The sequence below is a fragment of the Erigeron canadensis genome, chromosome 4 (assembly GCF_010389155.1).
Source record: "Erigeron canadensis isolate Cc75 chromosome 4, C_canadensis_v1, whole genome shotgun sequence".
NCBI lineage: Eukaryota > Viridiplantae > Streptophyta > Magnoliopsida > Asterales > Asteraceae > Erigeron > Erigeron canadensis.
Genome location: NC_057764.1, coordinates 24,675,742 through 24,732,753, shown reverse-complemented (window position 1 = coordinate 24,732,753; position 57,012 = coordinate 24,675,742). Strand labels below are relative to the sequence as shown.

General features: G+C 32.3%; 8 protein-coding genes across 8 annotated transcripts; 4 read left to right on the top strand and 4 right to left on the bottom strand.

The window, feature by feature from the left end:
• Positions 1 to 6,909: 6,909 nt before the first annotated feature.
• On the top strand, positions 6,910 to 7,911 carry LOC122598294 (lateral signaling target protein 2 homolog). The gene has a single exon (XM_043770888.1). The coding sequence runs from the start codon at positions 6,963 to 6,965 to the stop codon at positions 7,779 to 7,781; it is 819 nt and encodes a 272-aa protein (XP_043626823.1). The 5' UTR covers positions 6,910 to 6,962; the 3' UTR covers positions 7,782 to 7,911.
• A 7,190-nt stretch (positions 7,912 to 15,101) lies between these two features.
• LOC122597219 (F-box/FBD/LRR-repeat protein At1g13570-like) lies at positions 15,102 to 17,615 on the bottom strand. The gene is made up of 3 exons (XM_043769842.1): positions 16,839 to 17,615; positions 15,463 to 15,621; positions 15,102 to 15,386 (listed from the first exon to the last, which is right to left on the bottom strand). The coding sequence occupies exons 1-3, from the start codon at positions 17,613 to 17,615 to the stop codon at positions 15,102 to 15,104; spliced, it is 1,221 nt and encodes a 406-aa protein (XP_043625777.1).
• Positions 17,616 to 20,717: 3,102 nt separating this feature from the next.
• Positions 20,718 to 21,979, top strand: LOC122596341 (elongation factor 1-alpha-like). The gene is made up of 2 exons (XM_043768904.1): positions 20,718 to 20,895; positions 20,993 to 21,979. Exons 1-2 carry the CDS (start codon positions 20,782 to 20,784, stop codon positions 21,854 to 21,856), a joined length of 978 nt encoding a protein of 325 aa, XP_043624839.1. The 5' UTR covers positions 20,718 to 20,781; the 3' UTR covers positions 21,857 to 21,979.
• Positions 21,980 to 28,449: 6,470 nt separating this feature from the next.
• LOC122597218 (F-box/FBD/LRR-repeat protein At1g13570-like) lies at positions 28,450 to 29,871 on the bottom strand. The gene is made up of 4 exons (XM_043769841.1): positions 29,748 to 29,871; positions 29,090 to 29,607; positions 28,829 to 28,987; positions 28,450 to 28,740 (listed from the first exon to the last, which is right to left on the bottom strand). The coding sequence occupies exons 1-4, from the start codon at positions 29,869 to 29,871 to the stop codon at positions 28,450 to 28,452; spliced, it is 1,092 nt and encodes a 363-aa protein (XP_043625776.1).
• A 6,189-nt stretch (positions 29,872 to 36,060) lies between these two features.
• LOC122598404 (F-box/FBD/LRR-repeat protein At1g13570-like) lies at positions 36,061 to 37,616 on the bottom strand. Its single transcript, XM_043771003.1, has 3 exons — positions 36,831 to 37,616; positions 36,576 to 36,734; positions 36,061 to 36,539 (listed from the first exon to the last, which is right to left on the bottom strand). The coding sequence occupies exons 1-3, from the start codon at positions 37,614 to 37,616 to the stop codon at positions 36,252 to 36,254; spliced, it is 1,233 nt and encodes a 410-aa protein (XP_043626938.1). The 3' UTR covers positions 36,061 to 36,251.
• A 1,184-nt stretch (positions 37,617 to 38,800) lies between these two features.
• Positions 38,801 to 39,918, bottom strand: LOC122597217. The gene is made up of 3 exons (XM_043769839.1): positions 39,444 to 39,918; positions 39,173 to 39,328; positions 38,801 to 39,091 (listed from the first exon to the last, which is right to left on the bottom strand). The coding sequence occupies exons 1-3, from the start codon at positions 39,882 to 39,884 to the stop codon at positions 38,801 to 38,803; spliced, it is 888 nt and encodes a 295-aa protein (XP_043625774.1). The 5' UTR covers positions 39,885 to 39,918.
• A 6,012-nt stretch (positions 39,919 to 45,930) lies between these two features.
• On the top strand, positions 45,931 to 51,083 carry LOC122596099 (vacuolar protein sorting-associated protein 20 homolog 2-like). Its single transcript, XM_043768617.1, has 6 exons — positions 45,931 to 46,338; positions 48,229 to 48,381; positions 48,492 to 48,644; positions 49,173 to 49,256; positions 49,936 to 50,083; positions 50,792 to 51,083. The coding sequence occupies exons 1-6, from the start codon at positions 46,237 to 46,239 to the stop codon at positions 50,815 to 50,817; spliced, it is 666 nt and encodes a 221-aa protein (XP_043624552.1). The 5' UTR covers positions 45,931 to 46,236; the 3' UTR covers positions 50,818 to 51,083.
• A 1,244-nt stretch (positions 51,084 to 52,327) lies between these two features.
• On the top strand, positions 52,328 to 54,594 carry LOC122598616. The gene is made up of 3 exons (XM_043771203.1): positions 52,328 to 52,344; positions 53,134 to 53,353; positions 54,237 to 54,594. Exons 2-3 carry the CDS (start codon positions 53,177 to 53,179, stop codon positions 54,522 to 54,524), a joined length of 465 nt encoding a protein of 154 aa, XP_043627138.1. The 5' UTR covers positions 52,328 to 52,344; positions 53,134 to 53,176; the 3' UTR covers positions 54,525 to 54,594.
• The last annotated feature ends 2,418 nt before the right edge of the window (positions 54,595 to 57,012 follow it).

The following is a 57,012-nucleotide window of genomic DNA, read 5'->3' as shown; positions in this document are numbered from 1 at the left end:
AGATCATATAATTTGATGGATTTAAAAAAAAGATGATATAATGGTAGGTGCTTGATAATTAAGGATGGCTGCTTCGAATTGTTGTTGTGTCACGAATGGAAGCTGCTTGTAATGAATGTTAGGTGCTTCAACTTTTTGGTTTTTGTTTGGTTGACTTACTTTTGCCGATTTCAACTTTCGACTGGATCAAAGTTTTGTTTTTTTTTTTCTTACGATTGAAATTTTTCTTTTTATGATAATTGTTAATTTGGGTTTACTGTTTATGGCTCTGATACCATGTTAAAATTATAGGGATTTCTTTATTGATTGATTTGCGTTAATTACAATATGAGGATGTGACCTCTATTTATACAAGAATATCTAATTATGATAACAAAGTCATGGTTTTGTAAACCGACTCTAATTCCTTAATCGACTCTAATTCCTTGGTGTGTGCTCCAATTCTTTCTATTTTATCCCATTGTCTAACACCCCCATATTAGTTTGTTATCAGTAGGGCAGGGGTCGGCTACTTAACAGGTCAAAAAGTTAAAAATATATGGGTATGGTTCATCGAGCAATAGATAAATCTTATTGAAAGAATTGACCGAGAATTTAGAGGGTATTAAAACTCTGAAGCCTTAAACCATATCGCAGCCAAACTTGCCAAAGCTGAAACCAAACTTGATGCATGTAATCTTTTTTTCTGTTATTGATTGGAACTTTTGAATTTTGTGTCTATGAATTGCTGCAAACATGTTGTTAACTTTTGTGTTGGATATTCTTGTTGTTTCTGCCAGTCTCTAATCGAATATGATTATAGAAATAAATGGTTATTAACTATAAGATTATAGGTTTTGCGTTTGCCCTCTCTAACGTGCTTTAGTTAATTTTATGTTTTGAGAGTAGCATGACTAATTATTGATCGATTTCAATACTTGATCAGATTATACATAGATTCAAAAACTGAATTATGAATCTGTACATTATTTCAATCTAGTATCGACCACTTGGACAACTCTACTAAAATTTTTTTTTAGGTAAAGGGTAGAATTGTACCCCGGTAAGCTTGTATTACACCAAAAAACATCAAGAGTTCAGGTGATATTGGCTAAGTTGCAATATCAACTATACACAACAGTTACAATTTCGTTGAATCATTGATTTATATAATACGGAATATAAATTTTGTTTGAGAGAAATTAGCATTGTAACTTTAGTACTCATATTTGTCTGTTTCGTTTTCATTGTTCGTTATAGCCCAGATCGAGTCCTATTCAAAATTGGTCAAAAATGAAAAAACGCTAAAGGTCCATGACATATGTGAATTAAACTTTACTGTTCAATACAAACAGGTAAACGGAGAAGGATGACGTTCATGCTATGGGGAGAAAGTCGAGCCTTTAACCTTAATGTAACGGGTATTCCCATGGAGGTTCCTTAAACATATATTGTTCTAATTTCTGTATCAGAAAGTTGATCTACAGAGAGGCAGCTTTAAACCATCTATCCCTATGAAGGCATATATTTTTTCTATGAAAATTAAAAGAAGACTAGTTTGTTAATTTAGGCTTTTGGTGTTGCAATAAAACAACAGGGCAATTACAAGTTACAAGAGTCAACCCAGTACATCTTTTCTTAGATCACCTACACACTTTTGACCTTCTGTAAAAGTTTGACAACAACTATGCTTGTTGTTCATTACTATTTATAATTCAAGAAACATGTTAGTATATAATATTCGTAAAGCCACCTTTTAGAAATTTCATCATTTTAAAAAAGTACTACCCAATCATACACTATGTATTCCAAAACTAGAGGTACCATATTGACCTTTTATTGTAAGTTATGTTTTATTTTAATTTTATGTTATAAGTATAATGTATTCAATTAGTTACACTCTATCTTTATAATACTTGCAATGATAAAATTATCAGCGATTTTAGGTTGAGATGAATTATGTCTTGTTTGATAACTTTGATTTGATATATGGGTTTTCAGTTTGATTTGACTTTTACTTGTTAAAAGCCCAAATCGTGCCGAACGCTTTTTTTAGCCCAGGTCGAGCCAAACTTTTTTTATAGCCCAAATCGAGCCAAACCTAATGGGGTATTTTGTTTGGTAAAGAAGCTAAAGATTGAGATTCGAATAATAAGTCAATTAGGCTCTCTATCTTAAACAAAAGTATACTTCTCTTTACATATACACACAAAGTGTATCTAAAGCAACTAAACTTATAAAGACTTGATTATAAGATTAGGGAGATGATTTATACCCAACATATTGTATAATTGCTGTTATACACAACAATTATACATGATAATGATATGTTTTGTACAATTATATATGCGAGTAACATGAGGGTTGAGATGAATCACAAGTCCAAACATTACTACATTCGTCGCGTTTCACGTGCTTCGGGATTATCGATCTAGTAATTAATTAACATAATCAGCCTAAGTTACTAAGTTGTAGAATTAGTAATAACAATTGAAAGAAAAAAAAGTCAAAAACTACAAATGTGTCAAATCAAATGTAATATTTTAATCACAACGATAGTGCCACACATATCTATACTTCTATACTATATTATAAAGCAAATCTCCCATGTTTACATTTTAAGAGCATTCACAATGATGGGTTAATCAAAAGGGTTTTTTTATGCTAATAAGTCATTGAAAAGCTCATTACCATTGGGAAAGATAGTTTTTTTCATCAAAAAGTTGACCTTATCAAAAACACTCACATCAACTTATAAATAAATTATATTAATATGACCTTATCTAACATTCTTAATTTAATATTATAAATTGGTGGTATGAAAATAATAAAAAGTCATTAATAGGTTGATGCCATTAGGGATGCCCTAAGTTTCAACATTTACTTTACAAAAATACCCATATATCAATTTTGTATTTACCTAATACATTTTCAACCAATCATTTTTTTTTCTCTCTCCCCCATAAATCATTTATTCTTCCAATTTATTCAAAATCTTTTATTTCAAAAACCGTACATCGATAAATTATAAAAATTATATGGGTGTTCTTAAAATTTCATGTTCTTTCATTAGAGATGTCATTCGATATACTTTCGACGAATTTTTAAATACGAGGACGGAGCCCGTACGGGTAAGGTATTTGGCTATCACACTCTATGACCTATCAACCTCACCATCTCACCGTCGTAACGCGCGAGTACTTGCTCTCGTTTAAACAAGTGGACATTTCAATTGTTAGAATAAAAATACTATATATGATACCAAACATCCAAAAGGTAAGTATCTTTTGTCTATCCGCCTTTTACTTCTTGTCCTTTTTTCTTTTTTTAAGAAATAGAGAGTTATTCGAATAAATTAACACATCATGGACAATAACATAATACTAGTTTTACAGAACAAATTGTTAAGAGTCATTTTGTTTGAAAAAGTTGTATTACTCGACAAAAGAGTAAAACCCATAAGGTACCATATTTTATTAAACAAATCAATTTTATGATACACCGACCAAAATACTTATTTTGTTTCATGTGCCATGGTAAATGGTCAAATCTACATTTCAGTTTTTTTTTCAAATAATTACACATATCAATATATCATCATCAACGCAACTGTCAAACATAAAAGAGAAAGTTAATGAAAATTTATTGATGCCAAATGTGGAATCTCTAACTTCTCAACTAATGCTTTGAAGATAAATAGCATTGTACCCGCGCGATGCGGCGGTGGTTGTGACGGCGACGGTGTAATGGTAGAGGCGAGTGTTGGTGGTGGATGCGACGTCGAGTGCGGTAGATAATTCATATAAAAGTAATTGATTTAAAAGGTTAATGAAGATATTTTAGAACAATAAAGGATTGATAGTGTAATTTAATTATTAATGTTAAGAGAATAGTGTATGTGAAAATATTTTAAAGGGTTGTAGCCTTGTAGGTGAAAATATTACATAGGAGGACATTTTAGACATTTCCCCCATGTAACTTTCAACATTGGGGTATTTTCTTTAATATAGAGTATAGATGATTTTCAAAGAATAAATTTATAATAACGAAAGTAATATTGTAAGTATTTTATACTAATGATTTATTTTTCTTTTGTAAAACAAATTATAAATATATCATTTATTTTGAAAAAATACATTGTACCAAAAATTGAAGTGGAAATTACTCCATGCCTGTAAGAGAATATATAATAAGAATATTATGTTACAAAGTTGATTTTCCTAAAAAAAATCATCTGATGTTCTGTTGGCCTTTTAATTTATGATAATATATTAAGTATTTGTACTAACTAAAGATTTTGCATTCAATTGGATTAAAGTAAAAGGAGTACATAAACTATTATGGAAAATCGAATATGCAGTTGACTTTAGAGATGCAGATGCACACACATATCACATAGATGATTATTAACGAGCATAGTGTCCGCACGTTGCGGCGGCTAGAAGGTGATGACATTCATATAAAAGGGAGGCGATGGTGGAGATCGAGGGAGGAGGTGGAGAAGGAGGGCAGAGACGGAGGGTGATAGAAGGTCGATGAAAGTGAGTAATGATTAGGGAGAATGAGGGAAAGGAGAGATTATAAGGGTTTTATATTTAAGTAAGAGTATTTTGGAAAGAAAAAAAAATGCTGAATCTAAGAACATTAATACTCTTTATAAGAAAGTATAGATGTATCACAAAAATGTCCCCCTGATTTATATGATGACTGTAATTGATACAGTTAACTGCATCCAAGCTAAACTCAAACTATTAAACTTTAATATATACATCAAATTCTTAATTTTTTGTTTTTCTAACATTCAAAAGTTTTATTGTTATATGAAGCTAGTAAGATACTAGCAATACATTTTACATACATAAGGAAGTAACATAGAGAAATACACAGGGATAAAGTTTAATAAAGTTTAAGATTCACATTTTGAAGTTACACCATTGAGACCATTGTCCATTGTGGTTAACCTTTTTGTTCGTCATTAATAACACTACATACCTTTTTTTTTTCTTAACATTATAAAAGAACTAGTTTGTATGTTTAACTTGATTAATCTAATTATGTTTAGTGTATGTATCTATTATAAAAGACATGATCCATGCATGCATATAAACTTTTTTTACTATTAGTATAAAATTACTAATCATTATTAAATAATCATTATTAAATAAAATTATCTAATAATCATTATTAAATAAAATTATCTAATTTATTTATGACTTCATCAAGATCAATTTAAGAAAATTAAAAGATTTAATTGGTTAATAAGTTATTTGGTCAGTTGTCTTTTAGTATATATAAAAATTACTATTATATATGAGTGGTGTATTTGAATAATGTTTACCAAATTAGAAAGGCGTTTTATTTTTTATCATCCAAACTAGTTATGCTTAATTAGCAATACTATCATTATATGTTTTTTTTTTTCCTCAACAACAAATTATTTGTTAGTAGTTTGTTTTTAGTATTTGAGATAACACAATGACACTACAGTTATCATTATATAGTTTTAATTGTAAATTTTAGATGATCTTACTCTAACTACAAGACATATGGCATTGGCTTTGTAAACTTTTGAAATATCACTATATATATTTTAGTTTATATAAAAATAGTGATATTTATATTAGGTCTTTTGATACATTTATCATTATTATTGTGTTAATCAGATATATAATAGTAAACTTTGTTTTATGATAAATATATCAAAAAGTTGATGATACTAACATCACTACTCATGTATAAATGATGACTAATTTGAGTAATTTCCATATTATTACAATACTTATGATTGTTATAATATGTTGCTATTAATCCATATAATGATAAAGCAACTTTTTAACTACTACAATACTTTGTTCCCATTCGTGGGTATGTCCGTCCACCATCGGCCCAATCTTTTATTTTACTCGTATGTTTTTTTCTTAATTCACAGGCTGGAAGTTAATTTGTTTCCTCCAAATGTATTAATTGTTGTTTAGTCCCTCTCGTTTAGTGTTGTTTGGTGTTGAATCTTAAAGTTCACAAAACTTAACTTACACTTGAGTTTTTCTTTTGAAAAACATAGCGGAGGCGTCCAAGCTGTGTTTGAATTTTGACATCATCCTAAAGAGTTTGTTCTTTTATGTGTAGCTTGGTATAACATTGCTAAAGTCGTCTCGCTATATTTGCATGTAGCAGGATTCGAACTTTTGACTCCTTCAGAAAAACCACAAAGTGAAAAACTTTCTAACCATTAGACTATCACCCGGATGACAACTTACACTTGAGTTAGCAAAAAATTCACTATTTTTGAGAAAAATAATAAAAACAACACAATATGTAGTCACATTACAAAAGGCTAATGGAATGTATACAAAGACACAAAACTGAAATCTTGAGTGAAGTCTTAATCTCTTAGATAATAAACAATGTCGGCTATCATTACTATACTTGACGACCTTGGAACGTGAATCTATGCGATTGCACCACTTGCATGCCTTCAAAAACGATCCTATTGTTAACGAGTTATAACCTAAATTTACTCAACACGAATCGCTTATAATGTTCAATACGAAGGTATAATATTCATGAAATCCCCAATATATATTCGAATCATCCAAGTCTTTCAGGATATGATAATTTTGAAAAAAAACTTCCAGCCACAAAATATACAAATCAATAAAGTACTAGCAATAATATGACATATAACTCAACAACTAAGGTTTGAAATGTAACATTCCCTCTATTTTTATACCATTACTTGCAAACATTCTAAATTCTAAAATTTAGTAACTTTGTATTACCTCATTCTCCACTCAATCACTCACTCGGCCAACCTCAACCACCGTCACCCCCCACACCACCAAAATATTACATCATACACACACCTATATCATATATACACGCACACACGTACATATACACATAATACATATATATATATATATATATATATATATTATACATACAAACTTAAAAACTTAGAATTGATATATAGATAGATTGAAATGAGGTGCAAGAAGCACACCACCGATCTCACAAGCATAAACGGCGTGTGCGCTTCTTGTCTCCGAGACCGATTATTAAAACTAATCGCAGCTCAAGAAGAAGCTGAAGCCGCCACGAAATCGTCATCAGCTCGTCCGCCTACGTCACTTTCACCACATGTAACACCACGTCGTAAATCCGACGTGACGACTTCAGTTTCACATGTTCCACGTCCATCTTCCGACAACCAACGGTTCTATAATTCGCCACAGATAGCTATTTCCACCACCGGTTGTATCGGAACCACCACGTCGCGTCGGAACAATAAAAAATTAGTCAAATTCGCGACGTTTCAGAATCTATTCAGATCTAATAACAACACAAATTCGAATATTCCGACGCCGTCTTCTTCTTCGTCTTCATCGGCGACTACAAGGATAAGGAATAATCATAATCATCATAATCGGCAGCGGTGTGTACGGAACAGAGGTATGTCACCGGTGAGATTATCCGATGATGACGAGGAGGATGATGACGTCGATGATGACGTGTCAAGTGAATATGAATCTATTGATACAGACACTTACAATTCGTGTAAGCAAACACCGATGAAAACGATCCGACGTGGCAATAATAATAAGAGTGTTTCTGAGATGATTTTTTGTTTGAGTCCGTTGGTTAGAGCCAATCCTAATCGGTTATGGAAAGGAAGGCCGGCGGTTGACGGAAACAGTGACGTAAGAATTCCGGTGGTGCCGAAATTGGCTTATACGAAGTCGTTTTGTGCAAATCGATCACGCAAACTTGCTGATTTTGGAAGGTCTGATCCCAACCGTTGATTTATTAACCGTTTCTTTTTACCTTTGACTAAGTCACGGATGGCGTTGACTTCATATAAAAGTACGATACTGCTCATGGTATTTCTGTATTTGTAATATTTTTTTAACTTTAATTATATATATATCTATTTTTTTTTTTTTAACATTTAATATTTTTGTTGATATAAAAGAAACCAACGAGTCGCTAGATACAAGAGTAAAGAAAGTAGCAACACAAATTAAAGCAGTTACAAATAAATATTTATACACTAAAATTTGGTGATATAAATATATAATAGACCTAATATAATTCACAAATGCTAAAAAAAACTTGGAATATTGCTTGTGTGTATGTCATCAATCAATGTGTTTAGTTGAAACGAGCATAAACAAACAAAAAAACTCATGTAGGATATTGCTTGGAAACTTAATTTCAACTTCACTAGATATTAATTTTTAACTAAATGATTGGTGTGTGTTCAGTTTTCTATGGTCAATATATGCTGACGAGTCATATATGACAAACAAAGTTAACATATAACGACTAGACGAATCTATTTCACTCTCGGTTGGACGGGGTTGTAAGAGCATTTTCAATGACTAGACATGCCATTTTTTATAAACATATCGAGTATATGATTATATCAAACCCACATTCAATATGCATAAATTTTATAAAGTTTTAATGATATAATAGACCGTATATTACGAAGATCGAGGTTCATAATCTTGGACCATAATCATGTCCAGTGGCGGAATTATGTGGTAACCAAGCATGTGGTTATGAGTTATGGCAAACCCATAATTACTATAAAAATCTATTTTTCTAGTACTTTTCATGTATTTATTTAGTTTAAAGATAATTGGCAACTTCAGAATCATTTAATTTAATTTTGTAGTTTAACTTTATATTTGTTAAGATTATATATAGAAACTGTTAGGCAACTGCAAATTGAAAATCCTGGCTCCGTTATGTTATTCTGAACATCTTCTCACTATGTAAGTTGGTTCATAAACCATTTAACAATCTAACTCTTTATGAGACTTTTATCAACTATATATCGTTGTACGTAGATGTCGTACGTTTTATTAGTAAAAGAAAGTCGTATAGGGTCCATCCATGTTAATGCATTATGCATGGTATGTAATTATGTAATTCTTTCACAAGGAAATTTTGATTTTTGAATAGAAAACCCAAAATTTAGTGTTTAATTTTTTTTTATATATAAAAACATATATTTTTATATCGAATATTATAATCAAAAATCTAAACTATGTTATCATAACCGAGTAGGAGGAAACTCTTCTAATATTCCGTCGAAAGACCTAATAGAGGAAAACCTATAGTCTGTTTCTTTAGAACTAGCACAGTACCCGCGCGATGCGACGGTAGTCGTGGCCGCGACGGTGTGATGGTTGGGCGACGGTTGGTGATGGAGCAACGTTGAGTTGTGTATATAATTGATGTAAAGGGTTAATGGACGTATTTTAAAACATAAAAGTTTGATAGTGTAATTTAATTATTAATGTTAAGGAGGTAGTGTATGTGAAGGTATTTTAAGGGGTATAGATATTATATATTTTCAACATTACTAAAAATAAAAATGATTATTACTTTTTATAATATAGTATAGATATAACATGGATCAAACTAATTTCAAACTCTCAAAAACAGCATTATTGTTGCTGGGCTATTAACAACTACTTTTATTAATTAATACTCGTATATTGTAACAAAATTAACTAAATTATTATAGGATAAGATAGATATGTATGACAACAAAATGAAAACAACATGAAACAGACATGATTGGCTAACTCGTAATACAAAATTGCCAATCTCAAACAGGTTTCAAATAGTCAAGGTTGCCCTATCGTTACGGCGTGAATACATACGGCTGACCTAAACATTTAAAAAAAAGTTATTATATGAGTCTATATATTTTCAAACTATCAAAACAAAGACTTAAGTTTGATATTTATTTAAATTAAATTTTATGCTATAGATTAAAGTACTTGAAAGTTGAGTGAGGTAAAAGTAAAATAATTCACTAGCCTGTCATTGTGTGGGTGAAAAAGGTATGCATGCAATTGAATGCGAGAGTGAAGTGTCAATGAAGCTTGTTGGGATGCAATTGTTTGATTACAAAGTTTCTTCCTTTTTAAAGTGAAACCATCGTATCGCACCCCTTTATGGTCATGTGAGGATTGTAAATTAATTGTAAATGGATAAACCGATGGGGTTTGTTTTGGTAATTATATTCAGAAATATATGTCTTTCAACTTAAATATACACAGTTTATCATGAATATTTCTATGGTCATTTCCGAATTTTATTTTTTCCTGACGACCTAGCTCTAAGAGATTATCTATAAGATTCGAATCGAACTTTTGTGTGGACATCCGGTCGATCTCCTCATTACTAGGCAACCTTGACGATGTTATATATTATCTTTACATTTTGCTATTTTTTTTTATTGTTTTTTTTTACCCTTTTATTCACATAAATTCAGAACAAAAAAATCGGATCTAATAAAGTAAACTACATCTTGCAACAACTTCTATACTGTTCTATTCGAATTTGCTAAGTGACATCGGATCTACTTCTCATTTTAGTTTATTCTCGCTTTTTTTATTTCATAAATGCTGAGGGATTATTATTCATACACTATAAATAATGTTGCATTTGTTCATACTTTTAGTTAGCCTGAACAAATTAAAAATTTTGTCACGCTTTTATGTGTGTACAAATATATAAAACTTAAAGTGTGTAAAAATTTCTCCACACTAAAAAGTGTGTAGAATTAAAAGTTCACACTTTTTAGTGTGGACTTTCATAATTATTTTAAAACATGCACCTCATTTGTTCACGCTACATTTTTAGTTAGCGTGAACAAATGGAGTGTTACAAAATATTTATGAAAATTCACACTAAAAAGTGTGAACTTTCAATTTTACACACTTTTTAGTGTGAAGGAATTTCTACACACCTTTAGTTCTACATATTTTTACACACATAAAAGCGTGACAAATTTTTTAACTTGTTCACACTAACTAAAAATGTGGACAAATACAATATTATTTGTAGTGATAAAAAGTAAAAGTGAATATATAGTTGTCACGCGTTAAGTTTATAAAGCATTAAAAAGTTATACTCCGTATTTTAAAGTTAATAGTAAAATAAATCAATGGGAGATTTTCATATATGTCCTATTTCAAAGATATAATTACATATATGTCCAAAGCATGATTTAAAAACATTTTATTTATGCATTAAAAACTTACACCTAAAACATATATGTAATTATGTCTTTAAAATAGGATATATATGAAATTTTCCTTAAATCAAGTAGTTTGGGTCTCATGTTTTTATAAAAATATTAAGCTGTGAGAAGTCCGAGACAATCTTATATCCACCTTCCCCTTGTACAATTGTAAACCGATAACGAATAGCTTGGTTCCATATATATAACTCAAGTAACAACTTTTTCTTTTTATTTTAACCGTCAATTAGAATCACTGACATATTTTAATACACGTACATGAGAATATGAGATACCCACCATAATTATGTCAAGGAAAATTTTTTAACCAACATGAAAAAAAAAATTCCAATTTTTCCATGTGAGACTTAGACCGAAGGTCATTGTCTACTCAAAATCTCAAGTACAACTAATGGGTAAAAGCAGTGCTTCAACTATGGTCTATGGGTAAAAGCAAGCAGTGGTTCAGGAGCCCACGTAAATTTTCTTTTTGCATTAATTTAGATTACAACAACTATAGTTGATCTAATTATGCTTTTATTTTACTTAGCTCTTAAAACAAACTATACAAATCCACTTCCACTTCCACTTCCACTTATATTTATATACCATGAAACTGAAAACCAACGTCTATATATTAATGGATCATCGTTACATATATCACAAAGATAACTTAATCTAAAAAACTGAAACAAAAAATGTGCATATCTAAATATGTGTGTTTAATCAATTGACATATAAACTATACCATCTTTTTCTTCATCTTCGTTATTATCAAATATCAATTGTCTTATTTTATTTTTGGGCATCTTTAGGTCCATAGGTTTGAAGGTCTTAGCGTTGTATCCATAGAGTTACTATGTGCATATATAAAAATTAAAGTTACAAGTATATTTATTTTTTATAAATTTAAAGTATGAGTCTTTTATATATAAAAAACACTTTTTCATGCATATATATACGATGAATTAATGAATTATTGACATCCTTTGAACTTTTATCTATATTCCCTTATAAAGACTATTGAATTTCTTAAATTCAACATTTTTTTCTTCCCAAAATATCTCTACTTAAACATAATACCCTTATCTACCATTCTTTCCCCCATTCTCTCTAATCATTACACACTCTCATCGACTACCTATCACCCTCTTCCGCCGCTGCCCTCCTTCTCTACCGCCTCCCTTTTATATTGTCATCACTTTCTAGCCGCTGCAACGCGCGGGCACTATACTCGTAAATTATTAGCAACATCCATATCTTATCTTAATCTTAATATATATTATAAGACAGTTGAACTAATAACTTATTAATCAATCAAATCGTTCAATTTCATCAAATTGACTCTCGCTTATGTCATCATGTAGATAAACTATAAATTAAAAATCCTAATAATCATTATCCAAATATAATATTATATTAATATTTATATTATTTTGTTAGAAAAAGTCTCATTAATTTACACTTTTTTGTTTAAATTCCATCAATAATTTACACTTTTTAACCCTAAATATATAAATTATATTTACTTTTAGCCATCAACTTGAGAAATTTTTAAAATTTACAATCATTTAATTAATTAAAAAAACTTCAACATAATCTCTCAATAAAAAAGGTACATAATTTTTCCTTTTTTATATATTAACTTTGTGTATTAATGTTTAATTATCTTTCATAATAATATCACATTATAAATAAAATTGGTTTAAAAAGTTTTATGATAGAAAAATTATTATAGCATGTACCTTGTGGAATGACTACGACAAACAATTCCATCAATATGGCTCAGCTAATAATGACAGTGACGAACCTATGATTATGGTACTACAACTTGCAAAGTATAACACTTGAAACCGTATATTTTCAAAATTATAAACTTTTATGACTTAAATGTATGAAAATCTAATATTGATAACACTGGACACGGGTCTCATATCTCGTATTTAAATAAAGGGATTAGTGCGCCGGAGTGCAACAAACTATGTCCAAAAGGTTATAGCACGCACGAACTAACTTTTTTTCTATTGTATGCATAAACTTAGTAAAAATGTTCAAATCATGCAATGTGTATACGTGGCAGTCCGTATGAGCTGCCACGTGTAAATTTTTTTTTTTTTTTGAACAGGCCACGTGTAAAGTTTTTATTAGTCGGTCATAAAAAGTTGCATGATATAAACTTTTTTATTAAGTTTATACATAAAATAAATAAAAACATTAGTTCGTACACACTATAACCTTTTGGACATAGTTTGTTGCATTCCGACGCACTAAACCCTTAAATAAACGATAATAAAGTTAGATTGTTTGTATTTACACTACTTTATAGATATAGTAATATAGAATAGCCCATCTTTAAATAGTTAATGATTTTATCATTTTTTAACAAAATGCATAACACGTGTTCCCAGCCCTTTACTAAAATACAGTAACATTTTGATAACTTAATTGTAAAGTCACAGCCAAGGCCTTGTTACGATTAAGAACTTGAAGCACATATATCTTTTTTGTTTCCCACGTAACCATTAGTTATACTTCCTTTTCTCTCTTTTTTCCTTTTTCAAAAAGAAAAAAATCACAATTGAACCTTAATGTTATCGTCATAGATGCTTTTAATGTAATTCCATAATTTATACTATGTTAATTATACTCTTAATCTAGCTACTCTTCTATATCTATACTCCATATATAAACAAACTATCCTTTCTCCATTCAACTCTCTACCTTTAAATTGTCCAATATACCCTTCTAATTTATACTACCTTCACATAACTTATCTCTAAAATTCTAAAACTACCCTTAAAAAAACTCCACAATTACCTAGAAACCCTATCATGCTAAATACTCCATTCAGCTCTAAAATTATTGCTACGGATAAGAAAAAACATTTTAATTGTCATAAATTATATCACGAAATGTTTAAACAATAATTACTTTTTAATAACTCACGAAATTACTAACCAATTATGTCTTTTTTTATATTTGTATTAAATTTTAATCTTTAACTATTAAATTTTTTAATTGTCCTGGCCTCCTCCCTTACAATTGTATGTTTCATACAATTGTAATTTGTTATTTTTCATGGTTAGTTTTGCACTTCATTATTTCGTTATTTCTTGCACCTAACCCGCGACTTATTTTTAGAATGATAGACACGGTTAGATGTTGCATTGACGTATATTATGAAAGAAACTTGAACGCTATAAACCGTTATGACATCTGACGCACTATAGATTGTCATCGCTGCAACACGCGGGCACCACTCTAGTTTGAAAAAAAAAGGTTGTCAATCACAATAATTCGCAACCTTCTTTATTTTTTCCCATATAATTCACAATTTTAAAACAAACCATGAAATGTATGTTTGTAAAGCTGAGCCAAATAATTTTAATCAAATCATCTATCTAGTGCGAAACTAAAAATAAATAAATCAGTCCCTTTCAATAAATAAATAAATAACTAGTCAATCTATACATTACCTGTAAAACATCAAAACCAGATTTTTATAAAATGTGTTTTTTTGAATTCTAGGGTATTAATATTATTGTGTTTCTAAAGCCGAAAATTAGGCAAAATTTTAGTAAATTCGATCGGGAGTTAAATTATAAGGTTCACAATCCTAAAACTTCTCAAGTTTAACTTCGAGGATCGATGGATCAGCTTTGACGCACAACACTTTTACTACTACAGATAGACAGAGAATACGGAGTAGCTCTTAAGTCTTCATTACACTATCAAAATTAAAACTCATATTAGTGTATGTGGCGTCCAAACTAATTTCTATGCTGTTCAAGTTATGAAAACCAAAAATCACCTCATATCAACATTACACTAATTCAACCCAGTAACAGCTAAAGAAATATGTTATCATACACTAGCCTTTTTACCTGAAATCAGATGTGAGGTCTCAACCATCTTCAATTCATTTCCCCTTTTGACAATTTATTTAATAATATAAGGTGTTTCCAAAAACTAATACTGTCATAAATCAAAACAGAGTTTTAATTTCAGTGTTTTACTGAGATAGCAAGTAGATTGGGAAAACAGGAAATGTAGAATTAGTTCATAAATAGACAACAGACTAGAAGATAACTTCGGCTACTGGAGAGGCTCGATGGAATTTGAGCAACGTGCTAGCAATCTTATACTTCTCGTTAACGTTGCTCTCTACTAACCAGTTGAGTCGAATGTTGATGCTCTTTAGGATGGGGGAGCAAGCCAGAATACACTTAATCAAACATACTTCATTTTCCAAACCTTTTATCAATGCTAAGTTCACATTCCTAAGCTGCAGCTGCCCCATTGTGTTGCAGTCTACCTCTTGAGGAAATATGGCAGGTATCGGGACAGCATTCTTGTATATAGCCTACAGTACAAGTATTTATGTACACATGTATGAGAGATTTTAAGACAAGCTGTATCATGGATTAATATTAACTTACTGTGATTTGAAGGTTCTGCAAATTTGTGCAGCCAAAAAGCATCCCAAAAGCACATGATACCATGGAAACATTACTAAAATCCATTTGGCATAATGTAAGAGTCTTGAGGAAGGGAAAGGTTATGGAGACCGGATTATGAGCAACATCTTCTGCCAAGAACTACAAAATATTCAAAAAAAACATTACTTTAACTAGTGAGCATAGTTAATAACTAGATTTTAGACCCGTGTCCAGACCCGTGTCAAACACTGGACACGGGACTTACAATATTATTAATATCAAATCTTCATACATTTAACAATTGAAGTTATAAAAGTTTACAATTTTGAAGATATATATGATTCTAAGTGTTATACTTTGCAAGTTGTAATACAATAATTACATGAGACATATTGATGGATTTGTTTGTCATAGTCATTCCACAAGGCAAATGTTACAATATTTTCTATATTATAGTTTTTTTTTAAACCAGTTATACTCATAAAGTTATATTAAACATACTTTTAAAAAGTAGAGAAAAATCGAGAGTTGTGGTTGGTCAATAAACAAACTAATTAAATGATGAAATATTATAAAAAATATTCTCAAGTTGATGGGACTAAATATTATAAAAAGTATAAATTATATTATAAAAAGTATAGGTATTTAGGGCTAAAAAATATAAATTATTGATGGAAAACAAAAAAGTGTAAATTAGTGAGACTTTTGCTACAAAAATTAATAATGATTATTAGGATTATGATGATATAAGCGAGAATCAATTTGACGAAATTGAGCAATGTGATTGGTCAATAAGTCATTAGTTCAACTGTTTTAGGCTCGTGTCTAATACACGGGGCTTACGATGTTATCAATATTAGATGTTTTTATTATAATTTAGAACGTAATATACTATTTTGAATAAAAATTGATCGATATATCAACACTTTGAGTTTTATATTAAAATATTTTTTTCAAATATATTCATCGAAGTAGTCTTAAAATGTTAATATATTTACATCAAATTAATTAATTAATTTTATGTTTATATGATAGAACATATTATTGGATATATATTAGTTATTATTCAATTGGATATATATAGAAATTATTTTATTGGATAAATATTAACTATTATTTTATTAGATATATATTAAAATTTATTATTTGTTTAATATATTAAAATTATCGGGTAAAACGTATAAATTTGTGATGGAAAACAAAAAAGTGTAAATTAAAGTCAAAATTAAAAACAATGGTCAACTTTAAAAAATCGAGAGCTGTGATTGGTCGATAATTTATTAGAGCAACTGTGCTTTAGTATAATAAAAGATCCATTAATCCTCCTCGTCTCAATATTGTGTAAACTGAAATTCAAAGACCCAAATTAGCCTCACCTTGCAGTTTTCAAAATCCAAATCAAGCTTTTGAAGTTTTGGAACAAGAGACATATGCTGGAAGACGGTGGAAAGTCTGACCATGGCCATATTGTCAAGTAAACATAAGGACAAACATAACACCTTCACATTTTCGAGTTTTACAATCTCAACCACTTTCAATTCCCCTCTAAGATGCCTATTCGAAATTTTTAGAGTCTGAAGCAAGGGACATTGAGCAATTAATTCCCCATATTTGTGGTCTTGAAATCCTACATGAACCAATTCTAAGGTCAATAGCTTTGGAAAACCACGGAAATAAGTCGAAGGAGACAAAACACACTCACAAAGCTTCAAATGCTTCAACTCTAGACAAGAGAAAATAGGGGTAGGCAACTGAATCGGTGTTCGGGTGTTCCATAAAGTAAGTTCCTTAAACCCACGCATTTTAGATAGGAGCATAACCCAATCATGTATATCTTCATCATCTATTTTGATCCAATTGCTTATGAAGAGGTCAAAATTCGTAACTGCACCTTGAAGATGAAGGATAAGTCTAGTTATATAATTTTTATCAAAGGGAAATTTTCGGTTAAGAAAATTAAAAAAGAAGTGTGGATCAAGTACGAGTTGGGTGAGAAGAGTCCACTTAGATCTCCAACTTGGTGACAAAATACTAGTCGCCACCGCGTCTTTCAACGGCAAACGATCCATTATATTAGCGATCACATCCTCCGGCATGCTGCTAATAACATCCTCTACTTCTTTGGATGCTTTGCAGCGATGAAGCACTTCCATGTTTCTAAAAGCAAAAATAAATTAAATTATAAAATTTATAACAAATGTTCAAATGGCTGGTTGATTCGTAACATACAATAATCAGGGGATCGATTTAGGGTTAATCATAATAAACAATTTAGGACTTAAATTAGCTAGTTATTTCATGTAAATATGTTGTTTCAGTATTTGGATAAGGGATGTTAAACAATTTATATTTTTCATAATGAAATAGAGTACTTGATATGTTTGATTTCATTTAATATTAATTGTATCCTATATTTGCATGTTTAATCCTTGAATATTTTATTAAATATTCTAAATTGTCAATTTTCGATTAATTATATGGGAATATAACTAAACTAAGACAAATCTGAGCGATTGGTTATTTGAATATATAATGGCTGGTCCCACCAAAGTCACATGGTAACCATATGATGCATATCGGACTACCCCACTAACGAATTTATCACTTTATGGATCGACGTCATTAAGTGAAATTCGTAAATGGTTACTTTATTGATCCTTTGACTTGAGATATAAACAGGTTAGCACGTATGGATTGCACTTACTTGATATAGTTCTAACTCTCCTGAATAAGAGAGTACATAAAGGGCTATTTTCAGAAAGCGTAGTGAAGTAAGATGACTGACACGTGTAGTCAATACAAGATTTGTTTCTCCAACTGATAGTTGCAGAATGATACTACTAGGCCCCTCATTGGGACTATTTAAGATGTTTACATGGCCATGTCCAAATGAATCCAGATGTGTCTCGATTATGTTTGGTAATCTTAAGTAGTGATGAAATGAGAAACATAATCGTTAAATCATGAAATGACATTGATCCATATACATATTTAACACGGTATCTGAACAAAGGGATAATAAATATCTCAACCATTTAAATATACTTTAAGAAACTATACTTAAATATTTCTGGAAGCATTGACGTGTTGCTAGACGCTAACCAATGTTATTACCTTCATTTATTACGAGCTCAAGTGGGAGCCGTTAGTATATGATCACGTAAAATGAACGTATGTTCGGAAATGATTTAAGCCTACGGGGTCACACAAAAAGATACGGTAACTCTATATTATTAATTAATATATTAAAGCAACATATTAATTAGTTTGATCACGAAATAATTAATTTAAATAAGTTAAAAGGTTAATTGTATTTAAATTAATTAGAATGAAGATTAAATGTGAAAATAGGAAATTAGTGTTGGACCCTAATTTTCCTATTTTGGGGGGGGGGGGGGGGGGGGGTTCTATCAAGGGCTTTTTAAGCCTTGATTTAACTTGTTTTCCAAGCTAATTAAACCCTAATTATTCCATATATATAGAGGGCTTAATTCAAGGGTTTTTCATTCAATTTACACAAGAAAATCTCCTCCTTCTCTCCCTCTTTCTATTCGGCCGAAACCCCTCTCCAAAGGGTTTTGGATTTTCGGTTCTAGGCTAGGAAAGGGTTTAAACAAAGGGTTGTTCGCTTTGTGATCAGGGTACTAGCATACGATATAAGAGGTGTCTAGTGTGCAATCGTAGAGGGATTTACTTCAAATCCTTTTTAAAGTTTCTTTACTTTATCATCTACATTAAGAGGTATTCCTTAATTCTATTTCAAGGTTAATTATTTGATTACATGGTTTTATTTGCTTCCGTTGTGTACTCGTGTTTAATGATATTTAGTTATATATTCCAACATAACCAAATTACTTGATGTCAAAATAAAGATACAGTTACAATTACATTATCTAAGAAAAGAAACATGTATGAAAGTAGTGAATTCTTAGATACCTTTTGAGACTTTAATTGTGAAGATTGCAAAAAGTGTGAAAAAACTTGCTCCAATTACTTGATGAGACATGAAATAAACCTTACCTACTAAGGTTGAGGCATCGGTTTTCAATCCGTAGTGTTTTTAATTCAATTTCATATAAGCCCCAAGGAACGTTACACAACTTACAAAAAAAAGAAGGTTTTTGAAACGACTCATCCTTCCAAAAAACAAGTATCCTGCATCTGCTCATTGACCCCATGTGTGATCAAGTCATAATAAAATTAAATATAAAAATAAGATCGACGCGGAGAATGTTAAATCTAAAAATATAAAGGCAACGATAATGGAACCCATACCACAGCATTCAACTCATACTTTCAATTAATTTTTTTATAACATTTGAATTTTAATTTTTTTAACCCACATCTCCTAATCTTGTTGACATAACCAACCAACAGTATATCTCAACCAATTTTTCCAATTATCTAATTTCTAATCTTAAGAAAAAATTACATACTTTGAAAGCTTTCTGATGTATAGCCATCAAGTAAACCAGAGGCGGAGCCAATGGGGGACTAGCGAGTGCTCAACCCCCCCCCCCCCCCCCCCCCCCAACGATCAAGTTTTCGCCTGAAGTTGCAGGTGACCGGTGGAGAGAATGAGGGGCTGGTAGTTTCCAAGCCACCCCTAACTTGTAACCAACCTTTTTAACATTAATACTTTAATGTCTTTTCGAATGAGAATGAAATCAGGCAGAACTGATCGAGTAAATGGATTTTGTTGTTGTTTAGCTTTTAATCCGTTTGCAGGTGTAGAGAGGTAGAAGATGAATTACTTTGACTTATAGATATTTTATAATAATTTTCATTTTAGCCCCTAAACTATTATAAACGTTTTATATACTCTTATCCTTTTAAAATGTATTTTGTTTTAACTTGAATACAAAGGAGGAGAGGGTATAATATGTAAATATGAAAAATAATGGTGGGTATGAATACATGATGAATGTTTTGAGGACTTGTGGTGAGTTCCTAATCGAAGTATTAATTGGAACTTGATAAATGGTTACCTCTAAAATTGTATTTTTATTTTAAATCCTTTCTTCGTCGAACAATTTGATCGTAGTGTTCTAGTAGAAATTTCTGTTTACTTTTATTTAGTACCTAATAATGCTTAAACATTGAAGTATAATACTGTATCTTTTAAAAATATAGATTTTCTTTCAATATTAAAAAGACTTAAATGTAATTTTAATTATAATATTTGATCTTCTGACTTAAAAAGAAAATTCTTAAGTTAATAACATTTTATATAGTTTATAAGGATTGATGTATAAATGAGTCACTAGCTTGATGATGTTATAAACCCCAATGTTGTTTGCATAAATTTTTTTGGTATATATGCAATTTCTAGCTATCTCGCTCCGGGCATCAAATAGGTCGGGACAGACTCGTGATCACACTTTGCTTGCATTCACACTTGGTGTCAAGCAAATGATTTGCTGCTGTAACAAGGTACTTCGTTTTTTCTTTTATGCAATTGAATAGAGTTGCAGGCTTGCAGCTTATTTCTGTAATGTAAATCATATCTTTGTTATTTGTTGTTTTGCAGATGGATGCTACTGAACCCAAATACTCACAAACCAGGTTTGACAAAATTGTCAAAGAATTGTCTTCCTTCTTTAGGACAGTCGGATTCAACCCCAATAAAGTCCCATTTGTCCCAATTTCTGGTTTTGAGGGTGAGAACATGACTGAGAGGTCACCTAACCTAGACTGGTACACGGGTCCAACTCTACTTGAAGCGATTAACCAGATCAATGAGCCAAAAAGACCATCTGACAGGCCTCTCCGCCTTCCACTTCGTGATGTCTACAAGATTGGTGGGATTGGAATCGTGCCAGTGGGACGTGTTGTAACTGGTGTTCTCAAGCCAGGTATGACGGTCACTTTTGGCCCAATTGGTTTGAGAACCGAAGTCCAATCAGTGGAAATGCACCACAAAGCATTGGCTGAGGCATTGCCAGGAGACGATGTTGCTTTCCATGTTAAGAATGTTACCATGAACGATCTTAAGCGTGGGTATGTTGCTTCAAACTCTAACGAGGACCCTGCAAAGGGTGCTGCTAGTTTTACTTCTCATGTCATTGTCCTGAACCACCCGAGTAAAATTAAAAAAGGGTATACACCAATGATCCACTGCCATACTTCTCGCATTGCTTGTAGATTTGATGAACTGTTGACTAAGATTAACCAGTATACTTTTGAGGAGTTTGAGCCACTACCCAAGTTCTTGAAAAATGGTGATGCTGGAATGGTGAAGATGGTTCCAATAAAGCTGATGGTGGTTGAGACTTTCTCTGAGTATCCTCCATTGGGTCGGTTTGTTGTGAGGGACATGCAGCAGACTGTTGCTGTGGGCATGATCAGGAGTGTGGATAAGAGGGATTCAACAGGATGCTTGTTTGTTTCTTGAATAACTTGAAACTCTGTTTTAACTATTTTGTTCTGGTGTTTATTTTTAACAGGCTTGGTCTTGTGGGTATGATGATTCCGAATGTCTTTTGGGGTTGCTCACTTGCTTGATAGTTGATGTTGTTTGTGGTACTTTCATTGAGTTTTGTTGTCTAACAGATTCCCAGTCTATAAATGGTTACAACCTTTTAGAATTGCTTTCTCAATAGATTAGATCGATCATTATTGATTTTTGTCTCTGCTTGATTTTGTCTAATGCGTATATTTGTCATTTTTTTTTTTTGTATAGAAAAAGACTTTGTTGCCCAGTCAACCCGTGTTGGATATAATTGTATAAGTTTTGGGGTCAAAAGTTTAGGAACTTATATGGAATTAGTTTAAAGATGTGTTTAGGCTACAATTGTATTAGTTGTTACTTGTTAGAGTCTAGGGACCAAACGTGTTATTTAGGCTCTAAAAGAAAAGGCTGATCGATGTGAAGATACACAACCATCGTGATGGTTCAGAAGTGCAGTTGCAAGCCCTCTCATGGCAAAGGTTTACGATGGTTTGAAGCAACACAATGGTTCAGAAATAACCGTCATATGTAATCTATAAATATATTTTGTATTCAGTTTTATGGGTGTCTCTTTCAATGTAACAACGGAAATGTTGGTTATAACCGAATCATATTTTCTTGTTCAATCTTGTGAGTTTGATCTTGTGGACATGGAATGTAGATTCTTAACAACCCGGACAAAGTCTTTTTCTTTTGCCTGATTATATAAGTTTTTTCTCTTTTGCTTGATCCACCCATTATGCGCTCTGCGCAACCTGCCCAGTTGGTTCGGTTGTGTACTGCCAATGCTGGTGTCATGAGTGTCATCAAGCTTAGCAAAAAAAATAATAGTTTGGGTGCATTTATGTTAAGAACCGAGTCTTTCAAACTCGGATCATGTTCTCACAATCGCTCTCATCTGCATCTCCGTACCCCTACTGCCATACACATATTAATATATATGTTAAGTGGCGAGCTACTGAAACCCGGGATATGACGAGGACATGTTTTTGTTTTAATTTTGATGATTCTTAGCATATTTAAACCGTTCTTAGCATCTGCATATCTTTTTATATACAGCAAAAACAGTTTCAATTCATGTGGCTGGTTAGCCTAGTTTCATGACATACATGACAACCTAGCAAAGAAACATGACACCTAGAAAAGAAGCAAACATGACATGCCTAGAAAACAAACGTGAGTTTGCAGCCATCAGCAAAGGGCTTCATTTATGCCCATAACCTCAAGTTTGGGAAGACCGAGGTTTAAAAGCCCATTACCCAACTTCAGAAGGCGGATCCAATAAATTAGACATGCAGGGTTTAATGAACCAAAAGCATGAAAATATACATAAATATCTATCTCTATTATAAATAAAAGAGGATTGTTTTTTACGGTCCTCAATTTGCAAGACTTGTATTAAATTAAACTAGACAATATAAAGTAAAGAACAAGAACAAGAGTAAAATTCAATTACGCAAATCTATGCAAGTCTAATCATATGTATCATTGATTAAACACTGAATACACGGTCGATATTACAACTTGTCTTACAAGAAAATACATGACTTACAATTGATTGCTAAGTTTTAGACCTACTAGAAAACTTAAACAATTATACAAGAGAATTGAGTGACACACACTTTATGATGACAAACACAAAGTGTTTTTGATGCGGCTGTGTTGCTTTATATAGAGGAGAAATTAGTGCTACACAGCCTTACAATGATAGTGATATGATGGTGGTTGTCGAGACCTTATTGGCTCCATGTACTTGAATCCAAGAGCCTTTGTCTTCATTACCATATCAGGTATGAAAAAGAAAACTCTTCCTTTTGTCCCAACTGTACCTTTGCCATACATGGTAGTAAAATACAGTTTGAGGAACCACCATGTGACTTCTTGTCTTCTTTTAACTTGAAATCTTCCCGCCTTGACTAACAGTTCGGAACGATACCATCCGCTGACTGGACTCGCTGATTATCCGCTGGAGACATACGTCAGTGACCAAGTCTGGTCGGCAAATCCCTCACTCAACAATGTATTTTTAAAATGTATTTGAGGATTGTTTTTAAAATGTATTTTTAGAAAAAAATTGATGTGTCAAACTAGAAATTGTCTATACATCTTATTTTTTAATAAAGATGATGTCATATTACAAAAGGTATTTTTTTTTCATTTAACAATTTTCTTTTACATTTCTTTTCTTTTCTTTCCTTTCTAATTTTACCATTCAATTTTTATGTAGTATTTTTAGTTGCGTATTTTTACTCGCATCATTGTAATTTGCAAATATGGTTCTTTTATTAGTAATTGCACATTGCATCTTAACATTGTCGACTCTCCGTTTTTTCGAAAAATCACTTTTATATGTGTATTAATTCAAGTACTCAAAAATTTCAAATATACAATATGTATCGGTGTTTTGAATCTTGCAAACGATTGTTATGTTCAAAGTGTTATTAAATATATTTTTATCTTTTATTTATATTAAAAACATCGTCCGGATTGAATCCGGGTTGATTAGCTAGTATGATATATATCTACATTAAAAATTTGTGGGTCGTCAGGAGCTGGGGGCGTTGTCCTTGGTATTGTAAAGTTAACTCCACATTTATGTTATGTTCTTGAGTTTTTTTAAGAGATGAACAGAAAGGAATCCAAATGATCTTAAAACAATTTGTGTTTTTGAGTTTTTTCCAAGTATGAAAGAGAAATGAAATGATACGAATTGGAGTGATAATCTAGTTGATTTTGTTCTTTAAATCTTCCTTCCACTTTTGGGATGATTTGAAAGGTTTCAATGTTTTTTAATCTTATCTCATCACTTCTTTTCTTTTCTTTTCTTTTCTTTTAATAAGGAACTCAAGAACATAGCATACGGAAACCAAAAAAAAAAAAAAAGTTGATTGATACATCATGCATGTAAGTTGGTACTCAATTTTTCATGTTATGAATCTAGAGTGACAAACTAATTACAAACATATTTTTACAAATTCATTCTCTACCAATAAAAACAAAGGAAGAAAAAAGAAAGAGAAAATAAATTTTAACATATTAGTCTACTTCATAAGCCATGTCAATTTGTAAAACCATGTTTGTAATTAGTTTGTGATTATAGCATTTCTCTTTATTTTTAGTGTAATGTTATATTTTTATTTATGTAACCAATTTTTCTTTTCTTTCCTTTCCAATTTTACCATATGTAGAATTTTATCTTTTATTATTTTCTGTTCCTCGAAGTTTTAAGCAACCTATACATTCATTTGAGGGTCCGGCCGTGTATCCATCTTCTTATAATGAAGAAATTTTTATAGACAAAAAGTTTAATGAATCTGATGATGATGGAAAACTAAAAACGTACGTACTTAGGGGTGACACAGAAAGTTTAATAGAGATGAAGGATAAAGAATATCGGAAGAAGATGGAGCAACTTCGGGAGAGGCGGAAACAAAGACTTGTTTGATGAATATGTTGATTGTAGAAGGATGATATGATATGATGATGGATCCTCATTTGGCCCTAGAACACCTTACTTTTTATTGTAATCTGATGAAAGAAGAGTAGTTAGTATTTCATGAAGTATGTTTCTTTTATCATCCGATTTATGGTTTTGTTGGGGTAGACTTGTCTTTATATTACATCTGTGTCTGAATTAATCAAGTATTTTTAATCTGATTCTTATATTTTTGTTTGGGATTGCATCAAAAACATCACCAAGTGAAAACCGGTGTCGGCCTTCGTTTGATGAGGTTTTTTCTTGTGTCACGATACAAGTTTTTTTCTAACCTTTTTGCAATCTTAGCAGTAAAAGTTTCGGGTAGTATCTAGATTGTTTTTCTTTCATATTGAAAATTCGAGATTATTGTAATTGTATCTTGTACTTTTGATCACTGGTATCTTGCTAGTGATCGTGGATATATATATATATATATATACTTCTGCTGCTGTTCCAAAAATAAGTGGAAGTAGTTATGGACTGCTTATAAACCTTCAATATCATGTTTTTGATATATAGATTTTATATAGATTTATTACCAAACATTTTGTTGGTAATAAAGGGAGGGTTACTATGATGAATTGGAAATAACAAAAGCTGAATCTGTTAAAGAAAAAAAAATGGATCAGATGGAGTGTTACTATGAAGTACTTGTGCAAGAGCTTGAAGAAAATCAAAAAAGGATTCTGGGGGAGTTTCAGGACCTCAGAAACGAGCATTTGACATGTGTTTAGATTATTTCTGCTTGCAAAGCTGAAACCAAGTCAATACAAAAGGAAATGAACGACATGAGTTCGGTTAATAACGAGCTGCTTGAAAAGCGGTCCACAACTTCTGACCCAGCAGTCAGACGGGCTCGTTTGAATGAATCACTCGACTGCAATGGGTCAACTTCAAAAGGATCGTGACATGCTTTCTTTCCAAGTTTTGTCCATGTTTGAGACCAATCAGACCATGATTAAAGACGCTTTTACCTGCACTTCACAACCGCCTTCCAAACATCTCTCAGGTGGTGATGTACTTTCAGATCGACGACCTGAAGAAATCTTTTTGAGGGTTTGTAGGAGAAAAACAAAGAAGAGCTTCGGGAATTGTGCTCCGCAAACTTACAGTTGGACGTGTATTTGGAAACTTCGAGGAGACATTAGTTAAGTCAAGTGCTCATATACAAAGAACAAACAAAAATTACACAAATTAGCAGAGCAGTTGCAACTTTCGAACAAATAGAGGTCTGTTTTGTTTGAAGACATTCATGGCCAAATGCATATTATCTCCCGAAATGCAAATGATTTGCATCTACAAAACCAAATGTTGGAAAATCTTTCAAACGAGAACTTTATCCTAATGCAGAATTCATGAGTTAAACTTTGTCAAAAGAAGCCATTCAGAAAGAAAGAGATACGGCTGAGTTGTTGAAGGCCGCTCTCCAAAATTAAGGATACTATACTTTTAATTTACATGATAATGAAATCTCGAAAAGGACTTAATGCCTGCTAGAGATGAATTACTTATTAGAAACTTTAAATTCAGAAATTGACGATGTGAATTCAAGAGAAACTCCAAGTATGGTCTTCATGATATTGCGCAGCTCGATTCCAATAAGTTTGAATGTAGCTTGGAGTATGAAGATCAAGACATTTGGAGAACAGTGAAATGGTTTCAACAATTCTTTCTTCCTTGGAAGTTGAGCTGCAAAAGATGTCAATTTGTTCCACCTTTAACCAGCTCAGCTACACATCTAGGGGCTACACAATACACATTACTAAACCAAGGTTATTATGTAAGGCTAGGTATCTGTATAGTTGTATTGTAGGGTAGTTTGTGTGACTGGTATTTGTATAGTGAGGCTATTTAAGCAAAACGGGGGAAGCTAATTCACGCATATATTCTCTCAGCGGTTTGGGTTATTTGGCGCTTAAGAAAGGAGAAAGTATTCAACCACAAGGCTGTCACTATGGAACACTTGCTGGACCAGGTCAAAGTCATTAGTTTCTTATGGGTCAAGAACAGAGATAAACTCAGTTTAACTTCATGGGAGCAGTGAAAAACTTTTGATACCTTAAGTTTGGGCTTTAAAATTGTCACTTATCACCTTGCAGGGGGTGTAGAGATATGTATATACTATATACGAGTATATACTTAGATAGAACTCGAATATAATTGTCACTTATCATCTTGCAGTGGTAGCCTAGTTATAAAATTGTATAATTAAATACATTTTTTTGTAATTTTTTACATTTGACTATTCGAGATCAATGAATATAATTTTTCAAATATTTTTCAGTTTCACAGACTTAGCAGCCTTACCTTGCAGTGGTAAAAATCCAAGTTAAGTGGTTTCTAAACTTCGCAATCTCAAGTGCTTTCATTTTGTTGACAGGACCATAATCACAAAATTTCAGAACTTTAAGTAAAAGAAAGCAGTAGATAAATTAAGTCCCCAATGCTGGCGCTTTCATATCTCATATGCTCCTATTCTACGCTCGACTGCTTGACAGATTTGGAAGACCGCGAAAACTTGGGGGAGGACAAAAACGACTTTTTTAGAGTTTCAACTCTAGACAAGAGATATGATGGGTAGGCAATCTAAGTGGTGTACTAATGTATTAATGAGAGTGAACTCCTTAATTCCTTTTCTGGACTAACAACCAAATGAACTACTGATTAGTAAGGCATATCATTGAGATACCTGCCCGGTAAAGAATTTGGAGATCTTTGTAATTTTTTTTTTGGGTATTGCTAAACAAAGCCCTAAGGGCTTTCGTTAAGGTGCATTAATTAGTTGTACACTTACCATAAAATTCAGGGCCGACATTTAATATGAAAATGTACAACCTTTTAAGCACGTAAAGTGAAGCCCTAAGGGCTTCCTTTAGCATTTTCCTTTTTTTTTTAACAGCGAGTTAGTAATTACATTACATTACATTACTGGCATCTTCGTTTCTCCTTTTGACAATTTAAAAACAAAAGGTTTTTCCAAATAATAGTATCATAGTAACACTGTATCGAAACAGAGTTTTTACTAAGATAGTAGATGGGAAAAACAGGAAATGTAAAATTAGTCCAAGAAGATAACTTCGGCTATTGGGGAGGCTCGATGGAGCTTCAACAACTTGCTAGCGAGCTTATACTTCTCCTTTTCATTACTCTCTATGGTCTCGTCGAGTAGAATTTTGATGCTCTTTAGCATGGGGGAACAAGCCAGTATATACTTAATCAACCATACTTCATTTTCCAAACCTTTTACAGAATCTAAATCCACATTCCGAAGCTGCAGCTGCCCCATTGTGCTGCAGTCTACGTCTGGAGGAAATATGGCAGGTATGGGGACAACATTCTTGTACATAGCCTACATAATAAAATAGTATTCATTCATTATATATATATATATATGAGACTTTTAAGAAGGGCAGTATTATCAATAACTACTGACTTACTGTGATATAAAGGTACTGCAAATTTGGGCTGACAAAAAGCATCCCAAAGGCACATGAAAACATGGAAACACGACTAAAATCCACATTGTATAAACAAAGCTCCTTGAGGAATGGAAAGGTGGCAGAGACCCGATTTTGAGAAAAATCTTCTGGCAAGAACTACAATGATACATAGAAAACCGCTTTAACTTGGTGAAATTATTCAATAATCCTAGTCTCAATATCGTGTAGGTGAAGTTTAAAGACCCAATTTAGCCTTACCTCGTAGTTTTTAAACTCTAAACAAAGCTCCTGAAGTTTTGGAAGACAGGACAAATGCTGGAGGACAGTTGAAAGTCTGATCTTGGTCATGTTGTCAAGCATACACAATGGCATAAGTATCATCTTGAGATTTTTAAGTTTTGCAATCTCAACCAATTTCACTTCCCCTATAAGGTTGCTGTTCCTAATTTCGAGGTTTTCAAGCAAGGGAGAAAGCGCAATTAATTCCTCATATTTGTGGTCTCGAATGCTTACATCATGCAAGTCTAAGGTCAATAGCTTTGGAAATCCATGAAAATAAGGCGGAGGAGACAAGACACAGTCATCAAGCCTCAAACGTTTCAAGTCTAGACAAGAGAAAAGATGGCTAGGAAATTTAGCCGGTGTTTTATGGCAACGTGTTAAAGTGAGTTCCTCAAATCCTCGTATTCTAGAGAGAAACATAACCCTATGGTTGATATCCTCAACATCCAATTCGATCCAATCAGGTTTATTCAGAACCAACTTTGTAATGGCACCTTTAAGATGAAGGAGAAGTCTATTTATATCCGTTTTATCAAAGTGACTTTTTCGACTTTGTAAACTAATAAAGAATGCGTGATCAAGTATGAGTTGGGTGAGAAAGTCCACTTAAGTCTCCAGCTGGTTGACAAAATACTAGTCGCCACCGCTTCTTTCAATGGCAAACGATTCATAATACTAGCGATCACAATATCGGGCATGCTGCTAACAATATCTTCTCCTTTTGGTGAAACTTTGTAGCGATGATGAACCACTTCCATTATTCTAAAAGCAAGATTTCATTTTTTTAAAAATCAGATCTTAAATGTATAACATATGAGAGTATCATAAGTTCAGATGGCTATATCTATCTAACATTTTGCCTCTTTTTAAAAAAAATAAAATGAATTGAACTACCCAAAATATCCCTATCTTTATTCACTAATTTAAACATCTCTACCTAATATACTTATAATAACCTTAAATCTCAACCACTCATTTTTTTCTCTCTCCTCAAATCTCACCCACTTATTTTTTCTCTCTCATCCATAAATCATTTTATTTCTCTAATTCATTCAAAATCTTTTATCTCAAAAACCGTATATCGATAAATTATAAAAATTGTACGGGTGTTCTTAAAATTTCATGCTCTTTCATTAGAGATGTCATTCGATATACTTTCGATGAATTTTTAAATCCAAGAGCAGAGCCAGTACGGCTAATACATTTGGCTATCATACTTTATGACTTGACCTATCACCCCCACCATCTCACCGTCGCAAAGTGCGGGCACTATCTCTCGTAACATTTAAACTGCTCCTAATATATAACTTTAAATGTAACTTTTTACTTTGGTTTCTCTTTCTATAATAAATCAATCAAATATAATTAAATTAAAATACAAGCCAATGACAACCGGAATAAAGACCAACTTGGGGCAATAAATCTAAGGCAAATCGGACCATATACGTCAATTAACTCGATTGCATTTTACATAAGTCTCGTAAAAGTGTGTGTATATATATATATATATCACATTATCACGTAACTCATAAAAACTTATTCTAAATACAAATTAGACTAAGCAGTCTTCCCCGACCTTAATTAGTAGTGAACTACAATGTTGTAGCCTAGTGGGTTGTGCAACTACAGTACAAAATTTCAGTTCCTAATTCTTTATAATCAATTTATTACAAATAATTCTTTTATGAACCGTCAGCGAATAAAAAATATAATTTACATGTAAATTATTATCAGAATTACATGTAAAATTATTAACAAACCTATAACCATGAAAAAACATCCATGTGTATATCATGGACTTCAATTAAACAAGTTATCTTGATAACCAAATCTAACGATCATTTAAAACAATTAAACAAGACACAACCTAGGACTTTTCTTCTATCAATTTCTAGACCTTTGTTTGTTGACTTTTAACCCAAAAGTCGCCCAAATCGTTGATATAATCTAAAGTAAACGAACATGAAAACATTGCGTTTTTAGATCCAATTTAACGTTTATTTACATAACTATTAATTAGCTACACTATTTAATGAATAATCATGAGTAATACAATGGAATAGTAAGAATGTATAGCGTACAATTAACTAACATAAATAATACATAACTTTGATTACCTTTACTTGTGAATTGAATTAAAAACAAACTCAAAATCACGGGTAGATTGCTCGATCTTGGATCACCAACTCCCAAACACTTTGCTTTTGTTTTTCTTTACTTGTTCGAAAAGGAGTAAGAACCAAAAGGATTATTAGTTTCTTCCCTTTTTTTATTTTTATCAGCTAGACCAAAATCTTTGAGTTTCTTTTGTTGTGTAAAGTTTCGGCCGAGAGAAAACCAAGAGGTTTTGTATATTAAAAATCTAATCAACATCAATCTATATATTAACTTTACATAATAATTACCAAAAGTATTCAAGGTTATACCAAACCTATTTCCAAACCCCTCCAAAAATATGTAAATTTAATACCACGGTACTCGCGCAACATGACGGTATGATGGCGGCAACGGGTGGTGGTGGTGACGTCAAATGATGTATGCGATTAATGTAAAATCGTTTGATTTAAAGGGTAGTAGGGATATTTTATAATATAAGTACTAATGGTGTAATTTGATATTTAAGGATGATAATGACTTAATTTATTAAGAATAGTTTAGTCAATTCACGTGTCTCATTTTTCTTTATTTTTTTTAACATGAGGCTATACTTTTTATAAAGTAATATAGATAATAAATAATAACATAACAATACATCTATATATGTACAGTACTTATAATTTAAAGTACTTAGGAATGACATGATTTCATGTCTACGCCTCATCATCCATCAATAATATCATGTCACACAGTGAATTTCATGTCTGTTCATAATAGCTTAGTGGCATCTATGGTTTTATGTCTCACATAACTTTATTTTTATTCTTATATTTTTAATTAAAATAAACAATTTAACTAAAACATAAAATATCATTAATAATTAAAATAAAATTACCTAATGTTAAAAAGGTTACAGGAGTTTTAAAATGAAAGAAGAATCAAAAAAGAGTTTGTGGTTTTTTATGTGTAAAAAATGTGTATAATCTTTGAAAAAGGATTAGGGGTTTTAAAAAATTAGAATTGGTCAAAGTATCCGTTTGCAACGGATATAATCTTTGAAAACCACAACTTCCCCCTTCCTCCCCATTCCTCTCAAACCCTTTACAGCCTCCTCCCCATTCCTCTCAAACCCTTTACAGCCTAGGCGAGCCGGTGTAGCCAGCAGCGTATGGCGACAACGCCACCAAATACCGTTCAGCCTTAATAGTCATATGCTACACAAGTATTACAGAAAGGTTCTTATGCATGGTTATTATTTCATCTAGGCTACTGTATCAGGCTATTATTGTATATTACAGATAGTAGGATCGGGTTATTTTAGTAGAAAACACATTTATAAGTAGGTATAAACCTGCCTTATTTTTCCTGGCAAATAGAACACTTTGTATAAACAATCCCAAAAATCCCCTAAAATCGATCGAATCAAGAGCCCCAATCTAATCAATCATAATGTGAAAGTAGCTTGGTCTCACAAGTCAGAAATCAAGAATCCGAAACAAACCCTAAGTAGCTAATTCCATTAAACATACAATTAGGTATTAATTAACTAACAAAAAAAACCTATCAATAATCAACCACTTTAATGAGGCAAAACGGTCACTTTTAAATTACAAAGGAAAGAAAAAAGCATTTGGCGAAAAATGATTTTTCTTGTGGTGCCTGGTGAAAGACCTACGAGATCTTAACTTATTCACTGATTTGTGTAACTAATATGATAGCATATCGATACAACACTCAACCTGCGTTCACCCGGAAACAGGAAGACTTCACGAAGACCAACTATCCTCATCCTTTTCCAGAAAAACAGGATAGATTTCAGGACGATGTGACATCAGTATGAATTTTGGGGTGGGCAATTCATCAGTTAATTATGAACCCCATCTTTCTCAATCAGCATAGAATATGGAGCAGCTAGCTCTTAATTATTCATTACACCAAAAATATAGAGGAAGTGATTTCATACCACCCAAATTAGTCCGAACAAAATCAAAATTAAAACTCATATTAGTGTGTATGTGGTGTGCAAACTAATTTCTGTGATGTTCAAGTTCTGATAAGTACCAAAGATCACCGGCCTCCACACATCATCAAATCTTCAGTTCGAGGTAGAGTAGTTCAACACAGTATAAGCCAGAGAATAATATTAACACTAACCATAAGATCACCATTATCAAAATAGAGTTTACTACTAAAGTCGAATTAGTTCATGCATGCAAGATAATCTCCGTCATTGGGGAGGCTCGATGAGTCGATGGGGCTCGATGGAGCTTCAATAGTTTGTTAGCAAGCTTATACTTCATTTTGTTATTAATCTCTAGGTACGGGTTGAGTAGAATTTCAATTCTCTTTAGCACGGGGGAACAAGCCAGTATATGCTTAATCAAACATACTTCATTTTCAAAATCTTTTACAAATACTAACTCCATTTTCTGAAGTTGTAGCTGCCCCATTATGCTGCGGTCTACCTCAGGAGGAAAAATGGCAGGGAGTGGGGCAACAATTTTGTATATGGCCTACAAAAAGGCGTCCTTGAGCTGCCACATCATATTCTTACAAATCCTTATACATCTTTATAAATCCTATAATTTTATCTCCAACCATACAAACATCCTTACATGTCCTTACATATCCTTACATATCCTTTTACCTCTAACTAAAAACAAAAATATATTAAGTAAAAACAAGTAAGGGCATGCCCTTAGGTAAGGGCATCCTTCAAAAAATCCTTAGTTTTGGACAACCTTCAACGGCAAAGGATATTCAAGGGCACCTAAGGGCGCTTCCATTGGAGATAGCCTAATATTAATGTACACATGTATGTAAGATTTTCATTACGAGCAGTATCATCGCTAGCAATTAACTTACTGAGATATAAAGTGTCTGCAAATTTGTACAGCCAAAAAGCCTTAAAAGCATATGATAACATAGAAACACTACTAATATCAAGGTGGCATTATGTAAGAGTCTGGAGAAAGGGAAAGTTGGTGGAGACCGGATTTTGAGCAACATCTTCCGGCAAGAACTACAAAAGATACATAGAAAGCTGCTTTAACAGGCGAAAGTAGTCAATAATCATACTCACAATATTGCGTATGTAAAGTGAAGTTTAAAGACCCAATTTAGCCTTACCTTGCAGTTTTCAAACCTTAAACATAGCGCCTGAAGTTTTGGAAGAAAAGACAAATGCTGGAAGACAGTGGAAAGTCTGACCATGGTCATATTGTCAAGCATACACAACGACAAATCTAAAATCTTGACCATATCGAGTTTAGTAATCTCAACCAATTTCACTTGCTCTCTAAGGCTGCTATCCCAAATTTTCAGAGTCTCAAGTAGGGGACACTGAACAATAAATTCCCCATATCTGTGGTCTTGTATACTTGCAGTATTGTGTAAGTCTAAGGTCAACAGCCTAGGAAAACCGCGAAAATATGGAGGAAAAACACATTATTCAACCTGCAAATGTTTCAACTCTAGACAAGAAAAAAGATGGGTAGGCAACTTAACCGGTGTTTCACGCTAATTTATCAAAGTGAGTTCTTTAAATCCTAGTATTCTGGATAGCAACACAACCCATTGATGAATATCCGCATCATCTAATTTGAGGACATTGGTTATAACGAGGATAAAATCTGTAACTTTAAGATTAAGAAGAAGTCTACTTATAATAGTTTTATCAAAGTGATTCTTTCGACTTAGTAAACTATCAAAGAAGTCGAGTCAAGAATGAGTTAGGTGAGACTAGTCCACTTGAATCTCCAATTTGTAGACAAAATACTAGTCACAACCGCGTCTTTCAACGACATATGATCCATAATATTAGTGATCGCATTATCGGGTATCCTACTAATAACATCACCTCCTCCTTGTGGTGAAACTTTGGAGGCTTTGCAGCAATGATGAACCACTTTCATTGTGCTAAATGAAAGAATTAAATTTAAAAAATTTCACAATTCAGATGTATAACATATGTTCAAAATGATTGTTGATATATAGAATAATATAATTAGGGATGCAAACAGGCGCGGTTCACATAGTTATAATATTTGACCCGAAACCTACAGCCTAAATCACTAAATTTGACCCATTATCCAACCCATCGGTAAGTCCTTTCTCTGTTTGACTAAAAAATGTACTTCTGGTTAACGCGACTTAGTTTCTATGCTTTGACCAAATTATATTTGTATAAATCTTTTTGTTGACTTACGAGTTATTATCAGAATGTGTAGCATGATAGTCCGGCTGAGATGGGTGGTGCACCCTTACATCCAGTTGATACTGCACCCTGGCACATGAGTCGTGCACCCCTTTAATCCCAATCACAGCTAAATCTGGCAAAACTCTCCTCTTATTCCTTTAATCTTTATCAACTTTAGATTATTAAACCCAACACAGTTATCAATCTAGGCGGGTTAGTTCATTATAGAAATCATTAAAGAAATGAGAAGGTGTAGAAGTATAGGTGAATATGTGAAACCTGACCAGCAGATTTACTTTCTGCTCAACATTTACAAGCCATGCATCAACTCATTTCAGTTGAAATTCTTGGACTTCCTATTCATCAAGTGTTGACCAACCCCCTCTATCCATGAAACAGATCCTTTGCAGGCTTTGCACCTTGTTTTGCTAAAAAAAATAGAGTGCGAATACGACCTTAACGCGGAGTTCTAGCCAATAACTACTTTTAAACTCGTAGAACTAGGACTTTTCAGATTCCTGGATTGGTATTCTTCCACATTGGTATCAACATAACCAGTCACATGATGTTTCACAAGAAAAACAGGGATTTGCTAAAAGGAACAGTTTCACAATAAAAGTGAATAGAAACATGTAAGCAAGCAGATGATAAAATCAATAGAAAACAACTGGAAATATAAAATTAAGGTGTATCCGAAAATTAACTTAAGATGTATCCGAAAATCAAAACAGAAGTTTTGCTGAAATAGACAAGTAGATGGAAAAGGCACGTCATGCGCAGAAGTCACAAAATCAATACAAAACAACAGGAAATGTAAAATTAGTTCATGAATACACCAACAAACTAGAGGATAACTACTTCAGCTATTGGAGACGTTCGATGGAGCTTCAGCAACTTGTTAGCAAGCTTATACTTGTCGTTGACATTGCTTGCTATGGACGAGTCGAGTTGAATTTCAATGCTCTTTAGCTTAGGGGAACAAGCCAGTATGTACTTAATCAAACAAACTTCATTTTCCAAACCTTTTATCCATACTAAAGTCACCTTCTGAAGCTGCAGCTTCCCCGTCGTGCTGCAGTCTACCTCTGAAGGAAATATGGTAGGTAGTGGGATAACATTCTTGTACATAGCCTACATGATAAAATAGTATTCATGTATGAGACTTACATAGATAGAAAGGGCTTGCAAATTTGGGCAGCCAAAAATCATTGCAAAAGCACATGATAACATGGAGACACTACTAAAATCCATGTGGTATAATCCAAGAGACTTGAGGAAAGGAAAGGTGGAGGAGAATGCAGTTTGAGCAACATCTTCCAACAAGAACTACAAAATATACATTAAAAAAAAAAAAGCCACTTTAACTGGTGAAAATATTCAAAAATATTGAGGAAAGTAAAGTCCAAAGACTATCAGCCTTACCTCACAGTTTTTCAAACTTAAATTCAGGTCCAGAAGTTTTGGGAGAAGAGACATACGATGGAAGACAGTGGAGAGTCTGACCATATTTATATGAATGTCAAGCAAACACGATGACAAACGTACCACCTTGAGATTTTTGAGTTTCGCAATCTCAACCAATTTCACTTCCCCGATAAGGTCCCTATTCCAAATTTTGAGGGTCTCAAGTAAGGGACACCGGGCAATAAATTCCCCATACTTGTGTTCTGGAATACTTACATCATCCAACTCTAAGGTCAATAGCTTTGGAAAACCACGAAAATAAGGGGAGGGAGACAAAACACAGTCACAAAGCTCCAAATGCTTCAAGTCTAAACACGAGAAAAGATGGGTAGGCAACTTAAGTGGTGTTGGACGGGCATTATATAAAGTGAGTTCCTTAAATCCTCGTATTCTGGACAGGAACATAAGCCAATGATACATATCTGCATCATCTAATTTGATGTTGCTGGTTATAGTGAGGCAAAATTTTGTAACTTGTTTAAGATGAAGGAGAAGTCTACTTATATCGCTTTTATTAAAGTCTTCAGGTAAACTATCAACGACGTCATCGTCAAGTATGAGTTGGGTAAGAAGGGTCCAATTAAACCTCCAAGCTGGTGACAAAACACTGGTCCCCACTGCATCTGTTAACGGCAAACGATCCATAATATTAGCAATCACATTCTCTGGCATGCTGCTAATAAAATCATCTCCTCCTTGTGGTGAAACTTTGGATGCTTTGCAGCAATGATGAACCACTTCCATTGTTCTAAAAGAAAGAATTAAAATTTTTTTTAAGGGTTCAGAATTTAAATGTATAACATATGTTCAAAATGCTGGTTAATTTATAGAACAAGATAGTTATAACTTTCGACCCGAAACCGATAAGTTACGCAATCAACAACAACAAGAACAACAACTTTACCCAATCCCAAAAATCCCCTTATAGTCGATCGAATCTGAAGCCCCAATTTAATCCATCTTAATAAGAAAGTATCTTGATTGATTAATAATCAACCCCTTTGGTATCAATTAAAGTTGGTACCAATGTTAATTAGCTAAATTTCATTAAACTTAAAATCAGGTATCAATTAACTAATAACAATAAAATGTATCTTTAATTGATTAAAAAATCTACCAGCAATACAGTCATTACTTCTATACTAGACATGAACTTTGGGGTGTGAATTTCATCCGTATGAACTTTGGGGTGTAATTGTGTAAATTTCATCAGATAATGAGCCCGGGCTTTCTAAAACTAGTGCTGTACATTTGGGCCACATATTCTTGAGTTTTAGCCTTTAGACATGACATTGGACCACTTCTCTAATTTAGCATCTCTCATTCATACCATTATGATACAAATATAACTTACTAATCGGTCGCTTGACCAGATTTCCATTGACCACCTTCTACTACTATCACCTTCAACTTTACGAGTCAAACCCATTTGGACTTGATGGCTTGATGCAATAAATTGACGGGTTCATTCCAAACCTATTGACTCAGTATGCACATGAAAACAAATAACGAAACAAATCACCTCCTGGCAAATAAGATCATGCTTAATCAGTCAAGCAATGATCATGTTTCATTTTTCTGGATATAATCTTCTCCTAATACATAGACAGGAATAGGGAGTAGTTCTTAATTCTTCATTAGACCAAAAATATAGAGGAGGTGATTGCATATCACACAACTTAGTCCTAAGAATATCAAAATTAAAACGCATATTAGTGTATGTGGTGTGCAAACTAATTCTGTGATGTTCAAGTTATGAAAACCAAACATCACCTCCTCAGATCATCCAATCTTCATTTCAACGTACACTAGTTCAACTCAGTATCAGCCAAAGAAATATATTAACACTAAACATAAGATCACCAATATCGAAATAGAGTTTACTAAGATAGAAAGTAGATGGGGAAAACAGGAAATGTAGAATTAATTCATGAATACAAGATGATCTCCGCCATTGGGGAGGCTCGACGAAGCTTCAACAGCTTGCTAGCAAGCTTATACTTCTCATTGTTATTAATGCCTACGTACGGGGTGAGTCGAATTTCAATGCTCTTTAGCATCGGGGAACAAGCCAGTATATACTTAATTAAACATACTTCATTTTCCAAACCTTTTATAGATACGAACCTCACTTTCTGAAGCTGCAGTTGCAACTGCCCCATTGTGCTGCGATCAGGAGAAAATATGGCAGGTAGTGGAACATCATTCTTGTATATACCCTACATGATAAAGTAATATTCATTTGCACTTGTATGGAAGATTTTTAAGACGAGCAGTATTACTGATAGCTATTAACTTACAGAGATAAAAAGGGTCTGCAAAGTTGTGCAGCCAATAAGCATCCTAAAAGCAAATGATAACATGGAAAAACTACTAAAATCCATGTGGCAAAATGCAAGAGTCTTGAGGAAGGGAAAGTTGGCGGAGACCGGATTTTGAGCATCTTCTGGCAAGAACTACAAAAGATACATAGAAAGCTGCTTTAAACAGTGAAAGTAGTCGATAATCCTAGTCACAATATTATGTATTTGTGTATGTAAAGTGAAGTTTGAAGACACAGCTTAGCCTTACCGTGCAGTTTTCAAGCCTTAAACAAAGCTCCAGAAGTTTTGGAAGAAGAGAGATATGCTGGAAGACTGTGGAAACTCTGAGCATAGTCATATTGTCAAGCAAACACAATGACAAAGCTAACATCTTGACATTTTTGAGATTTGTAATATCAGCCAATTTCACTTGCCCTCTAAGGTCGCTATCCCAAAGTTTTAGAGTCTCGAGTTGGGGACAGCAAGCAATTAATTCCCCATATCTGTGGCCTTGTATACTTGCATTATTATGCAAGTCTAAGGTCAATAGCTTTGGAAAACCACGAAAAGACAAAGGATAAATACTGCGTTCAAGCTTCAAATGTTTCAAGTCTAGACAATTGAAAAGATGGGTAGGCAACTTAACCGGTGCATCACGGGAATGTACTAAGGTGAATTCTTTAAATCCTCGTATTCTAGATAAGAGCATATCCAATGATGAATATCCTCATCATCTATTTTGAAGTCATTGCTCATAGCGAGGAAAAAACTAGTAACTTGTAGATTTAGGAGAAGTCTACTTATATTAGTTTTATTCATTTCTCGCATAGACAGAATCATACAGAAGTCTCTATCAATTGTGAGTCGGGTGAGAAGAGTCCACGTACTTAAATTTCCAACTTGTTGACAGAATACTAGTCGCCACCGCGTCTTGTAACGGCAAACGATCCATAATATTAGCCGATCACATTATCTGGCATCCTGCTTATAACATCATCTTCTCCTTCTTTGGATACTTTGCAGCGATGATGAACCACTTCCATTATTCTAAAAGCATGATTTAATTAAAAAATAAATAACTTCAGATTTACAAAATAAGTCCATCTTATACTATGATAGAAATTTAATCTTTTTGTCCAATTTTTAAATATATTCAAATGGGAAACATATATTTACTTAGATGAAGTCAGTCTAATATAATAATCACAGTAGTTATATATATAGACACACACACACACACACATTGCATACTTCTTAAATTTCGTTGAGACATATTGTCAAACAGATGGTGGGCGGAAATTTATAGTATGGTGTAAAACAAAAGGCCATCATATATTCACATATCATAATTAAACAATCTATATAATAAAACTGTACAGTAAATAATGTAAGAAAAATTACCTCTGAAATTTGTGGATGAAACACTTTACTGAATAGCAGGATAGTTTGAGGGGGGAACAATGAGCGGGAATGAAAAATGTCCAAAATGCTTTATTATTTATGCCCGAGCTTTGCAGCGGTAAAATGGTGAGGTAATAGATAATAGGAAGTGATAAGGCATAGAGTGTGATAGCCAAATGCTTTAGCCGTAAGCCCTCGAATTTGAAAACTCGTCGAAAGTATATCGAATGACATCTCTAATTAAATAGTACGAAATTTTAAGAACACTCATACAGTTTTTATAATTTATCGATATACGGTTGTTTAGATAAAAGATCTTAAATAAATTAGAGGAATAAAATAATTTAGGGAGGATAGAGAAAAATGAGTGGTTGAGATTTGAGAAAAGGGAGAAAAATGAGTAATTGAGATTTAAGGGTATTATCAGTATATTAGGTAAAAATGTTTAAATTAGTGAATAAAAAAGAGGGGTAGTTTAGGTATTTCGATTCATCTTTTAAGAATTTAAAAAAAAGGTCTCCTTTATAATATAGTACTCCCTCCGTCTCATTTTAGTTGTCATGTTGACTAACTTTGACCGTAAATAACTTTGTTTGTACTATATAGTAGTTGATGAAACTTATATGAACGAAAAGTACATTAAAAACCCAATCCATTCATATATTTTATATCAAGTGTTACATGACATAAACAAAGTTATTTATGGTCAAGTTAGTAAACATAACAACTAAAATATGTAACAAGGAAATAAGGAATGTCCATCGAGTATCTCACGCAGCAAATAACTATAAGTAAATGAAATAAATTAACAACCGATGTTGCTTTCATATTGGTTTTGGGTCCTTGTGGTTGAAATGTAAATAACAAGAATTTTAACTCGTGCGTTATCACGGGAGATATATCATCGTTGCATCATGCAAACATAAATCTAGCATTATTCAAAAGTTTGGACACACCATATAATAAGAGATCAAAGGTAAAAAATAAAGATTTGATTATTAAAGTTAAAACCCAAAAGTCACTTGGTAAAAATTAAAAATTTTGTTAGTTAAGTTTGTATAAAAATGTTAGACTAAAGTTAAAAAATTTAAAAGTTAAGTGGTAAAAATAAGAAACTTAAAAAAAAAAGCAACAGTACCGAGTCAGTTACACCAAAAGTCACCAAATGTTAGACAAAATAGATGATGTCAGCAAGTTACTGTAGCTACGCGTCAGGTGAATTGTTATATATATATATATATATATATATATTAATTTACTCGTATCTTTTATCTACAGTATATTACCAGTATATTTATCCGCGCATTGTCGCGAAATATGTTTGTTATGGTAAAGTTTTAGATACATATAATATATAGTAGTATTAGTGTAATACAAATATATGTATATTTCAAACCGCTAACAACGGTGATGTAATTTTAAGTCTTATTTTAAATGTTACATGAATTTAAGATGTAATGATGATGAAAAACCGCTATAAAAACCGAATTGGACGAAAGTAATAATAACCAAATGCTTAAAGGTAAAGCCATAAAATACGTAAAAGTAGTTTGATAAAAACATGAAAACGCAAAAATTTGGTATAAAATATTGAAAACAAAAGGTTTGATGATGACAAAAGATAAAAATAGAAACTTTAGGGGGTAGACTTGCATAAAGAAAAGTAAAGGTCTTGTAATGAAAAGATAACAAACTTAAGGGGTAGAAAACTTAAGGTGTAGAAGTAAATAAAAGAAAAAAGTATTGTACTCTGTACATAAATTTTATAAATTTCATGTTGGTCGACAACCTCAAAATAAACCTTATTTTTATTCACCATTAAAATATTTTCAATTGAAATACTTATAATATATCTACCTGAAATACATATAATATTCTTAATTAACTTAATATACTACATCTACCATTGACTCTTAAATAATTACGTTACTCCTTTTACATCAATTACTTATACATTATTAACGACACTGCAACCGCCGCTGCCCGTCACCATCACCACCGTCACATCGTGTGTATGACTAGTCTAAAGTAAATAGGCTTTTACATAAAACAAAAAAAAGGGGCTTCCGATTTTGCAGGAAAAGTAATGTTCCCATATTGGTGGCTATCTCACGTACCAAACGATTATGATAAGAGAAATTCTCTTGAATATTAACCTAATTTTTTTTTAAAACCATAAGATAGTGACATGTAGATTTCATTATTTTTTATTTTTTCTCAATTATCCTTTGATTTTATAATTTTTTCTCTTTAAATTTTAATGAATCGAACAAATTTGTTCTTTTTTTGGGACGTTTCGAACATGTAATTAAAGAAAAATAACTTTGCCGAATGTGTTAATTCCACTTGCTCAAATACATTTTCGTTAGCTTGGGATCAAGGGTTAAACAAACATATTTTTAATAGAATATTATACAAGCCTGGTGGTCCGTAGTGGTAATGTTGACCTATCAACAACTTACTTTTTTTTATTGATTTAATCTTGATTCATGTTGAATAACATAAGATTACAAACTAGATTCATAAGTCTTTGTGAATTTATTTTTTTTTATTTTATAGTAAAAACAACACCTAAACTAACTATCAAAATAATAGTATAACAACAAATAACACAATAATCATATTGGCATATTGAACATATAAAGAGTATGATAAATATAACAAGAATAAATAAGAATTTATCACGTAATTCATAAAACACTTGATCACCAATATCAAATAACATAAAAACCACAAATACAAATAAGGTAATGAAGATCTGGGATGTCATCCACTATACAGGATAAAAGGCTGGGCTACCATAATTACAGATAAAATGAATACTTCAAACTACCATAATCAACGATATATAAAAGATAATGAAATTTTTTCCATGAATAGACTAAGTTTTATCAAACATTGACAGCCATCTCTATATATAGGAGGACGAGCATGCTACTCGCACAATGTGGGAACGATGACAGTGACAGTGATGTGATGTGATGGCATCGATGGATGGTGATGGCGGTGGCAACCGTTGGTGACGACAGATACGTCAAGTGTTGTAGGTATTTGATATAAAGATATTTGATTTAAAAGAGTAGTGAATATCTTTTAGAAGATAATGGAATGATTGTGTAAATTAATTCATTAAGGGTAAAATGGTAATTTCACATTTCCAAAAATCTTAACTTTTCAACATGGGGTATAATTTTTATATAATAGTATATAGATATGACATCTTAAGAAATGTTATAGATTAGATAATTAATATGATGTTGTTAAAAGAATCTGAACCTAACATACATCTTTAATATATATTAAAACAAAACCTTTAATTCTAAATTGAAAAGGTAAAGACTATTGATTAAATTTCATCTCTTATTCTCTACCATTAGATTATTTTGATGACATCATCATTGACTAAAAAATTTGTCAATAACACTTTTGGTCCTCATAGTTTTATATAAATAAATGTGTCTTATAAAGTCTTTCATATTTATTTATTTTAGTACAATAATGGTACTTCGTAGTCTTTAATGTATATAACTTATAAATAAATAAAATCATTTATATAGTATATTATATTTTCATGTATACAAAATTTTATATATTTGTATTTATAATGTGATGTAAATGATACGAATATTCGACAAAAATTTCATTTAGAATGGGTTGATACAAATATTACCTGATTTTTTTGTTGTTGATGTGATTGCATAAATTAAAATAACACCTTTGATACCTCTAATATATAAGTAAAGTTATGTAGTTATAACTGAATGTTAATAATGATATGTATTTAATATCTCATAACTAACATAATGGTGAACTTGGAGTTTCACCGTCAGACAACATTGCAGGCTCGCTAGCTTGAGAGAAAAAAAATCCTCTACGAGACTAAGGAGTTTTTGGGCATTTACCTTTTTTCTGAACACTTAGGGTCACTATTTGTTAACATTTTTTAATGACAAAGAACATGATATTATTATTGTGGTTCAAAAGTTTGTAAATATATATTTAGATGTAATCGTTTTCATATATTAAAAGTTTTATATAAAAACAATGTACAAATCCCGCGTAATACGCGGGTTATAAGCTAATATATTAGTTATATTAGTCATGTAAACAATTTTCTTTTTTACTAAAAAGATAATTGTGTAATGTAACATATCGTGTAATAACTTGTTATTTATTCTTCGTATTAAGATAATTATAGAAATGAACAGTTTCACAAAATACATAAGGTAAATATATCAAGTGTTAAGTAAGATTTAGTTAGAGTAAAAATAAAGTTAAGGGCATACGGAGTGGAGAGGCGGGCTAGCTTCATACCGGCGGCTACACCGCTGCTGGCACCACCGGGCTCCTTAAACGGGTTGGTCGAAGGTTTGTGAAGCCGTTGCCCATAAAATCGGAAGAGAAGTGGGGACCAGATGTTGTGACTGTTTTATTGTCTTCACCTTCCAATAAAATAGCCATTAATGAGCTTTTTAAAAAAAACAAAAAAAGGTTGTTGCAGGTGTAGAGTCGAAGAAGAAGATACAGTGAAGATTTAGTGGCCACAAATTATCTCCTATTTTTAATTTATATATATGTAGAACAATTTTCAATTCACTTCCTACTCAATGTTTACTATTGAAAGCTTTTGTTTAAGAAAGTTTTTTATTAGTTATAAATTTTTTTTTATTTAAATAAATTTTTTATTTAAAGTGTATTTTTTATTATTATGAATAAATTGTTTATTTAAGTTTATTATTGAAAGTTTTTATAGGTAGAATTTAAAAGAAAATGTGTTTTTTATTTTGTATATGTATAATGTAGTGTTTATTTTTTAATGAAATGTTATGTTTTTAATAAAAATGTAATGTTTTTAAATTAAATTGTTTTAGTTTAATTTAAAAAAGAAAAATAAAAGAAATTTTAGGAGGGCTGAAAATTTATGGAATGCCAGTAAAAATGATTGGAAAAGTTGGTTAAGAGGATTGAAAAGTTAAAATGAGTTTAATGAATGTTATTGGAGGATTTTGGAAAGGTTGATAAAATCACCTCCTAGTCCCCTAATATTGAAATGTAAAATACAGTATTATAAATTTATAGATTATGACAACGAATAGAGTCATAATTTAATGTGAAAAAAAGTTATCTCGTAAAATGTTTTGTTAAAAAAACTCATCAACAATTGTCTACTACGAGTCTACAGTAGAACATGACTTGATCCTGGTCTGAAAAAATGGATTCATGTGGTTCTGTTTATATTTTTATGTCGAGTTATTATTGGTCGTATACTCGTATATGCAAATATATGTTTTCTTTTGGATTAAACTAAACTTTCCCAAAACACCCTTCAATTCTGAAGCTGTCCATCCTATGACTCATTACTTACCTGTGGATTAATCGCCGATTTTATAATTCATCTTTTTGATTTCAGAAATCAACCATCCATCCATCTATCCAATTCCATAAATCACTTTGATAAATTGTCAATTACACTAATTACACATACATACCCAGTTTCTTTTTTTTTTCTTTTTTTTTCTTTTTTTTTCTTTTTTTTTAACAACAAGAAGATAAAACCCAATTTTTCTTAATCCCAAAAATCACACTTCTAATACCCAAAAATCTTATACCCGAAATCAATTTATAATAATAAAGTTAAGATCTTTTTGATTTGAATAGAGATGGGGAATGTATTTGTAAAGAAACCAAAGATAACTGAAGTTGATAGAGCCATTCTTTCTCTTAAGACCCAAAGGCGTAAACTTGCTCAATATCAGCTTCAGGTCTCCTTCATATTCTTATTTTTAATGTTTATTATTATTATATGTGTGTTTTGGAAGACATTGGTTTTAGGTGTGCACTAATAGATGATAATACCAACTCATATGATTCTAAAAATGATGGAATTTATATGTGAAACTTGCTTTAAACCCGAAATTTACGTGTTTTTGTTGAAACCAAATTGACATTGTTGAACTCAATTATAAGGTATTCGGATAGTTCGTGGTTTTATGATTATTAGTGATTTGAATTTGACATATGCATATGCTGATTGATTACGGTGACTTTTAATTTTGAAATGAGTGCTGATTTAGGGTTGTTGATTAAGTAGGTTAATGAAAGTTATAGTTTATAAGGGTTGGCGAAGTTTTAGGAGAAACGGTATGAAGAATCGAGGAGGGGTTATTAGGGTATGGTGAGGATCAGTCGTACACTAGTTATAAGTTATCACTAGTACAGTTCAACGTTAGAGAAGACATTTAGTGACAGTCTTGGTTTTATGGAGTTTTTAGGGTGAGTAATTTGAACATTTGGTTTTTACGATAAGAGGTGATTGTATATGGATCAGTAATATGGTGACTTATAAACTTTTTTTTTTTTTATGTATGAGAAGAGTGTAATCTTTACCCTGAGCATTTTCTAGTTAATGTGCTCATAGTAAAGATAGATTGACTTCGATGCATTATTGAAAAGTTTAAAGCTTTGCAACTTGAACATGTTAGTATATTACTTTTGGTTCTATTATATTTGAAAGGTTAGTTGATGTGAGACTATATTTTGTAATGGTCGATATCAACAATGTTCCTTTCAGTAACTAACGTAGTAGTTCTTAATTTGCTTAACTTGGAATGTATATTCAACGCCTTCATGTAATGATTGCAACTGAAAAATTATATATCTGTGTTCATCTAGAAATTCGAAGAAATTTCTGAATTCTTAGAAGTCATGGACTCGTAAAATTCACCAACACTTTATACTTCTTTTCAAGAGGGATATGGTTCTGCCACAATTAGGATAGTTGACAAGATCAAATCAATGCTCGCTGGCCACAACTATGCCAGTTTTAGTCCATCCTGTCGTTTTACACTCTACCAAATGTTGAGAGATTGCTAATGTAAATAGATCAATTAAGCTCTACTTAACTTGAAGTATTGCTACAATGCCACATTAATTGTATACAATTGCTTAGTGAACTAACACATCTATTGTTAGTCATAGTTTACGTGGCTCAACTGCTATTGCGAAAGGAAATACGGGATTAATAGGACAAGCCCAGAAATTTTCAAAATATACTTAAGATATTGTAATTGATTCTTCAGATGAATTATAATCCTACTAAAAATTTATAATGAATCTATGCCTGGAAACTTGAATACACCCACTGTATGCACAAAAGATTTCCTCATAACAATAACTATCCAATGCTTGTTATTCCCATATACTCTTTCAACAGCAAATAAATGGTACAGATGCATCTTCAGGTTCTATAGATTTCAAAAAATACTTTCTATATCAGTTTTTTATTTGGTCCTTGATCCTATTAAGGTTTGGTGATTTGTTGTTTACGCTTATCTTCTTCATCACCATATGAAAGCTCACAATGCTTTCTTAAATTGCGGTTATGGCAGTTGAGAAATGCTTCATCTTAGTAACATGATAGTGACTTGATGTTGAGTATATACATGGTCTTAGATAAAACCTAACACTCTCTCTCATTCTCTAAATTTGGCAAATGATATTCGGCTTAGGTTCTTAGATCTCATTCTGGTGTTCACTTTAAGTTATCTACTAAGTTTTTGTATTTTAGAAGATGAAATATGGTTTTATGGTATATCCTGGGAAACATATGCAATTGTTTAGCTAAACTGGTTTTTTGCATACTATTCTTTTAGCTCGATAAAGTTATTGAAGCTGAAAAGCAAGCTGCAAAGGATCTACTTCGTGAAAAGAAGAAAGACAGGGCCTTGTTAGCACTGAAGAAGAAGAAGGTACAAGAAGATTTGCTGAAACAAGTTGATGGATGGCTTGTTAATGTTGAGCAGCAAGTAAGGAGTCATTTGGATTCTTGTGTTCCTTATCTATATCTTATTATCTTTGATATCCTGTACTAAATAGTAGCAATGTTTTTTAACCCAATGAATGCAATCTGGGTTAGTTGGCAGATATTGAACTAGCAAGCAAGCAGAAGGCTGTGTTTGAGAGTTTAAAAGCAGGGAATAACGCAATGAAGGCGATCCAAGGTGAAATTAACTTAGATGATGTGCAAAAATTGATGGATGATACCGAGGAAGCCAAAGCATACCAAGATGTGAGTTATCTTATATTTGCATTGGACTTATATTTATACACTTGACAATCAAACAAGTATTATTTAATACTTTTACATGCGCAACGTCGGTCACCCAGTCATGCAATCATGATTGTGGATCTTGAAGGTTGAAGGTTCTATGTTATTTTGAAGGTGTCCAAAACTTATTAGTATGGTTTAATATCATTAACTACCAAAAGATAATGCTTGTTAGACCATTAGCCTATTTACAGTGCAGTGTTAATATAAGCTTGACAGATTTGGCAAACATATTCATCTATGTTTTATTGATCAATGATTTTGGTAAATGGTTCCTGGAAAATGGACATGTTAGGCAATATGCATAAGTATTCCAGCATGATATATAATCCGACCTAGCACTTTTCTGTTAGTCAGTTTCAAACAAATATTTGTAATCGTTGGTTTCCTTGATTGTCGTTTGTGGAATTGTAAAGTTTCTGATAGAATGTTTGTCATTTTAATCAATAACCCTTTATATAACTTGTGGATTTTTCGTTTTGTGGCCAGGAAATCAATGCAATCTTGGGAGAGAAGTTGTCAGCTGAGGATGAAGAGGAAGTTTTAGCAGAATTTGAAAATCTTGAGGCTCAGGTGTCTTTTTATTCTAGTGCATATTTCAGATTATATATTGTGTTGCTTCCTCCTGAAAACTGCAGAAGTTTGAATTCACATGGTTTTATGCAAGGGATTAAGTATTTGACAAATGTCTTAAATACCCTCATACAATGACAATATCAATAATTATAGATTTATATGACCAATAAGCCGTGCAAGTTATAGTGGACTATTTATGGAAAATGTTGACTTTTTCATCGGACATACCGTGATGAATATTTACAGTTTGTTGGACGGTATACACATTTGAAGTGATGCTAGTAATTGGCATCATCATTGGCTTGTGCTTAATGTTTTGTCATTAGTAAGAAATAGCTTATTTGTATGAGTCTTTTTTTTATGTGCTTTTAGAGGTTACTTGTACACGAAAAATGTTGCTTTTCACTTGCATTTGTATGTTTTTTTTGTATCTTCAAATTATCACTTCTGCAGTTCTAGGTGAAATTGCAGTCCATTTCAGAACTTTTTATTTACCCCTTTTGTATTAAAGCAAATTGTATACTCAGAATCAATATATAATACTTCTAGCTGTTTTTGATGAAGAAAATGGTTATTCTCATGCGTAACTTGTAAAAGGTGTAATTCTGAATAGTGGCTTTCGACAATTACAATTTGCATCAGCATCTTATGTTATTGATCATTGGTGTTGTTACAGATGGCAATTCAAGATTTGCCAGAACCTCCTGTTTCCGAGCCATCTTCCAGTAAAGATGAAGAGAAGTTGGATCTGCCTGATGTACCAACGAAAGCGCCAGTTGCATCTGAAATAGTTGCTGATAAATCTCAAGCTGTAAATACAAAAGGTATCTATGCGTCTGTTGTTGTCTCATCATTGATTGCTTCTTATGTACTTTTTTATCTACCTATAATAATCAAATAAGAGTATTAAGTGTGATTTAAAAGGTTCAGTAGCTAACCCATGATTGAACATCTCACATTCATCATTAAGAAACTAGACATAATTGCCAAATATTTAAAGAAAATCTTAGTCATTACTCATTAGAATCTTGTGCTAAGTTTTAGTAGAGGTGGCAAAAGGGGCAGGTTGGATGGGCCGGATACGGGTCAAATCGGGTGATTGTTGCATTTTGGTTGAGATCATAATGGGCTATGCCAGGTTAACCATAAGTACATTTTTGTCTATTTTTCATAATTAAGAATGATAAATTGTATATGTTTTTGCAAAATATATTATCATTGTAATATCCAATGTTTGAGTAAAGTGATCTAGTATCTTGTACACAACTAGAAGTTCACTTGGGCTACCTTCGACCTGTTTGGTTCATTTGACCAGTTTTCTGTTTAGCTGTTTTTGTTTCATCTATTTGACCTGAACATTTGACCTGTTGGACATGATCATAACCCATGTTGACAAGAGGAAATATGGGTTGAAAATGGCCACCTTTTTCAGCAAGCATCTTAGATCATTTTTTCTGTGTATTTATTTAGAATTAAAGCCAAATTTTGACAAAATACTTTTACCTTGTGATTCTTGGATGACCAAAATATAGTTATGGAGGAGCCTCTAGCCGCTTGAATGTCAACGACCACCAGAACACTTGGTCATATGTGATGCCAATTGATACCGTTCTTCTACAGTCTTCTTTCATGATCATGATCTCTTTATATTGGACTGGAGAAAATATGGGTTCTGCAGCCAAGCTTTGGTGCACGTTCGTATAATCGTTTCATTTGTGTTTATGTGAATGAATTCAAGGATTATTGCAATTGCATTGAATGACATGTACTGAAGTAAGCTGTACAGTTTTCTGTATTTATACAAAAGTTGATACTTGATAAGCTTATTAAGTGTTGATACTCGTTTATTTTCTCATTTTGTGGCTTTGAATTTGTGGCTTTGAACCTATGCATGTAATAATGAAATCTTTAACTATTAGTCGAATATTTGACGCCTGAAACACCCTTATTTGTAATACGAGAGTTGGTCTTTGTATAGAAGTACTTTATCATTTGACTCTGTTTAGTACTGCTTAATTATGTCCAGAAAGTTGTACCAAATCTGCTTTGTACTGCAGAAAATGAGATTCTGAATGTATAAAATTGTTCCTGTGTAGTTTTGTTCCTGTAATTGAACATCTGCAACCTTTGAGGTGTGCAAAAGTTTGGTTTAGACCATCAATACTAAAGCTCAATATAGGATCTAACTGAACAGATTGCAGTTTCATAAAAACAGGTAATACTGTTCCAATGAGCTTCAGTATAAAACTAGTGTGTTCTGAACAAAAAAATTTTGTTTACTTTCTTTGTCTCAAACATCAAACATTACAATCATCTTGGAGCAAAAAGGAGTAGCCGAGTAGGTACTTTTCGCTTGAAAATATGACAAAACAGAATAGTATCAATGCTGAAGGTCAGAAGTAGATGGTGCGATTGTAAAGCACTAAACATGAGTTGAAGCTAGTGGTGATCCAAATGTTCATGTTAGAGGCTTGCCATAGACGTAATCATGTGCTATATTAACATCATAGTAATAAGTTTTATTTTAAGTATTCCTCTTAGTAGACCCCTTATTATTGTTGTAAGACATAATGTGACATGTTATGCCGATACCAACGTGAAAAAAATACCAATCCATTGATCTTAAAACATTGTCTCGTCCTACAAATTTAAAAAGTTATAATTGGCTAGAGCTCTGAGTTAAGGTTGTATTGGCACACTAATTTCTTAGCAAATCAAAGTGGAAAGGATCTGTTTTGTGATAAGAAGTCGTTGGTTTTTTCGTCTGCATTATTTTTCTGGTTGCTTTTGACTTTTGGTTGTTTGCTGATTGTATTTATGTCTGCCAACTATATGTAATTTGTTCAAAGCGTTTGAAAGTTATATGTCATCAATCATGAAAATTAGTATTATTATAGGTAAAAAAAAAAAAGATTGTTAAATGAAGGATATATAGCTAATACGTTGAATGACCTATTTATGAATCTAAAAAGGTCAACGAAAGTGCTGGTCCCTTTTAATGTAAAAATACTTGTTGTCTTGTTTGATAGTTTTAGTGTTGGTCCCTTTGATATAGTTTCAGGCTTTCAGCTACTATAGCAAACAGGTCTAAAAAGTTTTAACTATCAGCTATGGGTTAATTTTTAGAGATTTTATGAGGATTTTTAGTAGGATTTTTGGAAAGATTAAATATTTTTTTTTATGATAAACACATCTTTAGATAGGATTATCTTTCGGAAAGCAATATAATTTTCTATTTATCCAAGTATCTAACATTCCTTCTCTACTTAAAAAGGGTATTTCCTATTTAATTAAAAGAAGAAAAAAAACCCAATAGAAATTCTCTTTGTTCTTTAATAAAACAAAAAATAAAAATTAAAAAATATTTTGGGACACTTATTCACTCCTCCTAATTTCCCTCCCTTTCATGTTTTAAGTATTTCAGTCCTTTTATTTCGTTTTACACCATAGCCCACCATATAATATTTCCTCGTGCCCACAAAGTGTTTGACAATTTGTCTCAAAGAAAAAAATTCAAGAGGTATGCATAATGTTTATATCTAACAACTGGTCTGTAAGTCTGTAACTATTACTCCGTATTATATTAGACTAACTTTATTGCAGTAAAACCACGAGTATAGTCCAGTGATAAGACCTTTGTGAGGGTTTAGATTTAGGGAGACCCACTTTAGTTAATAACTTAATATGTTACCGTGTCACTATTAGGGATTTTTCCTTCTATTAGGTATGAGGATTATATAATGTAGACCTTTGTAGTGACTTGTTATATTCGATCCGAAAAAAGAAAATTGTTAAATCAACCGGCCATAATAAGTACAATGTTATACGCTGTACTTATTTTGTAAATCTGAATTTATTTTTTTATTGCTTTTAGGATACTGGAAGTGTTTCATCATTGCTACGGAGCCGATGATGCTATGAGCAGCATGCTAGATAATGTGATCGCTAAAATTATGGATTGTTTGCCGCTGAAAGATGCGGTGGCGACTAGTATTTTGTCAACAGGTTGGAGGTTTAATTGGACCCTTCTTACCCAACTCATACTTGATGCTGACATCATTGGTAGTTTACCTCGACACTTTAATAAAAGCGATGTAAGTAGACTTCTCCTTCATCTTAAACAAGTTACAAAATTTTGTATCACAATTACCAATGACATCAAATTATCTGATGCGGATATGTATCATTGGGTTATGTTCCTTTCCAGAATACGAGGATTTAAGGAACTCACTTTAGTAAATCTCTGTAAAACACCGCTTAAATTGCCTACCCATCTTTTCTCTTGTCTAGACTTGAAGCATTTGGAGCTTTATCAATGTGTTTTGTCTCCCTCCCCGTATTTTCGTGGTTTTCCAAAGCTATTGATCTTAGAGTTGGATGATGTAAGATTTCCAGAACACAAATATGGGGAATTTATTGGCCAGTGTCCCTTACTTGAGACCCTCAAAATTTGGAATAGCAAGCTTATAGGGGAAGTGATATTGGTTCAGATTGCAAAACTCGAAAATCTCAAGGTGTTACGTTTGTCATTGTATTTGCTTCAAGATATGACTATGCTCAGACTCTCCACTGTCTTCCAGCATTTGTCTCTTTTCCCAAAACTTCAGGAGCTATATTTAAGTTTTAAAAAGTGTGAGGTAAGGCTAATTTGGGTCTTTGAACTTCACTTTTTACAATATTGTGACTACGAAGATTATTGATTATTTTCACAAGTTAAAGCGGCCTTTTTTTCTATGTATATATTGTAGTTCTTGCCAGAAGATGATGCTCAAACTGCGGTCTCCTTTAAATTTCCTTTCCTCAAGTCTCTTACATTATACCGTATGGATTTAGTAGTGTCTCCATGTTATCATGTGCTTTTGGGATGATTTTTGGCTGCACAAATTTGCAAACCCTTTCTATCAGTGTAAGTTAATAGATATCGATGATATTGCTCCTCTTAAAAGTCTCATACATGAAAATTATTCTGTCATGTAGGCTATGTACAAGAATGTTGTCCCACTACCTGACATATCTTCTTCCGAGGTAGACTGCAGCACAATGGGGAAGCTGCAGCTTCAGAATGTGAGTTTCATATTTATAAAAGGTTTGGAAAATGAAGTATGTTTGATTAAGTATATACTGGCTTGTTCCCCCATGCTAAAGAGCATTGAAATTCTACTCGACACGTCCATAGGGAGCAATGTCAACGAGAAGTATAAGCTTGCTAACAAGTTGTTGAAGCTCCATCGAACCTCTCCAAAAGCTGAAGTAGATATCTTCTAGTTTGTTGGTGTATTCATGAACTATTATTACATTTCCTGCTGTTTTGTATTGATTTTGTGACTTCTGCGCATGACGTGCCTTTTCCATCGATGATACACCTTAAGTTTATATCACAATGTAAGCGGTCATGTCTTCTTAAAAGATGAGTTGCAAATCCCCTGTTTTTCTTGTGAAACGTCATGTGACAGGTTATGTTGATACCAATGTGGAAGGATACCAATCCATGAATCTGAAAACTCCCTCTAGTCCTACAAGTTTAAAAGTAGTTATTGGCTAGAACTCCGCGTTAAGGTCGTATTTGCACTCTATTTTTTCTAGCACAACAAAGTAACTGAAGCTGATACGCAAGGTGCAAATTGTGCAAAGGATCTGCTTCGGGAAAAGAAGAGGTTGGTTAGCACTTGATGAATAGGAAGTCCAATAATTTCTATTGAAACGAGTTGATGCATGGCTAGTAAATGTTGAGCAGAAAATAAATGCTGGTCAGGTTTCACATATTCAGCTATAATTCTAGACCTCTTTATTTCTTTAATGATTTCTATAATGAACTAACTCGCATAGATTGATAGGTGTGCTGCCTAAACATGAGTTGAAGTTGTTGGCGATCAAATGTTCAATTTAGAGAATTGTCATAAATTAAATGTGACCATAAGCTATATTAACATCAATATCATAGTAAATTTTTTTTTTTAAAGGTGTGGATCATTTGCTCGCAACAGGGGATCTAGCTTACGTTGTCTTAACCGGATCCGCGCTAGAGAGCCCCCTCACCCTCAATACCTAGTAGAAGGAGAAACTCCTAACTAAACCGTCCGAAGGCACGACATTTAATTGGGATAAAACCCTGCCCCCTCTGCAGACCTGCTTCACTGGAGGACTTTATTGTGAAATTCCCTCAAATGTCCTTCCCAGGGCTCAAACTTGAGACCTCCAGCATGTAAAGCTGGTGCTCAACCACTGACCTATGATGGGAAGTACAATATCATAGTAACTAGATTGGTGCCCGCGCATTGCAATGGCTAAACGGTACGTCAATATCGGAAAAAAGTCTGTGTGTATTGAAAGGGTATTTGTATAGGCGTAATATGAGAATATTGAAAAAAAATGTTTAATTACTTAAACCAGTTTGCATTATAAAGGAGTATAGATATAGATATAGATATAGGTATAGATTATAGGTGAGTTAGGGATAATATTTGAAAATTTGCTTAATTACTTAAAAAGGAGGGTTCAGTTTGCTTTATATAGAAAATGTACTCACGCAATGCAGTGGCGGTTGATGGTGAGGGTGGTGGTGACGGCGATGAGATGAGTGACATTAGTAACTATAGTTGTGGTGGTGGTGGTAGCGGTAGCGATGTGATTATCAATGTAAAAAAATAGTGTAGTTTACAGTTATTTATAATGTATGCTGTAAATAATTTCATTAAGACTGTTATAAGTATATATAAGATGAAAATATTTAAATATATGAATAAAAGAGTGAGTTAGTTTTAAATAGATAGATGGGTATTTTAGATAGATATGGTGTGTGGGTTGAAAATATGTTATATTTAAAGGTATTTTGGATTTTTTAAAGATGGAAAGTTTAAAAAAGAAAGGAGTAATTTTTTTTATAAAGGCGTAATATATTAAGGATGTTTAAGGTTAATGATATTTTGGGTATAAAAAAGTGCTAAATTTCCTAAAATAGAATAGGTAATATACTTTATAAAGGATTATAGATAAGTCATCTTGAGTACTTGAGGTTTATTAACATCAATAACAAATATAAACTCTTTTCAACTTTAATCAAACTTCTAGCTTTTTGAGCTTTTAGATAATTAAATTACATTAAAATCTTATCTTAAGTGAATTAACTACCAACCAAATCCATAATTTATTGGTAGTTGGTTCATTTTTGTCTTTTTACTTTTTATAAATATTTTCTAACTACTTTGTTAAACATTTAATATAATAATATATCTAAAAACCATAAGTATCTGTTAATGGATAATTTTGTTTAAGATATTTGTAAACTGTCTTACTCTATTCAAAAGTAGAGAGGCCGATGGAACCTTTAGCCTCGATTCCAAAAGCAATATCTATAATACCTTATAAAGGAGGAAACTTCTCCAATAAATCTTAGATAAGGAATTAAACTACCTAAAATACCCTTATCGTTTATTCATTAATTTAAACTTTTTTACTTAATATACCTATAATACCCTTAATGAAATAATTTACAACATAAATTCTTCAATCCTTAAAATAATTACACTACCTTCTTTAATAACAATTACTTTTACATTTACCACAATTTCTGCCCTCACCACCCGTTATCGCCACAACCTGTTGTTGTTGCCACCTGTCATCGCCACCACTACTACCCCACACTGCTACCACATCGACGTCGTATTGCACGGACATATTACTCTTAATTTTCTAATTGATCCGCGTATGCTTGTTTACTATTCTACTTAAAAAGGGTACTTCATATGAGAGAGGA

What these genes read in the sequence shown, in the direction of transcription:
- LOC122598294 (XM_043770888.1), top strand. Translation starts at nt 6,963, where the DNA reads ATGAGGTGCAAGAAGCACACCACCGATCTCACAAGCATAAACGGCGTG.
- LOC122597219 (XM_043769842.1), bottom strand. Translation starts at nt 17,615, where the DNA reads ATGGAAGTGCTTCATCGCTGCAAAGCATCCAAAGAAGTAGAGGATGTT. An exon ending in TGGATTTTGAAAACTGCAAG is followed by an intron (nt 15,622 to 16,838) that starts GTGAGGCTAATT and finishes AATATTTTGTAG; the next exon opens with TTCTTGGCAGAAGATGTTGC. An exon ending in TGCAGAACCTTCAAATCACA is followed by an intron (nt 15,387 to 15,462) that starts GTAAGTTAATAT and finishes CTTGTACTGTAG; the next exon opens with GCTATATACAAGAATGCTGT.
- LOC122596341 (XM_043768904.1), top strand. Translation starts at nt 20,782, where the DNA reads ATGCAATTTCTAGCTATCTCGCTCCGGGCATCAAATAGGTCGGGACAG. An exon ending in TGATTTGCTGCTGTAACAAG is followed by an intron (nt 20,896 to 20,992) that starts GTACTTCGTTTT and finishes GTTGTTTTGCAG; the next exon opens with ATGGATGCTACTGAACCCAA.
- LOC122597218 (XM_043769841.1), bottom strand. Translation starts at nt 29,871, where the DNA reads ATGGAAGTGGTTCATCATCGCTACAAAGTTTCACCAAAAGGAGAAGAT. An exon ending in GAAAGAAGCGGTGGCGACTA is followed by an intron (nt 29,608 to 29,747) that starts GTATTTTGTCAA and finishes TTCATCTTAAAG; the next exon opens with GTGCCATTACAAAGTTGGTT. An exon ending in TGCAGTACCTTTATATCACA is followed by an intron (nt 28,741 to 28,828) that starts GTAAGTCAGTAG and finishes TTTATTATGTAG; the next exon opens with GCTATGTACAAGAATGTTGT.
- LOC122598404 (XM_043771003.1), bottom strand. Translation starts at nt 37,616, where the DNA reads ATGGAAGTGGTTCATCATTGCTGCAAAGCATCCAAAGTTTCACCACAA. An exon ending in TAAGTTTGAAAAACTGTGAG is followed by an intron (nt 36,735 to 36,830) that starts GTAAGGCTGATA and finishes TATATTTTGTAG; the next exon opens with TTCTTGTTGGAAGATGTTGC. An exon ending in TGCAAGCCCTTTCTATCTAT is followed by an intron (nt 36,540 to 36,575) that starts GTAAGTCTCATA and finishes TTTATCATGTAG; the next exon opens with GCTATGTACAAGAATGTTAT.
- LOC122597217 (XM_043769839.1), bottom strand. Translation starts at nt 39,884, where the DNA reads ATGCTCTTATCTAGAATACGAGGATTTAAAGAATTCACCTTAGTACAT. An exon ending in TAAGGCTTGAAAACTGCACG is followed by an intron (nt 39,329 to 39,443) that starts GTAAGGCTAAGC and finishes TATCTTTTGTAG; the next exon opens with TTCTTGCCAGAAGATGCTCA. An exon ending in TGCAGACCCTTTTTATCTCT is followed by an intron (nt 39,092 to 39,172) that starts GTAAGTTAATAG and finishes TTTATCATGTAG; the next exon opens with GGTATATACAAGAATGATGT.
- LOC122596099 (XM_043768617.1), top strand. Translation starts at nt 46,237, where the DNA reads ATGGGGAATGTATTTGTAAAGAAACCAAAGATAACTGAAGTTGATAGA. An exon ending in TTGAAAATCTTGAGGCTCAG is followed by an intron (nt 49,257 to 49,935) that starts GTGTCTTTTTAT and finishes GTGTTGTTACAG; the next exon opens with ATGGCAATTCAAGATTTGCC. An exon ending in TCAAGCTGTAAATACAAAAG is followed by an intron (nt 50,084 to 50,791) that starts GTATCTATGCGT and finishes ACCAAAATATAG; the next exon opens with TTATGGAGGAGCCTCTAGCC.
- LOC122598616 (XM_043771203.1), top strand. Translation starts at nt 53,177, where the DNA reads ATGAGCAGCATGCTAGATAATGTGATCGCTAAAATTATGGATTGTTTG. An exon ending in GACACTTTAATAAAAGCGAT is followed by an intron (nt 53,354 to 54,236) that starts GTAAGTAGACTT and finishes TCTGTCATGTAG; the next exon opens with GCTATGTACAAGAATGTTGT.